Source organism: Aegilops tauschii, chromosome 2 (assembly GCF_002575655.3).
Source record: "Aegilops tauschii subsp. strangulata cultivar AL8/78 chromosome 2, Aet v6.0, whole genome shotgun sequence".
In the NCBI taxonomy this organism is placed as follows: domain Eukaryota; kingdom Viridiplantae; phylum Streptophyta; class Magnoliopsida; order Poales; family Poaceae; genus Aegilops; species Aegilops tauschii.
In genome coordinates this window covers 615,655,391-615,727,479 of record NC_053036.3, presented here as the reverse complement: position 1 = coordinate 615,727,479, position 72,089 = coordinate 615,655,391, and positions in this window count along the sequence as shown.

Here is a 72,089-nt window from a genome sequence, read left to right as displayed (position 1 = left end):
TCCAACAACTGATCACAGGGACCAATCGATGAAGATATCATCTATCTTCAACACACGCAGATATATCCCTTGAAATGAACTAAGCTGGCAAGCTTTTATCTTCCAACTCTCCAAGTTGTTGTTTAGCTTGACCAACTAGCTCAGGGTATCCAACACGGATTCTTGGAGAAGGGGTGGTTTACAGGAAACCAACTTGTTCACGAATTCAACATAGCGGTTAGGTGACAACCTGGTGATACTTTCGAGAAGATATTCGGAAAATCACGTACCACCGATATGTTGCTAAGCTCGAGAACAATCTTGCTTTTCAGGGCAAGATGATATGACCGAATAAGCAAGGACTAACACTATCCTAACTCACTGATCGAAAAGTGCACCGGAAATAAGGACTGGGTAGCATGATCAACCTTAGGATGTGATTCAGTAAGCAACACGCTAAGGATGAAATTATTGTCCTTTAACTACCAAGCAACGGAGTTGCTAGGAGTATTGATTTCACGCATCACGATTCACTTGTCGGTGTTCCGGTTATAATAACACAGTGACCGAGGAATGAACGATGATGGCGAGGAGTATCACTAAATCAAGAATTCATAAGAGGTGGTGCAATTCTCATGACACTCTTGACATAAAGATGGTAACACTCCAAGGTAGAACAGAACAAAACTGGATTGGCATTTGATCTGTGGAATACAACTACTTTGACCAGTCCAAGGAATGGATGAGGTACTGGAGTTTGTTTCTCCTAGTCATTCCGGATTAGAATGGCTTGACGGACCACAAGAGTAAAAGGCATCGATGAACAAGGATGCACAAATACTCGTAACTATCAACTGATACAAGAGGGCCGGAATACAACTAGAGAGGGACAACTCAAAGGAACATATATCTTTCTGAGTTGTGGATGCATAGATTAGTATGTCGAACGAGTTCAACATATTTCTTTCGGATAACCCATGCAGGAGAAGAAGGACTGGCAGATTCACAATTTGAATGGAGAACTCGTCAAGAGCACTCTAGTTGTGATCTTTTGGTTAAAAGAACGCCATGATGGTTCATGGTATTGGAAGAAGGAGATACCACGGACCTCGAGGACTAATGCAAAGGTTACTAATATCCTAAAGGAACTAGCAAACACTAACAACATGAAGTAGGGTGAATCTCGGGTTCAAAACCCAGGAGTAGAATACCTACTAACTAAATGGCATCACGGGATGCTTCGAGAATAATGGCCAGGATCATCACACGGAGGATACATAGCATTGCTAGATTACTAAGTGGTCCTCTAAGACACCTAGGGTCATAATAATAACTCCAACATATATGTCAAGGCAACAGGGTACCTCAACTCAACGATTAGTGTGGTTAATCTGGCCCAAAGGAACATCCAGAACGGAAAGAAGGGATTTGCAAATGCATCAGATTATTTAGAAGCCTGGGATGACTCGGTTAGCATAACGGTTGTAAATGCTCAAAGGATTTGAGACATCCTGCAAAAATGGTGGCATAACCACTTAGAAGCACAATATCAAGGTTCCGAGACCAACTATGAACACACGGAAGTAGTAGAAACTGAACTGGGGCTTGTAACCAACAGTCCTATAAGTTATTACGGATTAGTAACACGTGATCCTGATAGAAGATGAGAAACCTAGTTCTTAATCCCCGCAGAAAAGAAGAGGGTGACTCAGATCAGAAGGGCATAAGGTAAAGGAGTAAAAAGAGCCTTACGTTCCCTTCCACAATCAATTCCCTTATATAACTAAAGCATTTCTAGACTCAACTTCGACTAGTTTGGCTTGGTAATCCTACAGGCAGTCAGGCTCTGATACCAACGCTGTCAGGACCCCGATTCTAAGTCACACCGATCTAGCCTGTAACACCTCATATCACTTTGCGGCCTCACGCACGGTATTCCCACGGGTGTCGCCTTACCATGGCCCGGGACCGTTTGCGCCTTTTGGCTCACGTATATGATAGTGTCGCTAGCATCCATATGACAGAGAACCCGGGCCGACATGACTAGTCGTGAACCAAAGTGGCACTAACTTACGGGGACAGGCATACAAGAATCAACATCGAGCATGTCGGTCAGCAGCGTGCGAATCCGGGCTATAGCACTGGGCTAACAGGACTCCGGGAACCCGGGCTGTAGCAGGCTAGGCAGGACTCCGGATGTCACCGCGTGACATTTCCTCGAAGGGACAGACACAGGAACGAAGTGAATATCATGCCGGCCAGTCAAGTGTTCCGGAGTAGTAGTGCTGGGCTAGCAGGACTCCGGTGAACCGGGCTGTAGCGGACTACTATGGCTCATGGAAGCACAAGACTACATTTCCCCATAAGAGAGGCTACCAAGGATAAACAACTAGGTTGTCGGATCCCACACATACCAAGCATTTCAATCATACACACAATATGCTCGATATGTGTAAATACAACATGGCATCACAACATAACTCTACGACTCAAGTATTTATTCATTAGGCTCCGAGGAGCGAGATATTACAAACATAGGTCTCATGACCCAACATTCAGAGCATACAAGTCAAAGCACATGCGGAAGCTTACCATGTGTGAGTACAGACATCTACAAATGAAAAAGGCTGAGAAGCCTGACTATCTACCAGATCCTGCTGAGGGCACAAGATCGTAGCTGTGGTATCAAGCTAAACGTCGAAGTCCACACGGAACTACTAGCGAGACTGACGTCTCTCTGCAAAACATAAAATAAGCAAACGTGAGTACAAATGTACCCAGCAAGACTTACATCAGAACTTATCTACATATGCATCGGTATCAACAAAGGGGGTGGTGGAGTTTAACTGCAGCAAGCCAGCTTTGACTCGGTGGCTATCCTAACTACGACTGCAAGTAACTCTTTTGAGGTGGCGCACACGAGTCCACATATTCACCATATCAATACACCACTATGGATTCGCTCCCGTCTCCCTACGAGGACGCCATCCATAGCACTCACGCTTATCTTGCGCATTTTAGAGTATCCACTTTCACTTGCCTATGAACTGTTATAGGCAACCCAGAAGTCCTTTACCGCGGACACGGCTATTCGAATAGATCATATTAACCCTGCAGGGGTGTACTTCATCACACACGCTCTCACCACTTACCGCCGTTTACACAACATGTACTCGGCAACCTTCAAGCGGAAGCCCAGCGAGGGTGTCGGCCACAACCTACCTAAACACTCAAGTCTCTAGTCCAGGTTTATCGCCTATTCAGGTTCCATCCGCAAGGAGTCCGGCCGAGGTTTCCACATACGGCCCCAAACGATGTGTGCAGGGTTCCCGAGACACCAAACGGGCGACTCGGTACACCGTGCCACGAGCCTACCGCATCACAGCCCACCCCTCGGGTCAGCGCTGTCCACGGCCTCCAGCTTACTAGAAACACCAGAAACTACGTGCAACTCCTGGACAGAGGACAAGGGTGATTAAGAAGCCGAGAGGGTCCATTGGTTTCGGGCCCAATGCGTGGTAGTAACTGTATCATGGATCACAAACATAGAACTCAGTTCCTGAGGACGGCTTCAATGAGACAAACCACCATGTACTCCTACATGGCCTCTCACCGCTACCTTTACCAAATCGTGTTCACACACTTAGCTCACACACAGTAGGACATGTTCACACAACTCCAATTCATCCCCGATGAATCAGACCTGACACAACTCTAAGCAATAGCAGGCATGACAAACAAGCATGAATGAGTAGGCACATCAGGGCTCAAACAACTCCTACTCATGCTAGTGGGTTTCATCTATTTACTGTGGCAATGACAGGTCATGCAGAGGATAAAGGGGTTCAGCTACCGCAGCAAGTAACAGATGAATCGTTGTTGTCCTAATGCAGTAAAAGAGAGCAGGAGCGAGAGAGTGGGATTGTATCGGAATGAGCAAGGGGGTTTTGCTTGCCTGGCACTTCTGAATATATTAGAGTTCTTCATCGGTGTCATCGAACTCATCGTCGGAATTACGGCTATCGAGAGGTGACAATTACCGGCAACAGAGAAGGAGACACAATCAATGCAATGCACAATATGATGCATGATCATGACATAGCAAAATGAGTGTGTTGGGCTAATGCAACTACAACCAGATGGGTTTGAGCCATTTTGAACCAAAGATTCAACCCCAAACTCATCTTATGAATTGATATAGTGCTTTATCATGTTTTGATATAAATAGCAGGGTTAAGTTGCTTTAACATGCATGAAACCAGTACATATGGATAGATTGGATTTTTCTGATCATTTTTCATATATAAATTATTTCATTTGGAGTTACAGATTAATATCTATGAATTTTAGAAGTTTAGGGTATTTTCTGGAATTTCCTAAATAATAATAATTCCAGTAATTAAATCGTTTATTACGTCAGCAGTGTGTCATGATGACGTCAGCGTGTCAGCGGGGTCGTCCAGGTCAAACCTGACGTGTGGGTCCCCTGTGTCAGTGTCACTGTTAGTTAAATAAACTAATTAGAATTAATTTAAATCTAACCCAGGTTAATTAGCAGGCGGCCCCACTTGTCATTGACCCAGGGGAGGTCAAACCCCTGGTCAACTGGGCTGACGCGCCGGCGTTTAGCCGCCGGCGAGGCCAGACGCGGCGGTGGGGTGCGGGATCCGTGCTCCGGTGACCAAATGGGCGGCGGAGAGCATCTACACACAGCTAGGAACGAGCCGCATCGATTGGTGGTGGTGGAGCTCGGGGTCGCCGGAATCGATGCCGGCGATGAGCTGTGCGGCTGCCGGGGTACGGGTGTAGTCGAACCCGTCGCTAGAGAGCACGGCGAGGGGCGTGCGATGGTGCTACGGGCTCCTGGAGATGCGGTGAAGCTAACGTCCATGGTGGTGCGACCGTTGGATGGCCGGAGCCTCGTCGGCAACGACCTCGGCGGCGGCGCGTGCGGGTGAGCTACATGTAGTTGCTACGGAGCTCGATAGCGAGAACAAGAAGGGGGAGAAGGTAGCGGAGCTCACTGCGGTCACGTAGAAGCAAACGGCGCGGTTGGGGACGGGCTGACGACGTCGGGAGGTCGCCGGCGATCTCGGAGCAGAGGCGGCGAAGTCGAGGGTGCAGGGGGTGATGCAGGCCGTTCGGCGTTGCCTGACTCGGCTGAGAGGACGAGGGCATCGAGACGGAGCTGCTGGACAGCACGGGAAGGCGAGGGGAGCACGGTGGCTGCGGTGGTGGCGAGCGGCGGCGACGAACCCGTTCGGGTGGGTGAGAGAGAGAGGTCCAGGGGAGGGAATGAGCACGGGGGAGAGCGGGAGGGGTTGAGGGGAGCGCGTGGCGTCTCCGGGGACGTCCAGGGGGAAGCGGCAAGCAGGAGGTGGCCGGGGCGTGTGCCGGCGTGCGGCGAGCACACGCCTCGCGTCCTTCTGGCGCGGGGTGGGAGACGACTGGCAGATGGGCCTGGTGGGCTGCTACAGTGCCAGGCCGGCCAGGTAAGCGCCAGGTATTCTCTCTCTTTTTTTAATTTGTTTCTGTTTTCTAATATTCTGTAGTCTTTAGGGCTTTATTAAAAATACTTAGACACTTCCAAAAATCATGAAACTACTCATGATCACTGTTGGGAATATATCCTACAGTAAACATTTTAGTTTATGATTATTTGAGCATTGAAAATATTTAATAGCATTTTAATGCCCAAATGCAAATAGAGTATGATTTAATCCAGAGCCCAAATATGTCATGGAAAAATGTGCATCACCTCTGGTTACTGTTTCCAACATTTTCCAAGAATGATGAACATTTTTGAAAGCCATTTGGATTTACTGGAAATATTTTGGTTGAACCTAGTGAATTCCTTTAATGCTAGGGTTTAGGCAATCCCCATTTCAAGTTTCTTTCAAAGTTTAAACATGATGCACACATGAAGTTAGCCTAGTGCAATGTCAGAAGCTAGGGATGTGACACAATCATGGAAGACTATATGATAGTTGAGTATGTGGGATTTGCTAAATCAAAGCTCTGACATAGACCCTTCCTGAAAATAAGATGAATTGCAATTGTTTGATGACTGAGAACATAGTTTGCTAGTTTTCAATAAAGTTTGTGGTCTATGCTTTAACATGTGAATGGCTTGTTACTTGAACATGAGAAGTTTTATGAGATGAGCTACTGTTATGACATATAATGATGCTAGAAAAGGTGATTGAAATTATCATTGATCAAACGTGTGCACCTGCTAGCATTCACACTTCATAAATTATTTCTTTTATCATTTACCTACTCGAGGACGAGCATGAATTAAGCTTGGGGATGCTGCTACGTCTCCAACGTATCTATAATTTATGAAGCATTCATGCTATTATATTATCTGTTTTGGATATTTATGGGCTTTATTATACACTTTTATATTACTTTTGGGACTAACCTATTAACCGGAGGCCCAGCCCAAATTGTTGTTTTCTTGCCTATTTCAGTGCTTCGAAGAAAAGGAATATCAAACGGAGTCCAAATGGAATGATACCTTCGGGAAAGTTACTTTTGGAACGGAAGCAATCCAGGGGACTTGGAGTGCATGTAAGGGAAGCTTCGAGGTGGCCACGAGGCAGGGAGGCGCGCCCTCCCCCCTGGGCGCGCCCCACCCTCGTGGGCCCCTCATGGCTCCCCCGACCGACTTCTTTCACCTATATAAGTCCATATACCCTAAAAACTTCGAGAAACAGAATAGATCTGGAGTTCCGCCACCGCAAGCCTCTGTAGCCACCAAAAAACTCTCGGGGCCCTATTCTGGCACCCTGCCGGAGGGGGGGGATCCCTCACCGGTGGCCATCTTCATCACCCCGGCGCTCTCCATGACGAGGAGGGAGTAGTTCACCCTCGGGGCTGAGGGTATGTACCAGTAGCTATGTGTTTGATCTCTCTCTCTCATGTTCTTGAGGTGGTACGATCTTGATGTATCGCGAGCTTTGCTATTATAGTTGGATCTTATGATGTTTCTCCCCCTCTACTCTCTTGTAATGGATTGAGTTTTCCCTTTGAAGTTATCTTGTCGGATTGAGTCTTTAAGGATTTGAGAACACTTGATGTATGTCTTGCCGTGCTTATCTATGGTGACAATGGGATATTCATGTGATCTACTTGATGTATGTTTTGGTGAACAACTTGCGGGTTCAATGAATCTATGCATAGGGGTTGGCACACGTTTTCGTCTTGACTCTCCGGTAGAAACTTTGGGGCACTCTTTGAAGTACTTTGTGTTGGTTGAATAGATGAATCTGAGATTGTGTGATGCATGTCGTATAATCATACCCACGGATACTTGAGGTGACATTGGAGTATCTAGGTGACATTAGGGTTTTGGTTGATATGTGTCTTAAGGTGTTATTCTAATACGAACTCTTTAATAGATCGCTCCGAAAGAATAACTTTGAGGTGGTTTCGTACCCTAGCATAATCTCTTCGTTTGTTCTCCGCTATTAGTGACTTTGGAGTGACTCTTTGTTGCATGTTGAGGGATAGTTATGTGATCCAATTATGTTATTATTGTTGAGAGAACTTGCACTAGTGAAAGTATGAACCCTAGGCCTTGTTTCAACGCATTGCAATACCGTTTGTGCTCACTTTTATCATTAGTTACCTTGCTGTTTTTATATTTTTAGATTACAAAAACCTATATCTACCATCCATATTGCACTTGTATCACCATCTCTTCGCCGAACTAGTGCACCTATACAATTTACCATTGTATTGGGTGTGTTGGGGACACAAGAGACTCTTTGTTATTTGGTTGCAGGGTTACTTGAGAGAGACCATCTTCATCCTACGCCTCCCACGGATTGATAAACCTTAGGTCATCCACTTGAGGGAAATTTGCTATGTCCTACAAACCTCTGCACTTGGAGGCACAACAATGTCTACAAGAAGAAGGTTGTGTAGTAGACATCAGGGACCTTCACGGAATTGGCAATGGAGAAGGGTTGGTGATGACGAAGAACGAAGATCCCCCTCTCTGGAGCCCCAAACGGACTCCAGATCTGGCCTCCCGATGAAGAACAGGAGGTGACGGCGGCTCCGTCTCGTGGACCGCGATAATTCTTTCTCCCTGATTTTTTTCTGGAAATATGGGATTTTATAGCATCGGTTTCAGGGTCTGTTGGGCCACCAGGTCGGGACAACCCACCTGGGCATGCCTGGGGGGGGGGGGGGCAAGCGCACCATGGTGGGTTGTGCCCACCCAGGTGCCTCCCTCAGGTAACTCTTGGCTCCAGAAATTCTCTTTTATTGTATAAAAAATCCTCGCAATGTTTCATTCCATTCTAAGAACTTTTATTTGTGCACAAAAACAACACCATGGTAGTTCTGCTGAAAACAACGTCAGTCAGGGGTTAGTTTCATTCAAATCATGCAAATTAGAGTCCAAAACAAGAGGAAAAGCGTTAGGAAAAGTAGATACGTTGGAGACATATCAACTCCCCCAAGCTTAAACCTTTGCTTGTCCTCAAGCAATTCAGCAAGCCACATGAGTCCACTATATCGACCTATATGTGGTATTCTTTTGCCGTTCTAAGAAAATTTGCGTGTTTGTTTTCAAAACAAACTTCTCTTTTGTGTGTTTGTTTCCCTCGCGGAACGGTAATGGGTGGCTAATATTTTCCATGCTAGATATGTTATTCTCAAGATGAGTGTTTATTCACTTGTCATTGCACGGGAGTAAGGCAAAGGTATTAGGGATGCCTAGTCCCGAAATGCAAAAAAATTGAATTTACTTTATGTTGTCAAATAATAAATTCCTTGGAAAGTGTTGGTATGGAGGGCACCCGTGGATACGGTTAGCCATGGAAAGTGAAAGTATGGTGGTAAAAGGAATAAACTTTGTTTTCTGTTTGGGAACCGCCTGTGGCATATCTAGCATGGAAAGTGTTCGAAACTCTAAGTCGTTTTCGTTGGTGGGATGGATAAACCTCCCAAAATGTTTTTATCTCTAAGTTTTTCACTTTGAGCTCTGGCACCTCTACAAATCCCTACTTCCCTCTGCGAATGGCCTTTCTTTTACTTTATGCAATTTTTATTTGAAATTTGAGTCTCCATCTTCTCTTATAAAAGCACCAACTAGGAGGCAATATGATCGTACTTAAGTATTGGGTGTAGTTAATATTCGAGTGTATTTCATGAATGGATCAATGTTTGAGCATGATGGGTGATAGCCCACAAGTATAGGGGATCACAACAGTTTTCGAGGGTAGAGTATTCAACCCAAATTTATTGATTCGACACAAGGAGAGCCAAAGAATATTCTCAAGTATTAGCAGATGAGATGTCAATTCAACCACACCTGGATAACTTAATATCTGCAGAAAAGTATTTAGTAGCAAAGTAGTATGGAAGTAACGGTAACAGTGGCAAAAGTAACAGTAGTAGTTTTGTAGTAATTGTAACAGTGGCAACGGTAAAGTAACTAAGCAAAGAGCAATATGTGAAAATCTCATAGGCATTGGATCAGTGATGGAGAATTATGTCGGATGCGATTCCTCATGCAACAGTTATATCATAGGGTGACAACTAGCTCCAATTCATCAATGTAATGTAGGCATGTATTCCGAATATAGTCATACGTGCTGATGGAAAAGAACTTGCATGACATCTTTTGTCCTAACCTCCCGTGGCAGCGGGGTCCTATTGGAAACTAAGGGATATTAAGGCCTCCTTTTAATAGTGTACCGGAACAAAGCATTAACACTTAGTGAATACATGAACTCCTCAAACTACGGTCATCACCGATAAGTATCCCGATTATTGTCACTTCGGGGTTAACGGATCATAACACATAATAGGTGACTATAGACTTGCAAGATAGGATCAAGAACTCACATATATTCATGAAAACATAATAGGTTCAGATCTGAAATCATGGCACTCGGGCCCTAGTGACAAGCATTAAGCATATCAAAGTCATAGCAACATCAATCTCAGAAAATAATGGATACTAGGGATCAAACCCTAACAAAACTAACTCGATTACATGGTAAGTCTCATCCAACCCATCACCGTCCAGCAAGCCTACGATGGAATTACTCACGCACGGCGGTGAGTGCTACCTCTTGAGCATGCGTTGGTTTTCCCTTGAAGAGGAAAGGGTGATGCAGCAAAGTAGCGTAAGTATTTCCCTCAGTTTTTGAGAACCAAGGTATCAATCCAGTAGGAGACTACACGCAAGTCACCTCCTACCTACACAAACAAATAAGAACCTTGCAACCAACGCGATAAAGTGGTTGTCAATCCCTTCACGGCCACTTGCAAAAGTGAGATCTGATAGAGATAATAAGATAAATATTTTTGGTATTTTTATGATATAAACTGAAAGTAAAGATTGCAAAGTAAAATAGATTGGAAACTTATATGATGGAAAATAGACCCGGGGCCATAGGTTTCACTAGTGGCTTCTCTCAAGATAGCATAAGTATTACGGTGGGCGAAAAAATTACTGTCGAGCAATTGATAGAGAAGTGCATAATTATGAGAATATCTAGGCATGATAATGTATATAGGCATCATGTCCGCGACAAGTAGACCAAAACGATCTTGCATCTACTACTATTACTCCACACATCGACCGCTATCCAGCATGCATCTAGAGTATTAAGTTCATAAGAATAGAGTAACGCATTAGGCAAGGATGTAGAGGGATAAACTCAAGCAATATGATATAAACCCCATCTTTTTATCCTCGATGGCAACAATACAATACGTGCCTTGCTGCCCCTGCGGTCACTGGGAAAGGACACCGCAAGATTGAACCCAAAGCTAAGCTCTTCTCCCATTGCAAGAAAGATAAATCTAGTAGGCCAAACCAAACTGATAATTCAAAGAGACTTGCAAAGATAACAAATCATACATAAAAGAATTCAGAGGAGATTCAAATATTATTCATAGATAATCTTGATCATAAACCCACAATTCATCGGATCTCAACAAACACACCGCAAAAAGAGTTACATCGAATGGATCTCCAAGAAGATCGAGGAGAACTTTGTATTGAGATCCAAAGAGAGAGAAGAATCCATCTAGCTAATAACTATGGACCCGAAGGTCTGTGGTAAACTACTCACACATCATCGGAGAGGCTATGGTGTTGATGTAGAAGCCCTCCGTGATCGATTCCCCCTCCGGCGGAGCGCCCGAAAAGGCCCCAAGATGGGATCTCACAGGTACAGAAGGTTGCGGCGGTCGAGATAGGGTTTCGTGGTGCTCCTGGATGTTTTTGGGGTGTATGGGTATATATAGGAGGAAGAAGTAGGTCGGTGGAGCTGCGAGGGCCCCACGAGGGTGGGGGCGCGCCCAGGGGGGCAGGCGCGCCTCCCTGCCTCGTGGCCACCTCGATTCTTTCTTGACGTCCAATCCAAGTCCCCTGGGTCATGTTTGTTCCAAAAATAACTCTCCCGAAGGTTTCATTCCGTTTGGATTCCGTTTGATATTCCTTTTCTGCGAAACACTGAAATAGGCAAAAAACAGCAACTTGCACTGGGCCTTCGGTTAGTAGGTTAGTCCCAAAAATAATATAAAAGTGTATAATAAAGCCCATTAAACATCCAAAACAGATAATATAATAGCATGGAACAATCAAAAATTATAGATACGTTGGAGACGTATCAAGCATCCCCAAGCTTAATTCCTGCTCGTCCTTGAGTAGGTAAATGATAAAAACAGAATTTTTGATGTGGAATGCTACCTAGCATAATTCTTAATGTAATTCTCTTTATTGTGGCATGAATGTGCAGATCCAAAAGATTCAAGACAAAAGTTTAATATTGACATAAAAATAATAATACTTCAAGCATACTAACTAAGCAATCATGTATTCTCAAAATAACATGGCCAAAGAAAGTTCATCCCTACAAAATCATATAGTTTGGTCATGCTCCATTTTCGTCACACAAGAATGCTCTCATCATGCACAACCCCGATGACAAGCCAAGCAATTGTTTCATACTTTAGTAATCTCAAACTTTTTCAACTTTCACGCAATACATGAGCGTGAGCCATGGATATAGCACTATGGGTGGAATAGAATATAATGATGGGGGTTATATGGAGAAGACAAAAAAGGAGAAAGTCTCACATTGACGCGGCTAATCAACGGGCTAGGGAGATGCCCATCAATTGATGTCAATGCAAGCAGTAGGGATTGCCATGCAACGGATGCACTAGAGCTATAAAATGTATGAAAGCTCAACAAAAGAAACTAAGTGGGTGTGCATCCAACTTGCTTGCTCACGAAGACCTAGGGCATTTGAGGAAGCCCATTCTTGGAATATACAAGCCAAGTTCTATAATGAAAAATTCCCACTAGTATATGAAAGTGAAAAAACAAGAGACTCTCTATCATAAAGATCATGGTGCTACTTTGAAGCACAAGCGTGGAAAAAGGATAGTAGCATTGTCCCTTTTTATTCCTCTTCCTTTTTTGGGCCTTTTTTATTTGGCCTTTCTCCTTTTTTCTTTTTTTCTTATTTTTTTATTTTTTTATTTGGGACAATGCTCTATTAATGATGATCATCACACTTCTATTTATTTACAACTCAATGATTACAACTCGATACTAGAACAAAATATGACTCTATATGAATGGCTCCGGCGGTGTACTGGGATGGGCAATGAATCAAGCGTGACATGTATGATAAATTATGCATGACAATGTCAACTACATGATCATGAAAGGCAATATGACAATGATGAAGCGTGTCATAATAAATGAAACGATGGAAAGTTGCATGGAAATATATCTCGGAATGGCTATGGAAATGCCATAATAGGTAGGTATATGGTGGCTGTTTTGAGGAAGATATAAGGAGGTTTATGTGTGATAGAGCGTATCGTATCACGGGGTTTGGATGCACCGGCGAAGTTTGCACCAACTCTCAAGGTGAGAAAGGGCAATGCACGGTACCGAAGAGGCTAGCAATGACGGAAGGGTGAGACTGCGTATAATCCATGGACTCAACATTAGTCATAAAGAACTCACATACTTATTGCAAAAATCTACAAGTCATCAAAAACCAAGCACTACGCGCATGCTCCTAGGGGGATAGATTGGTAGGAAAAGACCATCGCTCGTCCCCGACTGCCACTCATAAGGAGGACAATCAAATAAACACCTCATGCTTCAAATTTGTTACATAACGTTTACCATACGTGCATGCTACGGGACTTGCAAACTTCAACACAAGTATTTCTCAAATTCACAACTACTCAACTAGCACGACTCTAATATTACCATCTTCATATCTCAAAACAATCATCAAGTATCAAACTTCTCATAGTATTCAATGCACTCTTTATGAAAGTTTTTATTATACCGATCTTGGATGCCTATCATATTAGGACTAGTTTTATAGCCAAAGCAAACTACCATGCTGTTCTAAGGGACTCTCAAAATAATATAAGTGAATCATGAGAGACCAATAATTTCTATAAAGTAAAACCACCACCGTGCTCTAAAAGATATAAGTGAAGTACTAGAGCAAAATTATATAGCTCAAAAGATATAAGTGAAGCACATAGAGTATTCTAATAAATTCCGATTCATGTGTGTATCTCCCAAAAGGTTTGTACATCAAGGATGATTTTGGTAAACTAAAAGCAAAGACTCAAATCATGCAAGACGCTCCAAGCAAAACACATATTATGTGGTGAATAAAAATATAGCATCAAGTAAAGTTACCGATGGAAGAAGACGAAAGAGGGGATGCCTTCCGGGGCATCCCCAAGCTTAGGATTTTGGTTGGCCTTGAATTTTACCTTGGGGTGCCTTGGGCATCCCCAAGCTTAGTCTCTTGCCACTCCTTATTCCACAATCCATCAAATCTTATCCAAAACTTGAAAACTTCACAACACAAACCTTAACAGAAAATCTCATGAACTCCGTTAGTATAAGAAAGCAAATCACCATCATAAGGTACTGTAATGAAATCATTCTTTATTTATATTGGTGTTAAACATACTGTATTACAACTTCTCTATGGTTCATACCCTCCGATACTAGACATAGATTCATCAAAATAAGCAAACAACACACGAAAAACAGAATCTGTCAAAAACAGAACAGTCTGTAGTAATCTGTATCAAACTTATACTTCTGTAACTCCAAAAATTCTAAAATAAACTTCTGGATGTGAGTAATTTTTCTATTAATCATATGAAAAAAGAATCAACTAAATATAACTCTCCAGTAAAAAGTTGTAGCTAATCTCGTGAGCGCTAAAGTTTCTATTTTTTACAGCAAGATCATAAAGACTTCACCCAAGTCTTCCCAAAGGTTCTACTTGGCACAAAAACTAATTAAAAACATAAAAACACATCTTAAAAGAATCTAGATGAATTATTTATTACTAAACAGAACCAAAAAGCAAGAAACAAAAATAAAATTGGGTTGCCTCCCAACTAGCTCTATCGTTTAACGCCCCTAGCTAGGCATGATGATTTCAATGATGCTCACACAAAAGATAAGAATTTAAACACAAAGAGAGCATCATAAAACACGTGACCAACACATATAAGTCTAACATACTTCCTATGCATAGTCATCTTATAGGCAAACAAATTATCAAGGCAAGCAAAAACTAGCATATGCAAGGAAGCGGAAAGAAACAATAGTAATCTCAACATAATGAGAGGTAGTTTAGTGACATGAAAATTTCTACAACCATATTTTCCCATCTCATAATAATTACATGTAGGATCATAAGCAAATTCAACAATATAGCTATCACAAAACATATTCTCAACACGATCCACATGCATGCGAAGTTGACACTCTTCCAAAATAGTGGGATTATTATTAACTAAAGTCATGACTTCTCCAAACCCACTTTTATCAAAAATTTCATAAGATTGAACATTGTCCAAATATGTGGGATATAAAGTTGACACTCTTCCAAACCCACTTTCAGTATTATTGCAAACATTATTATCGCTCTCATATGCATCATGGGGCTTAAATAAATTTTCAAGATCATAAGAAGAATCACCCCAATCATGATCATTCCAACAAGTAGTAGACATAGAAAAACTAGCATCCCCAAGCTTAGGGTTTTGCATATTATTAGCACAATTGACATCAAGAGAATTTATAGTAAGATCATTGCAATCATCCTTTTCATCGAAAGAACTATCAAGTATGGGTGCAATAGCAACGATCTCATGTTTAACATAAGGAACTATAGCAAATTCATATTCATAAATATTGGCATCATGGCCACAAGAATAGCAAGCATCATGTTCATCAAGGGATATTTCAATCAAATCATCAGAATCATAATTATCTATAGATTCATGCATATAATTATTTTCTTCGGAAGCAACGGTCACTTTTCAATAAATTCTTTGACATAGACATTATGAGCATAGTTTTATTAGAAATATTTAAGTATGTCAAAATTTTCAGATTCGTAGAGAGTAATATCATACTTTTCAATCAAAGAAGCAACTTCATAAGCACCCTTAAAAGCAACATATTCTTCAATTTGTTCGATATCGTAGTAACTATAAAGACCCTTTGCATAAGAAGATAAGATTTCATTATGATTAAGCTCACATAGGTAGGGGAGGTGTTTTTTCGGGTTCTTAGAGCAACAAGTAAAATCATAAATTTCACAAAGATTCCAAGCATATAACATCAATCTGTTTATTTGATCCCATAAGAGTCTCCCCTTTTCAGACAAACGGTGACGCACAAAATGAGCATGCTCATCTAAAGATTTCCCATCAACTAGGCTAGTTGGGGTTTCAGCACGAACGCATAAGGATCGAACATGATCCAAGCAGAACACTTTAAGTGGATCCATATCAATAGATTTTTAGCAAGCAAAGATGCAAGCAAATAGAAGGCACATGGAAACACAAACAAAAAGACATACGGGAAGAAGGCAAAGAAAAGGCAAAGGTGAAGTGGGGGAGAGGAAAATGAGAGGCAAATGGCAAATAATGTAATGCGAGGGAGAAGAGTTTGCGATGGGTACTTGGTATGTCTTGACTTGGTGTAGATCTCCCCGGCAACGGCGCCAGAAATCGCACGTTGGCGGGAGATCAAATCTTGACTTGACTTGGTGTAAGCCTCCCCGGCAACGACGCCAGAAATCCTTCTTGCTACCTCTTGAGCATGCGTTGGTTTTCCCTTGAAGAGGAAAGGGTGATGCAGCAAAGTATTTCCCTCAGTTTTTGAGAACCGAGTTATCAATCCAGTAGGAGGCTACACGCAAGTCACCTCGTACCTACACAAACAAATAAGAATCTTGCAACAAACGCGATAAAGGGGTTGTCAATCCCTTCACGGCCACTTGCAAAAGTGAGATCTGATGGAGATAAAAAGATAAATATTTTTGATATTTTTATGATATAAACTGATAGTAAAGATTGCAAAGTAAAATAGATTGGAAACTTATATGACGGAAAATAGACCCGGGGGCCATAGGTTTCACTAGTGGCTTCTCTCAAGATAGCATAAGTATTACGATGGGTGAACAAATTACTGTCGAGAAATTGATAGAAAAGTGCATAATTATGAGAATATCTAGGCATGATCATGTATATAGGCATCACGTCCACGGCAAGTAGACCGAAACGATTCGGCATCTACTACTATTACTCCACACATCGACCGCTATCCAGCATGCATCTAGAGTATTAAGTTTATAAGAACAGAGTAACGCATTAGGCAAGATGACATGATGTAGAGGGATAAACTCAAGCAATATGATATAAACCCCATCTTTTTATCCTCGATGGCAACAATACAATACGTGCCTTGCTGCCCCTGCTATCACTGGGAAAGGACACCGCAAGAAAGATCAATCTAGTAGGCCAAACCTAACTGATAATTCGAAGAGACTTGCAAAGATAACAAATCATACATAAAAGAATTCAGAGGAGATTCAAATATGGTTCATAGATAATCTTGATCATAAACCCACTATTCATCGGATCTCGACAAACACACCGCAAAAAGAGTTACATCGAATAGACCTCCAATAAGATCGAGGAGAACTTTGTATTGAGATCCAAAGAGAGAGAAGAAGCCATCTAGCTAATAACTATGGACCCGAAGGTCTATGGTAAACTACTCACACATCATCGGAGAGGCTATGGTGTTGATGTAGAAGCCCCCCGTGATCGATTCACCCTCCGGCGGAGCGCCGGAAAAGGCCCCAAGATGGGATCTCACGGGTACAGAAGGTTGCGGCAGTGGAAATAGGGTTTCCTGGTGCTCCTAGATATTTTTGGGGTATATGGGTATATATAGGAGGAAGAAGTAGGTCGGTGGAGCTGCGAGGGCCCCACGAGGGTGGGGGCGCGCCCAGGGGGCAGGCGCGCCTCCCTGCCTCGTGGCCTCCTCGCTTCTTTCTTGACGTCCACTCCAAGTCCCCTAGATCACGTTTGTTCCAAAAATAGCTCTCCCGAAGGTTTCATTCCGTTTGGATTCCATTTGATATTCCTTTTCTACGAAACACCGAAATAGGAAAAAAAAACAACAATTTGCACTGGGCCTTCGGTTAGTAGGTTAGTCCCAAAAATAATATAAAAGTGTATAATAAAGCCCATTAAACATCCAAAACAGGTAATATAATAGCATGGAACAATAAAAAATTATAGATACGTTGGAGACGTATCAGTGAGCATCATGAAATTGGTGATGGAGGAAGGTTGATGATGACGATGGCGACGGATTCCCCTCTCCGTAGCCCCAAACGGACTCTAGATCAGCCCTCCCGAGAGAGATTAGGGCTTGGCGGCGGCTCCGTATCGTAAAACATGATGAAGTCTTCTCTCTGATTTTTTTCTCCCCGAACGTGAATATATGGAGTTGGAGTTGAGGTCGATGGAGCACCAGGGGGCCCACGAGGCAGGGGGCACGCCCAGGGGGGTAGGCGCGCCCCACCCTCGTGGACAGGGTGTGGGCCCCCTGGCCTTGATTCTTTCGCTAGTATTTTTTATATATTCCAAAAATATTCTCCGTGAAGTTTCAGGTCATTCCGAGAACTTTTATTTCTGCACAAAAATAACACCATGGCATTTCTGCTAAAAACAGCGTCAGTCCGGGTTAGTTCCATTCAAATCATGCAAGTTAGAGTCCAAAAGAAGGGCAAAAGTGTTTGGAAAAGTAGATACGATGGAGACGTATCAACTCCCCAAGCTTAAACCTTTGCTTGTCCTCAAGCAATTCAGTTGATAAACTGAAAGTGATAAAGAAAAACTTTTACAAACTTTGTTTGCTCTTGTTGTTGTAAATATGTAAAGCCAGGATTCAAGTTTTCAGCAAAGATTATGAACTAACCATATTCACAATAACATTTAGGTCTCATATTTACTCATATCAATGGCATAATCAACTAGTGAGCAATAATAATAAATCTCGGATGACAAGACTTTCTCAAAACAATCATAATATGATATAACAAGATGGTATCTCGCTAGCCCTTTCTGAGACCGCAAAACATAAATGCAGAGCACCCCTGAAGATCAAGGACTGACTAAACATTGTAATTCATGGTAAAAGAGATCCAGTCATAGTCATACTCAATGTAAACTAATAGTAATGGATGCAAATGACAGCGGTGCTCTCCAACTGGTGCTTTTTAATAAGAGGACGATGAATCAACATAAAAGTAAATAGATAGGCCCTTCGTAGAGGGAAGCAGGGATTTGTAGAGGTGCCAAAGCTCGATTTTAAATTGAGATGAATAATATTTTGAGCGGCATACTTTCATTGTCAACATAACAACCGAGAGATCTCGATATCTTCCATGCTACACACATTATAGGCGGTTCCCAAACAGAATGGTAAAGTTTATACTCTCCCACCACCAATAAGCATCAATCCATGGCTGGCCCGAAACAATGGGTGCCTCCAACTAGCAACAGTCCTGGGGGAGTTTTGTTTGCAATTATTTTGATTTGATTTGAGCATGGGACTGGGCATCCCGGTGACCAGCCATTTTCTCGTGAGTGAGGAGCGGAGTCCACTCCTCTTGAGAATAACCCGCCTAGCATGAAAGATACAGACAACCCTAGTTGATACATGAGCTATTCGAGCATACAGAACATAATTTTATTTGAAGTTTTAGAGTTTGGCACATACAAATTTACTTGGAATGGCAGGTAGATACCGCATATAGGAAGGTATAGTGGACTCATATGGAATAACCTTGGGGTTTATGGAAGTGGATGCACAAGCAGTATGCTCGAAAGAGACTGGGAAGCGACCAACTAGATAGCGACAGCAGTCATGAGCATGCATTAAAATTAATAAACATTGAGTGCAAGCATGAGTAGGATATAATCCACCATGAACATAAATATCATGGAGGCTATGTTGATTTTGTTTCAACTACATGTGTGAACATGTGCCAAGTCAAGTCACTCGAATCGTTCAAAGGAGGATACCACCCTATCATACCAAATCACAACCATTTTAATAGCATGTTGGCACGCAAGGTAAACCATTATAAACTGCTAGCTAATTAAGCATGGCATAAGCAACTACAATCTCTAATTGTCATTGCAAACATGTTTCATTCATAATAGGCTGAATCAGGAACGATGAACTAATCATATTTACAAAAAACAAGAGAGGTCAAGTTCATACCAGCTTCTCTCATCTCAATCAGTCCATCATATATCGTCATTATTGCCTTTCACTTGCACGGCCGAATGGTGTGGATAATAATAATAGTGCACGTGCATTGGACTAAGCTGGAATCTGCAAGCATTTAATACAAGGGAGAAGACAAGGTAATATGGGCAATTTGTTAAATCAACAATAATGCATATAAGAGCCACTTAACATTTTCATCATGGTCTTCTCCTCTCGACCCCCAAAGAAAAGAAATAAAACTATTTACACGGGAAAGCTCCCAACAAACAAAAGAAGAACAATGGGTTTTCTTTTAATTATTACTACTACAGGCATGGAAAGTAAACTAGCTAAAGGCTTCAACTATTTTTTGGGTTTTTCTTAAGGTTTTTCAAACACACAAGAAGAAGACTAGAAAAGAAAATAAACTAGCATGGTTAGTACAATGAAAAAGTATGAGCACCGACAACTAGAATGAGTGTGTGAACATGAATGTAATGTCGGTGAGAAATACGTACTCCCCCAACCTTAGGCTTTTGACCTAAGTTGGTCTATGCCCACGGATCAAAGTGGTCCTCTCCAGTGTACTGAGGAGGATCCTTGGGGTGCCACCGGTTGGCGATCTCCTCCAGATCCCACTGATAAACGGACTGCCGATATGGGTCAGGAGATGGCTCTGGCTCAGGCTCTGGGGATCGTGTCCGCTCCCAATATGCATAAATGGCATCGGGCAGGATGATGTACGTGCCTGAATAAATATTAAACAAAGAAGGTGCAGGCAGGGTAATAATCTGACAAGTCTTTTCATGGAATACCAGGTTATAAATAAGTCTCTTCTCCTTATCATCGCAAATAAAATCATGTGCTACCATACTTTTATAGTCTAGAAAAATAGGAGGCAGCAACTTTTCTTCTTTCTCATAATGCCTAATGGGTATCTCAAAATATTTAGCAAGACGCAAAGCAAAGATACCTCCAAATATGGGGCCCTCTGTACGGTTCAGACTCAACCGTTTAGCAACCATAGCTTCTAAACTGAAAGTTCTGTCACAGAATAAAGCATGGCGCAAAATGGCGAGGTCAGGAGCACTGAGGCCCCCACTATTCCCGCGGACAATTAAACCGTTTTGCATAGTAACATAGAACAGGAAAATGTATGCTAGTAGTTCTCGCTTCTGACACTTTTCTCGTTTCCCCTACAACAATCATATCAATAAATCCTGCCACATCCCTAGGATGTGGTTCCTCGACGCTGCCCTCAAAAGGCAACTTGCAAACCTCACAAAAATCATAAAGGGACATCTCCCTATACTCATCATATAAATAAAAATCCACCGAAGGTGGTGATCTCCTAGCATGGAAATGAAATTTTGCATAAAAATATTAGTGAGTAGGAGATACTGATCGAGCTGGTCGCGGAGGAAGTTGGTGAGGCCTGCATTCTCAGCCAAATAATAAAAATCATCATGAATCCCGGCTGCTCTCAAGAACTCATCACAAGGCCATTCACACAGATGAACTTCAGCGGTGCGAGGAAGATTATACTTGGGCTTGTTATTCTCTTCACTTTGCTTATCCTTCGAGCTTCGGCTCGAAGAGCCCCTCAATAATCTCTTCATCATTTTCTAAAAATTTCTGAAATTTTTAGTGACTCAAAATAATAGTGAACCAAACTCAACAAGATTGATAGCAACTACTCCTACAAGTGCCTAGAGGCTCTATCATGCATTAAAACTACTTGGGACCAAAAACAATTGACATGCAAGCTCAAGAACAGGGTCACCTCAGCAGCAAAAATTTGCAATAAATAAAGCACTAGAACAAAAACTAATTGGACCATTGGAGGGGTCACATACCGAAGAACAATCCCCAAAGCAGTTTTGTGAATGGAGCTTTGAGCAAGGACATCGAAAATGGCAGCAAGATGAGCTAGAACTCGTGCTTGAGCTGGTTGGTGATTTTTTCTGGAGGAAGAAGGAGTGTGTGGGTGCAGGAATAAGTGGAGGGAGGCCACGTGGGGCCCACGAGGTAGGAGGCGCGCCCAGGGGGTGGGCGCGCCCTGCACCCTCGTGGCCAGGTGGTGGCTCCCACTGGTGTGTTCTCAGTCCCAATAATTCTTAAATATTCTAGAAAAAATCATATTCCAATTTCAGGACATTTGGAGAACTTTTATTTTCGGGGTATTTTTTATTGCAGGGATAATTCAGAAAACAGACAAAAAAAAATACTATTTTTGCTTTATTTAATCTAAATAACAGAAAGTAAAAGGAGGATACAGAAGGTTGTGCTTTCTAACTTCATCCATCTCATGCTCATCAAAAGGAATCCACTAACAAGGTTGATCAAGTCTTGTTAACAAACTCTTTTCGAATAACATGGAACCGGAGAAATTTTGAATAACACTAGGTTACCTCAACGGGGATATGCACGTCCCCAACAATAAGAATATCATATTTCTTCTTGACAGTAGGAAGAGGAAATTCAAAACCTCCAATAGTAATAGTTGAAAATTTTCCAATAGAATTGATACTATGGACATGAGGTTGTTTCCTCGGAAAGTGTACCACATGCTCATTACCATTAACATGAAAAGTGACATTGCCTTTGTTGCAATCAATAACAGCCCATGCAGTATTCAAAAAGGGTCTACCAAGTATAATCGACATACTATCGTCCTCGGGAATATCAAGAATAACAAAGTCCGTTAAAATACTAAAGTTTGCAACCACAACAGGCACATCCTCACAAATACCAACAGGTATAGCAGTTGATTTATCAGCCATTTGCAAAGATATTTCAGTAGGTGTCAACTTATTCAAATCAAGTCTACGATATAAAGAGAGAGGCATAACACTAACAGCGGCTCCAAGATCACATAAAGCAGTTTTAACATAGTTTCTTTTAATGGAGCATGGTATAGTTGGTACTCCTAGTTCTTCTAGTTTCTTAGGTATTCCACCCTTAAAAGTATAATTAGCAAGCATGGTGGAAATTTCAGCTTCCGGTATCTTTATTTTATTTGTGACAATATCTTTCATATACTTAGCATAAGGATTCATTTTAAGCATATCAGTCAAACGCATATGCAAAAAGATAGGTCTTATCATTTCAGCAGAGCGCTCAAAATACACATCATCCATTTTCTTGGATGGCTTAGGAGGAAAAGGCATGGGTTTCTGAACCCATGGTTCTCTTTCTTTACCATGCTTCCTAGCAACAAAGTCTCTCTTATCATAACGTTGATTCTTTGATTGTGGCTTATCAAGATCAACAGCAGGTTCAATCTCTACATCATTGTTATTGCTAGGTTGAGCATCAACATGAACATCATCATTAACATTATGGCTAGATTCATGTTCATCACCAGATTGTGTTTCAGCATCAGAATTAAAGATATAATTGGGATTCTCAGGTGTGTCAACAACAGGTTCACTAGAAGCATGCAAAGTCCTATCATTTTTCTTTTTCTTCTTCTTAGAAGGACTAGGTGCATCAACATTAGTTCTCTGAGAATCTTGCTCAATTCTCTTAGGGTGGCCTTCAGGATACAAAGGTTCCTGAGTCATTTTACCCCCTCTAGTCATAACTCTAACATCATTATCATTCTCCTTATTATTTAATTCATTGAGCAAATCATTCTGAGCTTTAAGCACTTGTTCTACTTGAGTGGTAACCATAGAAGCATGTTTACTAATAATTTTAAGTTCACCTTTAACATTAGACATATAATCACTCAAGTGTTCAATCATATAAGCATTTCTTTTCAATTGTCTACCAACATAAGCATTGAAGTTTTCTTGTTTAACAATTAAATTATCAAACTCATCTAAGCATTGGCTAGCAGACTTATAACGAGGAATATGACCTTCATCAAATCCATAGAGAGAGTTTACCTTTACTACCTATGTCGGGTTATCAAGACCATGTATTTCTTCAATAGGTGGTAAATTCTTAACATCTTCTACTTTATTACCTTTTTCTTTCATAGATTTCTTTGCCTCTTGCATATCTTCAGGACTGAGAAATAGAATACCCCTTTTCTTCGGAGTTGGCTTAGGAGTTGGTTCAGGAAGTGCCCAATTATTTTCATTACTCAGCATATTATTCAATAGCAAATTCAGCTTGATCAACAGTTCTTTCCCTAAAAACATAACCAGCACAACTATCCAGGTGGTCTCTGGAAGCATCGGTTAGTCCATTATAAAAGATATCAAGTATTTCATTTTTCTTGAGAGGATGATCAGGCAAAGCATTAAGTAATTGGAGAAGCCTCCCCCAAGCTTGTGGGAGACTCTCTTCTTCAATTTGCACGAAATTATATATTTCCCTTAAGGCAGTTTGTTTCTTATGAGCAGGGAAATATTTAGCAGAGAAGTAATAAATCATATCCTTGGGACTACGCACACAACCAGGATCAAGAGAATTAAACCATGTTTTAGCATCACCCTTTAATGAGAATGGAAATATTTTAAGGATATAGTAGTAGCGAGTTTTCTCATCATTAGTGAATAGGGTGGCTATATCATTTAATTTAGTAAGATGTGCCACAACAGTTTCAGATTCATAGCCATAAAAAGGATCAGATTCAACCAAAGTAATTATCTCTGGGTCGATAGAGAAATCATAATCCTTATCGGAAATACAGATAGGTGAAGTAGCAAAAGCAGGGTCATATTTCATTCTAGCATTCAAAGATTTTTCTTTCAACTTAACTAACAGTTTCTTAAGATCATATCTATCATTGCAAGAAAGAAAGTCTCTAGCAGTTTCTTCATCCATAACATAACCCTCAGGCACAACAGGAAATTCATATCTAGGGGGAGAATCTTCATCATCACTTTCATCAATATTATCAGTTTCAATAATTTCATCAAGAAATTTAACTAATGGCACGGTAGTATCAAGCATAGAAGTAGTTTCATCATAAATATCATGCATAGTAGAAGTGGCATCATCAATAACATGCGACATATCAGAATCAAAAGCAGAAGTAGGTTTAGGTGTCGCAAGTTTACTCAAAACAGAAGGTGAATCAAGTGCAGAGCTAGATGGCAGTTCCTTACCTCCCCTCGTAGTTGAGGGAAAAATCTTAGTTCTTTCATCTTTCAAGTTCCTCATAGTGATTAGAAGATATAAATTCTAAGTGACTCAAAGAATAGAGCTATGCTCCCCGGCAACGGCGCCAGAAAATAGTCTTGATAACCCACAAGTATAGGGGATCGCAACAGTTTTCGAGGGTAGAGTATTCAACCCAAATTTATTGATTCGACACAAGGGGAGCCAAAGAATATTCTCAAGTATTTGCAGCTGAGTTGTCAATTCAACCACACCTGGATAACTTAATATCTGCAGCAAAGTATTTAGTAGCAAAGTAGTATGGAAGTAACGGTGGCAAAAGTAACAGTAGTAGTTTTGTAGCAATTGTAACAGTGGCACCGGTAAAGTAACTAAACAAAGAGCAATATGTGAAAAGCTCGTAGGCATTGGATCGGTGATGGAGAATTATGTCGGATGCGATTCGTCATGCAACAGTTATAACATAGGGCGACATAGAACTAGCTCCAATTCATCAATGTAATGTAGGCATGTATTCCGAATATAGTCATACATGCTTATGGAAAAGAACTTGCATGACATCTTTTGTCCTACCCTCCCGTGGCAGCGGGGTCCTATTGGAAACTAAGGGATATTAAGGCCTCCTTTTAATAGAGTACCGGACCAAAGCATTAACACTTAGTGAATACATGAACTCCTCAAACTACGGTCATCACCGGTAAGTATCCTGATTATTGTCCCTTCAGGGTTAACGGATCATAACACATAATAGGTGACTATAGACTTGCAAGATAGGATCAAGAACTCACATATATTCATGAAAAAATAATAGGTTCAGATATGAAATCATGGCACTCGGGCCCTAGTGACAAGCATTAAACATAGCAAAGTCATAGCAACATCAATCTCAGAAAATAATGGATACTAGGGATCAAACCCTAATAAAACTAACTCGATTACATGGTAAATCTCATCCAACCCATCACCATCCAGCAAGCCTAAGATGGAATTACTCACACACGGCGGTGAGCATCATGAAATTGGTGATGGAGGAAGGTTGATGATGATGATGGCGATGGATTGCCCTCTCCGGAGCCCCGAACGGACTCCAGATCAGGCGTCCCAAGAGAGATTAGGGCTTGGCAGCAGCTCCGTATCGTAAAATGCGATGAATCCTTCTCTCTAATTTTTTTCTCCCCGAACATGAATATAAGGAGTTGGAGTGGAGGTCGATGGAGCACCAGGGGGCCCAAGAGGCAGGGGGCGCGCCCAGGGGGTAGGCGTGCCCCCACCCTCGTGGACAGGGTGTGGGCCCCCTAGCCTTGATTCTTTCTCCAGTATTTTTTATATATTCCAAAAATATTCTCCGTGAAGGTTCAGGTCATTCCGAGAACTTTTATTTCTGCACAAAAATAACACCATGGCAATTCTGCTGAAAACAGCGTCAATCCGGGTTAGTTCCATTCAAATCATGCAAGTTAGAGTCCAAAACAAGGGCAAAAGTGTTTGGAAAAGTAGATAAGATGGAGACGTATCAATGGGCTAGGGATAACTTATTTTAGCATTGATATTTTGAAAGACATGGTTGCTTGTTGATATGCTTGAGTATCTAAATTATTATGTCAAAACTAGACTATTGCTTTGAATCACATAAAAGTCCAAATGTCCATGGTATAAAGAAAAGAATATGATATGACATGATAGACAGCACTCCACATGAAAAATTATGTTTTTTCACTTACCTACTCGAGGATGATAGACAGCACTCCAACGTATCTATAATTTTTTATTGTTCCATGCTGTTTTATTATCAATCTTGGATGTTTTATAATCATTTTATAGTCATTTTATATCATTTTTTGGTACTAACCTATTGACATAGTGCAAAGTGCCAGTTGATATTTTTCCTTGTTTTTTACATCGCAGAAAATCCTTATCAAACGGAGTCCAAATGCCACGAAACTTTACGGAGATTTTTATGGACCAGAAGGAAGATATTGGGCCCTAGTTGCACCTGGGCGGCCCAGGTGCACCCTGGTGGGTTGTGCCCACCTCGGGTGCCCCCTGGACCGTCTCTTTGCTCTATAAATACCCCAATATTCCAGAAACCCGAGGGGAGTCGACGAAATATTCATCCAGCCGCCGCAGAGTCCAGAACCACCAGATCCAATCTAGAAACCATCTCGGATGTGGTCCACCACCTCCGTTGGTGCCTCTCCGATGATGCGTGAGTAGTTCCTTGTAGACCTTCGGGTCCGTAGATAGTAGCTAGATGGCTTTCTCTCTCTCGTTGAATTCTCAATACAATGGTCTCTTGGAGATCCATATGATGTAACTCTTTTTGTGATGTGTTTGTTGGGATCTGATGAACTTTGAGTTTATGATCAGTCATATCTTTTTATATCCATGAAAGTTATTTGAGTTTCTTTTATCTCTTATATGCATGATCTCTTATAGCCTCGTATTTCTTCTCTGATATTTGGGTTTTGTTTGGACAACTTGATATATTTATCTTGCAATGGGAAGAGGTGCCCGGTAGTGGGTTCGGTCTTACGGTGCTCGATCCCAGTGACAAAAAGGGAACCGACACATATGTATCGTTGCTACTAAGGATAAAAAGACGAGATCTATATCTACCGCCATATAGATAAACAGATCTTGTCTACATCATGTCATCGTTCTTATTGCATTACTCCATTTTTTCATGAACTTAATACACTAGATGCATGCTGGATAGCGGTCGATGTGTGGAGTAATAGTAGTAGATGCAGGCAGGAGTCGGTCTACTAATCTTGGACGGGATGCCTATGTATTGATCATTGCCTAGATATTGTCATAATTATTTGAGGTTCTATCAATTGCCCAACAGTAATTTGTTTACCCACTGTCGGTGTCAAAACCGACGGATCTCGGGTAGGGGGTCCCGAAGTGTGCGTCTAAGGCTAATGGTAACAGGAGGCGGGGGACACAATGTTTACCCAGGTTCGGGCCCTCTCGATGGAGGTAATACCCCACTTCCTGCTTGATTGATCTTGATGATATGAGTATTACAAGAGTTGATCTACCACGAGATTGTAGAGGCTAAACCCTAGAAGCTAGCCTATGATTATGATTGTTGATCTTGTCCTACGGACTAAACCCTCCGGTTTATATAGACACGGGAGGGGGCTAGGGTTACACAGAGTCGGTTACAAAGAAGGAGATCTACACATCCGAATCGCCAAGCTTGCCTTCCACGCAAAGGAGAGTCCCATCCGGACATGGGACGAAGTCTTCAATCTTGTATCTTCATAGTCCAACAGTCCGGCCAAAGTATATAGTCCGGCTGTCCGAGGACCCCCTAATCCAGGACTCCCTCAGTAGCCCCTGAACCAGGCTTCAATGACGATGAGTCCGGCGCGCAGATTTTTAACACGAGGATCATGTCCGGCTCTGCAAAACACGAGGATCATGTCCGGCTCTGCAAAACAAGTTGCACATACCACCGTAGAGAGTATATATTTGACAAATCTAATCTGCTGACAACTTTTCATAGCGTGACATCACGCCGCGGCCCGGTCACTATTCAAGCATTTTTCTCAACCAGCTGCTGCACACATTGCGAGGCGGTTTCATTGGCACGTCTTGTCAAAGCAGAGATCGTGTCCCCTTATCACGGATTCTCATCAATACGGGCGTGGGTAACCCAACTGGTCGAACTTCACAGGGCGGCCGAACTGGCCATGAAGGACCTCATAGTCCGGATGTGGCCGGCCGAGCCCCTGCCCAGCAGCTACTTCGGCCTGGTGAAGCGGCTTGTGTCTGCCTGCCTGCGGCTCAAAGTCATAAAGCGGTGAGTCTGCATGGAAGGCGCGCAGGGCCTTCGCCCGCGCGAAAGTGCACTGGGCGAAGATGGATGCTGAGAAGCTGGTGACGGACGGGCCACCGAAGGGCAAGGAGCACCGTCACCCCGAGAAGTATTATGATAGTGCCCTGAAGGGCGCCCGTCTTGTGGTGGAGGAATGTGCTAAGGACGTAATATTTGAGTGAATGCACTCGTTTGATCCTGTAATATGAAAACAAGTTCATTTGCGCCATATAATGCTTTGTTGATTTAAAATATTACCTTCTGTGCGACCGTTTATAAAATCTGAGAGTTGGCCAGTCGTCGGCTTCTGCCCCCATGTAACTAGTACCGGGGTGTTCGGGATAAGTATAAACACTCTTTATCCAAATTTTTGGTCCTTCAAGGAGGTGTTTAGCGCAACGAACCAGGCAATCAGACTATACGGCTTTATCACTCTCACTTAGCCATAGAATTCTACAATTTTAAATTTTGGCGTAGCCCCTGGTATTCGGAAGGCCGAACTCGGGGCGCTATACACGCCTAAATCGGACAAAGCCGATTCCTCGCCCGAAAGAGAGTTGGCCAGTCGTCGGCTTCTGCCCCCATGTAACTAGTACCGGGGTGTTCGGGATAAGTATAAACACTCTTTATCCAAATTTTTGGTCTTTTAAGGAGGTGTTTAGCGCAACGAACCAGGCAATCAGACTATACGGCTTTATCACTCTCACTTAGCCATAGAAGTCTACAATTTTAAATTTTGGCGTAGCCCCTGGTATTCGGAAGACCGAACTTGGGGCGCTATACACGCCTAAATCGGACAAAGCCGATTCCTCGCCCGAAGCGGATTTTTTTTAAGGATTTGAGACCTCTCGAACAGTGACCAGCTCTCGCCGCATCATGACAGTCAGTTTTCGGCTTTCTCTACTGCGGTGCTCGCCCAGATGAACCGGGGCACAATCGCAGTAGTTCTCCCGGTGGCACCTTAGCCGATAGAGCGGAACGTAAGGTATCAAAACACGGGAGCCGGGCAAACCCAACATTTGACCCAAGACATGATTCAGAGCTGATGCATATGATGCTATAAGTTCGGGGTGCCGCACTGTCGAAAGTGTTTGGACTTTTCTTGCCGTGTTATGGGGTACACTGAAGCCCCAGGCGAACTGATCATACCAAAGTGTACGAGTGCAAAAAATAAATAAACAAACAAGGAAATAAATAAAGAAATGTAATAATAAGCTGACGATGTACATTATTTTCCATTGTTATTTGAATAGTATGTCAAGGCGTATGCATACGAGTAGTGCGATAAGCAAAATAGGACTATTTGACATGTCCTAGCCAAGAACGAGCTGCGTGCGGGTATGTAAAACATGCATAGCGATCGTTAGCACAGACCATTTGGTAGTTCCCTTGTACGTCAAAGCTTCTTGCCTCCTTGGCGTTTCCGTCCCGTGATGGGTCCAACGATCAGGTTATCGGAAGAGCCTTCAGAGAATAGGGACCTGAAAGAAAGAAAAGGGTGAAAGTATACGGGTCCTGGGGCGGTTGAGCCGCATTGTGGGCCGTATTGTAGCTGCGCCTCCGCCTGTGCCCATGGTATTTTAAGTGTGTAATTATGTACGCGCGGCATGAATCCGCTGCTTGACTAGGATTAGGACGGAGGCCGAATTGCTAGGCGAGCCCAGGACATGCCGGACGATCCTGTTGCAGAGTACTCCAGACCCTCTTAGCGGTGTCCGGGGGCTTTATGGCCGAACTGGAGGTCTTCCTAAGAAGGCTGCTCTGTGCTTCTGCTGCGAGGGCCGCAGTGTGCTCCTCTGTACGGAGGGAGCGCTCTGTGTTTCCATTGACTATTATAACCCCGCGAGGACCTAGCATCTTGAGTTAGAGGTATTCATAATGCAGTACCGCATTGAATCTAGCAAATGCGGTTCGTCCGTGCAGTGCGTGATAGCCACTGCGGAAGGGGACGATATCGAAGATTAACTCCTCGCTTCGGAAGTTGTCCGGAGATCCGAAGACTACTTCTAGTGTGATCGAGCCCGTGCAGCGAGCCTCTACAACTGGTATGACACCTTTAAAGGTGGTTTTGGTGGGTTTGATCCTGGAGGGATAGATGCCCATTTTGCGCACTGTATCCTGATAGAGCAGGTTCAGGCTGCTGCCACCGTCCATGAGGACCCGTGTTAGGTGGAATCCGTCAACGATAGGGTCAAGGACCAATGCGGCCGGACCGCCATGACGGATACTGGTAGGATGGTCCCTGCGATCAAAAGTGATTGGACAAGAAGACCATGGATTAAACTTTGGGGCGCTGGCTCCATCGCGTAGAAGTCCCTTAGTGCACGCTTCCACTCCCGCTTGGGAATATGTGTGGCGTATATCATGTTCACCGTTTTCACATGGCGAGGAAATTTCTTCTGTCCTCCTGTGTTCGGCAGCCGGGGCCCCTCATCGTCATCACTATGCGGCCCCTTTTCCTTGTTTTCGGCACTCAACTTGCCGGCCTGTTTGAACACCCAGCATTCTCTGTTGGTGTGGTTGGCTGGTTTATCGGGGGTGCCGTGAATTTGACACGAGCGATTGAGTATGCGGTCCAGACTAGACGGGCCCGGATTGTTTCTTTTAAATGGCTTCTTTCGCTGACCGGACTTAGAGCCAGTGAATCCGGCATTGACGGCCGTGTCTTCGGCATTATCGCCATTGCTGTGACGCTTGTGTTTGTTGCGTCGTGGCTTGCCGCTGCTATGCCTGGCCTCCGATGTGCCAGGATTACCGACTGTATTGCTGCAGCGAGCCAACCAGCTATCCTCGCCCGCACAAAAGCGGGTCATGAGTGTCGTGAGGGCTGCCATGGACTTCGGCTTCTCTTGGCCGAGGTGTCGGGCGAGCCACTCGTCACGGATGTTATGCTTAAAGGCCGCTAGGGCTTTGGCATCCGGACAATCCACAATTTGGTTCTTTTTAGTTAGGAACCGAGTCCAAAATTTCCTGGCTGACTCTCCGGGTTGTTGGGTAATGTGACTTAAATCGTCAGCATCCGGAGGTCGCACATAAGTGCCCTGGAAGTTATCCAGGAATGCATCTTCCAGGTTCTCCTAACTTCCAATGGAGTTTGCCGCCAAACTGTTTAGCCAATGCTGAGCCGGTCCCTTGAGTTTTAGTGGGAGGTACTTGATGGCATGTAGATGTCGATGTCAAAACCGGCGGATCAGGGTAGGGGGTCCCGAACTGTGTGTCTAAGGCTAATGGTAACAGGAGGCGGGGGACAAAATGTTTACCCAGGTTCGGACCCTCTCGATGGAGGTAATACCCTACTTCCTGCTTGATTGATCAAGAGTTGATCTACCACGAGATATTAGACGCTAAACCCTAGAAGCTAGCCTATGACTATGATTGTTGATCTTGTCCTACAGACTAAACCCTCCGGTTTATATAGACACCGGAGGGGGTAGGGTTACACAGAGTCGGTTACAGAGAAGGAGATCTACACATCCGAATCGCCAAGCTTGCCTTCCACGCAAAGGAGAGTCCCATCAGGACACGGGACGAAGTCTTCAATCTTGTATGTTCATAGTCCAACAGTCTAGCCAAAGTATATAGTCCGGCTGTCCGAGGACCCCCTAATCGATGACTCCCTCAGTAGCCCCTGAACCAGGCTTCAATGACGATGAGTCCGGCGCGCAGATTGTCTTCGGCATTGCAAGGCGGGTTCCTTCTCCGAATACTCCATAGAAGATTTTTAACACGAGGATCGTGTCCGGCTCTGCAAAACCGTAGAGAGTATATATTTCACAAATCTTATATGCTGACAACTTTTCATAGCGTGACATCACGCTGCGGCCCTGTGACTATTCGAACCATTTTTCTCAACCAGCTGCTGCACACATTGCGAGGCGGTTTCATTGGCACGTCTTGTCGAAGCAGAGATCGTGTCCCCTTATCACGGGATTCTCATCAATACGGGCGTGGGTAACCCAACTGTGCCATTAACACGACGCTTGGGGAATGAGCGAGTTTTACGGGGCAAGTGAGGAGGCGCATGATTTCTACCGCCTTTATAAAGAGATAAGGATTCACCTTTTCTCCACCCACGCCTTCTTCTTCCTCTGCTCATCCATCTCCTCTCGCTCGAGATCCAGCGCCCAAGCCTTCTTCTTCTCCGCAGAATCATTCAAGCATGTCCAGAGCGGGAGGCAAGTGGATGGCCTCCTCCGTTAGGGAGGCGGACATCATGAAGCTTCGGGAGGCAGGATACCTGGCCGCAGACATCGCGCACTGGCTTCCTACCGAAGGGCAGGTCTTCCCTATCCCCGAGCCTCAGGAGAGGGTAGTGTTTCTCCCTCACTTTATCCGTGGACCGGGATTCCCCCTCCACCCATTTGTCCACGGGCTCATGTTTTACTACGGGCTGGACTTCCATGATCTGGCCCCCAATTTCATCCTCAACATCTCGGCATTCATCGTCGTGTGCGAGGCCTTCCTCCGCATTGCGCCCCACTTTGGCCTATGGCTGAAGACCTTCAACGTGAAGCCGAAGGTGGTGGTGGGCCAACAAGCAGAGTGCGGAGGCGCCATGGTGGGCAAGATGCCCAATGTCACTTGGCCCGAAGGGTCCTTTGTGGAGACCGTGAAGGGGTGGCAATCGGGTTGGTTCTACATCACCTAGCCGCGCGACACCAACTGGGCAGCGGCCCCCGAATTCCGATCCAACGTCCCTATGCGACTCACTTCCTGGAAAGAGAAGGGCCTAGCCTGGGGCTCATCGGTGGTGCTGACCGAACTCCAGACCTGTATCAAAAATATGATAAGCAAGAAAATTAAGCTTGTCAACATGGTCCAGGTCATGCTCTCCCCCCGGATCCTTCCGTGTCAAAGACGGGCTTTCAATATGTGGGAGTTCGACCCAGCCGAACACCAGATGCTGCAAGAGCTCTTCGACACGACGCACGAAGATGTCTGGAAAGTGCTGTTCAAGGCTAACGAGGGACCACCACCCATAACCGGAGATCGCGGGCTCAGCGCAAGGCGCTCCGCCAATCCGGTAAGTTTTTACATTCTGCAAGACGTGCCTTTTACCAGCACATCCGCGGGAGGAATCTAAACTTCCATGCCAATTTATCAGGACTGGGTAGCGTTAGTGGAGCGGATCAACTATCCGGCTCCTCTGCCTGAAGACCCAGAATCGGCTCTCTTAACAGAGATGCTGGTTCCGGCGCCCTATGAGGTCTCGGAGAAGAAGAAGAAGACCGCGGGGACCAGGAAAGGTCTCCGGCGCACGGTTGTCTCGGACTCGTCATCCGAAGACGCCGAGGAAGAGGTAACGGAAATCCCTCCCCCTTCTACCGAGGGGGAGAAGAAAAGGAAGGCCGCCCCGTCTGGGGAGGCCGAAGGGTCCAAGAAGGGAAAGACCCTCCCTCCGGACCACTCCACCATAGCCGCCTATAGCGACGAGGAGTGGTTGTCCAGGGACAAGCCCCTGGCGAAGTCGTAAGTATCCGGACACTATAATACTTCCGGTACATGTTGCTTTATTGCTTCTTATCATGTTAAATATGATCGTGCAGTCCGGCCAGAGCCCACATCAACGGATCCTCCTCGGATGGGTCTTTGAGTCAGTCGGCGATAAACAACAATTCGCTCCCGACGGCCACCTCCCCCCGGTACGCGGACGACACCGAGGTGGTGTCCCAGAGGATACCGGATCAGGGGGAGACGATTCTGGAGACGCCCCAAGGCGAAATCCCAGACGCCGGGCTCATGGGGGGGAAGACCCCCATGGATTCTGATGATGGGGGCCGTGATAAGTTCGGCCCCCAGCCGGATACTGCGCCCGAACCTCCAACGGTTCCGGATTCAGGTAGGCAGCCCCTCGTTAATGAGGGCGGGCCACCTGTGCCGATGACCTCTGTCCATCCAGAGGCATCGGACAACTTGATGGAAGCGCTTCGCGGCGCTTCCATTGACGAAGAGCACCGCACCATCATGAGTGCGGTGATTGAAAAGGTCCGGTCCGCCAAAAGCGGATTGACCGAAGCCTGCGTCAGCCTCCTAACAGGCTTCGAGGTAAGTAAATAAAATCATAAGAAAATATCACGGTATAGACAATAGCCCCTGATGCTCTGTTCGGTGTTCGGAAAGAAAAGCCGAACAGAGGATCAAATAATATCCGCAGGAGTCTAACAGAGTATGTCTATGTGAATAAGGAGGCGTCGCTGCTGGCCACTGCCGTGCGTACTGCGGAGGTTTCCGGACTAAAGCGGGACCTGGAGCGGACCGAAGAAGAGCTCGACCTCGTGAAGAGGCAGCTCGAGGAGGACAAAGGTACATAATACCCCGTCTATATATTAATAAAAAAGGAATGGTTTTAGCTCATGAAAACGTTATGAACTTTAATAGGGGCCACGGCAGAAGTGGCGGCCCTGAAAAAGGCGCCGACCTAGGATGAAGACAAAGCGGCCAAGGAGCGCGCCGAGCGCGAGAAGCAAGAGGCTCGAGTTGACGAGGTCCAGCAAGAGCTCCAGGACTTTATCAAAAAGTACGAGTCCTTGGAGCGTGACTCTAAGACACAAGAGTCCGAGCTTGCGAAGGCCCTCCAAAGCGCATGAGACGCCAAGGCCGAAGCCCAAAAGTCCCTCCAAGATATTGAGGCGGCCAAGAAGATTGCTGCGAGTAAGGCATTCAATATGCAAAGCAAGCATGTGAAGAAGACTTTCTTTTTACTTACCCGAATTTGGAGCTCTCTAGGAGCATTCGTAGATCTACCGCGCAGCATATCTGATGCCGCGGAGTTCTAAGGAAGGGAGCTCGACGGAGAAGTTGTTCTGGCCCCAGTATATTGGGGCCGAACATCCGATGACCTTGAGCGACCGGCTGAAGCAACTGGTCGAACTTCACAGGGCGGTGCTACGTCTTGAGCTTGCGTTGGTTTTCCTTGAAGAGGAAAGGGTGATGCAGCACAATAGCGTAAGTATTTCCCTCAGTTTTTTAGAACCAAGGTATCAATCCAGTAGGAAGCTCCTAGAAAGTCCCACGCACCTACACGAACAAGCAAAGAACTCGCAACCAACGCAATAAAGGGGTTGTCAATCCCTTTACGGCCACTTGCGAAAGTGAGATCTGATAGAGATAATATGATAAGACAAATATATTTTTGGTATTTTATAATATAGATGCAAAAAGTAAAGATGCAAATAAAAGTAGATTGAAAGCAAATATAATAAAAGATAGACCCGGGGGCCATAGGTTTCACTAGAGGCTTCTCTCAAGATAGCATAAGTATTACGGTGGGTGAACAAATTACTGTCGAGTAGTTGATAGAAAAGCAAATAATTATGAGATTATCTAGGCATGATCATGTATATAGGCATCACGTCCGCAACAAGTAGACCGACTCCTGCCTGCATCTACTACTATTACTCCACACATCGACCGACTCCTGCCTGCATCTAGAGTATTAAGTTCATAAAGAACAGAGTAACACATTAAGCAAGATGACATGATGTAGAGGGATAAACTCATGCAATATGATATAGACCCCATCTTTTTATCCTCGATGGCAACAATACAATACGTGCCTTGCAACCCTTTCTGTCACTGGGTAAGGACACCGCAAGATTGAACCCAAAGCTAAGCACTTCTGCCATGGCAAGAAAGATCAATCTAGTAGGCCAAACCAAACTGATAATTCGAAGAGACTTGCAAAGGTAACCAATGATACATAAAAGAATTCAGAAGAGATTCAAATATTTCTCATAGATAAACTTGATCATAAACCCACAATTCATCGGATCTCGACAAACACAATGCAAAAAGAGTTTACATCGAATAGATCTCCACGAGAGAGGGGGAGAACATTGTATTGAGATCCAAAAAGAGAGAAGAAGCCATCTAGCTAATAACTATGGACCCGAAGGTCTGTGGTAAACTACTCACAACTCATCGGAGGGGCTATGGTGTTGATGTAGAAGCCCTCCATGATCGATTCCCCCTCCGGCGGAGCGCCGGCGAAGGCTCCAAGATGGGATCTCGCGGATACAGAAGGTTACGGCGGTGGAAATTGTGTTTCGGTGGCTCCCTGGATGTTTTCGGGGTACGTAGGTATATATAGGAGGAAGAAGTACGTCGGTGGCCACCCGAGGGGCCCACAAGATAGGGGGGCGCCCTACCCTCTCGTGGCCGCCTCGGCTGCTTCTTGACTTGCACTCCAAGTCCTCTGGATCACGTTCGTTCCAAAAATCACGCTCCCGAAGGTTTCATTCCGTTTGGACTCCGTTTGATATTCCTTTTCTTCGAAATACTGAAATAGGCAAAAAAAAAAACAGCAATAGGGGCTGGGCCTCCGGTTAGTAGGTTAGTCCCAAAAATGATATAAATGTGTAAAATAAAGACCATAAACATCCAAAGGGGTAATATAATAGCATGAAACAATCAAAAATTATAGATATGTTAGAGACGTATCAAGCATCCCCAAGCTTAATTCCTGCTCGTCGTCGAGTAGGTAAATGATAAAAACAGAATTTTTGATGTGGAATGCTACCTAGCATAATTCTCAATGTAATTTTCTTAATTGGGGCATGAATGTTCAGATCCAAATGATACAAAATAAAAGTTCATATTGACATAAAAATAGTGATACTTCAAGCATACTAATCAAAGTAATCATGTCTTCTCAAAATAACATGGCCAAAGAAAGTTATCCCTACAAAATCATATAGTCTGGCTAGGCTCTATCTTCATCACACAAAGTATTTAATCATGCACAACCCCAATGGAAAGCCAAGCAATTGTTTCATACTTTAATAATGTCAAACTCTTTCAACTTTCACGCAATACATGAGCGTGAGCCATGGACATAGCACTATATGTGGAGTAGAATGGTGGTTGTGGAGAAGACAAAAAGGAAGAAGATAGTCTCACATTAACTAGGCGTATCAACGGGCTATGGAGATGCCCATTAATAGCTATCAATGTGAGTGAGTAGGGATTGCCATGCAACAGATGCACTTAGAGATATAAATATATGAAAGCTCAACAAAAGAAACTAAGTGGGTGTGCATCCAACTCGCTTGCTCACGAAGACCTAGGGCAATTTGAGGAAGCCCATCATTGGAATATACAAGCCAAGTTCTATAATGAAAAAAATTCCCACTAGTATATGAAAGTGACAACATATGAAACTCTCTATCATGAAGATCACGGTGCTACTTTGAAGCATAAGTGTGGAAAAAGAGATAGTAGTGTCGGGTGGTTGGTGCGACATATGCCAAGGGATGGCTTATCATTGTGGGAGCCAATAAAACGTCGCCGGTGCTCGGAAACGGGATGAGGCGAAGACATGCACGCCGGCGAATCTTACCCAGTTTCGGGGCTCTCCGAGGAGATAACACCCCTAGTCCTGCTCTGCGGGGTCTCCACATGATCACTAGATCGATAAAAGGTAGCTACAATCGCTCCTAGAGCTGTTGGGGTCAAGGGAGAAGAAGAACAAGGCTAGCTCTTGCTTCTCTCTATCTATGGTGTGTGTGCTATGCTTAGAAGGCAGCTCTATGCTCAGAGGCCAACTATGCTTAGGTGCGAACCCTTTGCATGGGTGTTCCGGGGGGTTTATATAGGCCTACCCCCCGGGGGTACAATGGTAATCCGGCTGGGCTCTGGTCCCAGCCGTCAGTGTCTACGCTCGCCGGCTTCTCCGCCGGCTGGTGGGTCCCGCCGGCTACCGGCTCTTCGGTCGACAGGCCGGCCCCACTGCCTAGGGTCTTGTCGGCGGCTGCTTACTGTAGCCTCACCCGTGATGACGAGGGCTTTGTCGGGGTAAGCGTGGCTACAGTGGGCCGCCTCGGGGGCTATCACTGTAGCCTTACCTTGTCTTGTCTCCTTAATGGGGCTCCTGCTTCGAGGAAGGGAGTAGCCGGCTTCTGGAGGCCGGCTACGCTCTTGGCCGACTGGGAAAGGCCGGGCCGCCTTCGTGCCGCTCTCTGGCTGAAGGGGCCCGCCGCCCGTGGGCCGTACGGGAGTCTGTCGTGGGTGACGTCGTGGCTAGCATGGCTACAGTGCCGAGCCGCACGGGAGACGGCCGTCCCGTACGGCCTCCTGTAGCCATGCCCGCCTCGGGCTTCGTGGGTAGTGGGCCACACTGTGGCCACACCCCATCGTGTCGCCGTTATGTGGGAGTGGCTTGGAGTGGTTGTGGTCTCGGCCGGCTGCTAGGAGCCGGCGTCCTTCTTGGCCGGCTTCCTGGAGTCGGCCACCCCGTAGTCGTCCTGGGGAGAGGTTGCTCGAGGCTGGGTCGCCTTCCGGGAGTCGGCTTCAGAGGTAGCCGGCCAGGGAAGGCGGCCCAAATGCTGGGAGTGCTTGAAGGCCCAAAGGCCCGATAATTTTTCTGAAGAACCAGGGGTAGTCGGTTGGGCTACGCATGGCCATTTATTCCGATAGTAGTCCCCGAAGCTGATTGGGCTTCGAGGTGGAGTAGTGGTTGAGAAGCTCGATCAGCTTCCTGTCTTGACAAGCCGGCAGCTGGTAGCCGGCCTTGGTCAGGCGCGCCGCCTGAGTCGAAATCTTCTGAAGTCGGAGGGCGGGAACCCGCTGGCACGTGCACCGGGCCGCGGGCCGGCCACGGGTCGTCGGCGAGCCACGTGGCCGGAAAGCCTGCCAGCCCACGCGTGTGACGGGACGTCGCCGCAGGGAGGGGGCCCGCCACGTCCGCGCCCTGGCCCAGGCGCGGATCCTTTGTATCCCGAAACCGCCCGCACGTTCCGTGCGGCATTTTCGGCTCGCATTTTTGCGCAATAATCGCGAGACGTGGGGGGAGTGGGCGCAGTTAATCCCACGTCTCCCCCCCACGTCCGGCCTCTTTGGCCTCGTGAGGCTATAAGTAGGGGGAGGTGGAGGGCGGCAGGCCCTCGCACGCTCCTCCTACTTCCACCGTCTTCTTCCCTCGCTCGTTCTCGCGACAGCGCGTCGCCGCCGCGCTCTTCCACCGCACGCTCCTCCGCCGCCGTGCTAGCTCTCGCCATGCCTCCCGCCATAGAGCAGCTTGGCGGGGATTGGGACGGCTCCATCGTCCATGACGACCACGTCGACTTCCTCCGCGACACGCGGCGGCTGCCCAGCGCGGACAAAGTGGAGGTCCGCCTCGCGCCGGCGAAGGAAATCTCGCCGAGGCTGCAGGAGGGCGAGCGGGTGGTCTTCCGCTCGCACTTCTTGCGCGGCTTCGGCCTGCCAGTGAGCACCTTCTTCCGCTCCTAGCTCGAATTCTATTAGCTCCAGCCGCACCACCTCACCCCCAACGCGGTGGTGCTGCTGTCTGCCTTCGTCACCCTGTGCGAGGGCTATCTCGGCGTCCTCCCCACCCTCGAGCTCTGGGGGGAGCTTTTCAAGTCGAAGCTGGGCACGCGCAGCAAGGGCGTGCTGGCTCATACTGGCGCCTTCATCGCGTCGCGGAGATCGGGCGCCGACAACCCCTTCCCCGTCATCACGCTGATCCAATCGGTGAAGAAGTGGCAGAAGTCATACTTCTACGTGTGGAACATCGCTCCACGGGGCGACTACATCAACCTGCCGGCTTACGTAGCCGGCCCACCGGCGGGCACGCTGCCCCAGTGGTCCTTCCGGGCTATGACGCTGTCGCAGGCAGGAAATGCCGCCATCGCCCGACTGCGGGTGATGGTCCAGTCGGAGGGCCTGACGGGGCCCGACCTCCTGGCCGCGTTCGTCACGCACCGGGTTCTTCCGCTCCAGAGCCGGCCTCATCTGATCTGTCAGATGAGCGGCCAGCTCGATCCGAGCCGAATGTGCACCAAGGAGATGCCGCGCCACGAGGTCGCCTACATGGTGAACTACCTTGCAAACTGCCAACTCGCTGAAGAGTGGCAGTTTGGCAAGGAGCCATATAGCCGAGCCAATCCTCCGCCTACGGTATGCTCCCCTTGTCTTTTTCTCTCTTTGTTGCCGAGTCCCTCTGGGCCGACTCTAACTTAGTCGGCTTGTTCTTTTGACAGAGTCCTCTGCTTTGGCCGGCCGGCGGGACAGACATGGAGCGCCGCTTCGTCCCCGACCGGACCGAACACGATCTGGAGGACCCCGACCTGGGGGCGGTCCATATGGACGACGCCGTCGAGCCGGGCGGTGGCCAAGCCGGCGGCGAAGCAGGCGGCTCCGGGTTCACTGCTACCTTCGACGACTGGCCGGACGAGGACGAAGCCGAAGCCGTCCCGCGCCGCCAGCCGGCATCTGGACGCGGCGAGGGCTCCTCCGCCGCGCAGCCTACTCGGGGTGGAGGGCAGAAGCGTCGCGCCGCCCAGGGTCTATTCGGCGGCCGAACGAAGAAGCCCCGGGGCGGGGCGGCAGCCACCAGGCGGGAAGAGGCGGCCGCGAAGGCGGCTCATTTTCCGCAAAGTGGTGAAGCAACGGCAGACCGTGTCGGCGTAAGTTCTCTTTCTCTGTGTACTCTCTTTCTTTTCTTTTCTTTCTTTCTTTGGTGGTTCTTGAACTCTCGTCCTTTTCTTCGACGATCAGAGCTCCGTTGTCACTTGAGCGGGCGGCTGCCGGCTCCGTCGTCGAGTCGCCAGGGGGCTCTGGGAGCACCACCCGCCGTGTGGACCCCCGCGCCGCCCTCCAGGAGGCGACGGAAAGGAACGCGCGGGAGGTGCGGGAGGAGCAGGAGGCACGGAAGGTAGCCGCCGCCCAGGCGGCTCGGGAGGAAGAGGCGGCGAAGGCACTCGCTGAGGCCGCAGCCAGGGCCCAGGCAGAGGCTGAGGCCGCGGCGGCGGCAGGGGAGGGTTTGATGGTCACCCCCCTGCGCGCCATGTCACCTGGGGACGTGGAGCCCTCGCCAGGGGGAGCCAGCAGCTCCCAGCCGGGGCTAGGAGGAAGCGGCGACGACGTCGTCATTTTGGAGAAGGGGCCGGAGCCGACCCAGCCAACTGGGGCGGCCCAAGGCGGCCGGCCTGATTCGCCGCCTGCACAGTCGGCGGAGGGCGAGCCGGCCGTGGGGGCTGAGGTGGCGGTCCGGGTTCCGCCAAGCCGGCGTGCGGGGAAGGCCGCGTCGGAGCCGCAGAAGGCTGCTTCGGAGCCACAGCCGGCCGTGGGCTCCAGCTCGTCGGCCCGAGACGCGGAGGCGGCCAGCGCTACCTCGGGGTGGACGCCAGGCGGAGGGACAGCCGTAGTGAACGTGGCTGCACAAGACGTCCGGACCCGGCTCCAAAGCCAAGCCGCGGCGCTGAGGCAGTTCACCGACGAATTCCTCGCAACGCAGGCAGCCATCCGGGTTAGTATTCCCGTCTTGTTTCTTCTTGAACTTGATTTCTTTCGTGGGGGCGCGTCAGCGCACCCACTTGTGGTAGTCCCCGAGTTCCGAGTCGGCTGCTGAGCAGGCGGCTTGGAACTTCTTGGAGGATTTGCCTTTGCTGTTTTGTTCTTACTTTGGTCTTCTGTCCATCTTGCAGGACTACCACAACCTTCGAGCAGCCGCCTTCAACTCCCAGGCTCGGGAGCTGACTCAGAAGACCGCCGACCTTACTGAGAGCTGAGGTATGTGACTTGATCTTTATCTCATGTGGGGGCACGTCAGCGCACCCACTGGGTGTAGTCCCCGAGATTCGGGCCGACTGCTGAGCAGTCGGGTCGGATCTTCCTTGACGATTTCTTATTGTTCTTCTTCTTCTTCCGTTCCTGCAGCGGCCAACGCCGGTCTGAGGGCACAGCTGGGGGAGTCCCAGACTGCTCTTTGTGCCAAGGATGCCGAGCTCGCCGCCTTGGTGCAGGAGCGCGACCGCCTGGTCAAGAAGCTGGCCGACCAGGAGGAAGGCCACAAGGCGACGCTGAAGGCTGCGCAGGATCGCGAAGCCGCTCTCCAGGCCGAGTTCGAGACGGAGGCGGCCGGCTGGGCAGAGGCCAGGCAGACTCTGGTCTCCGGCTATGGCCAGATCGAGGATCTGGTTGACGGTAAGCCGTCTACCCCTTCGTCCTTTCTTGCCATCTGCCACTTTGGCTTGTTTTTCTGATTTTGGTGTTCTTCTCTTCCTTTCTTCTTCTTCGCGCAGAGTATTTCCCTGGCTACTCAACTGCCGCCAACCAGGCCATCGAGGCGCGTCGCCAAGGGAAGAGGCAAGCCGTCTTCGAGATCTCGCCAACCGCCGGCCGCTCGCTGGAGGAACAGCTCCTGGCGATCCAGGCTCGCATCCAGCCGGCTCACCGGCTGCTCCGCCGGCTTCAGCGTGCTGGGTCATAGGTCTTGGTCGCCCTCTGGCCCGGCCAAGTGGTCCCTCGCACCCCCAGTCGGACCGCCGACTGGCTGGAGGTAGCAGTCGGCCGCTTCGAGGCTTGGAAGGCGTCGGCGGCTCGCTCCGGTGCCAGGCGGGCGCCGGAGTTCGTCAAGGCCTGGTATCCCGGCCTGAACTTGGACCAGCTAGCTACCTGGCGGCAGCAAGCCGACACGGAGCTGGAGCCGGCGCGGCCGGCCATCATTCGGCGGGCTTCGGCGATCGCCGACTACACCGACACCAACGTCTTCGCCCCCGAGGTGGACGACAATGGAGTCGCCCAGCCGGAAGAGTGGTTCGGGCTGGACCCGGCATACGGTGAGGACTCGGCGGAGGAGATCGACTCCAGCGACGAGGGCGAAGAGGAGGAGGAGGAGGTTGAAGACGCCGAGCCGGCTGGTGGAGTAGCCGGCCAGCCTCAGCCTGACCGTGCCTCTAGCACTACGTCGCGCGCGAGTGCGTCTCCTGCCGCAGGAGGTGGTCAAGCCGGGACCCGCTAGGCGGCCACTCTTTAGCCGGCGAGGCCGCCTTCACTGACCAGCTCGGCCTTCATGTCGCACCCTAGTCTTCTTTCTTTTGTTTTCCTGTCTTGTTACTTTTGAACAATGTTTGGTTAAGTCTGCGCAATTCCACCCACTGGGTGTATTCAAACTTCAGTCTGTTGCCGGCCTGTTGGCGGCTTTATGTATATATAACTTATGCATTTGGTCTTTCCTTGTACTTTGCTCTTTGTCCTTCTGCTTTTTCCTTTGCCACCCTCCCTTGGTTGCGGCCTCCCTAGTCAAACAGTTGCTCTGCAATCTGTAGCCGGGGAGTGCCTGGCCGGTTGGGGAGGGGGAAGTACTTTAGCTCTGCTGGACTAAAGCTAAGTTTTTTAGGAAGCCGGCCAGCCGGCTGCTTTGAGAGCCGGCAGGCATATTTGGAGGCCGTCTCTTTGCTATATAGGTTAGTTGTTCCTTAGCCATTTTTCGTGCAGGCGTCCTTTCTGTCTTCTCTCTTGCTAGTCGGACAGTCAGTTCTTTGAGCTGTGACTTTCAACAAGAGAGGACTTGGGAGCCGGCGCACTACTTTTCTGACTTTAGGAAAAACTTGCGATATAGCTCGAGGCGGCCAGTCCCCGGGCCGACTAGTCGAACCCGGTGCCGGACAAAAATTCGAAATGTAATAATACATTCATGGATATGACACTAGTCATTCATAGATAAACAAAGGCAGTCCCCGAGTACTGTTCGGGGGGCCTGTTGGTTTGTACTTAATGCAAAAGGGAAGCGTGATACATACTGCTTTTCAGCTGTAAAATCGTCTTAGGAGGTTTGCGTTCCATGGTCGCTTCGATTCCTTGCCGGAGTCGTCTCTCTTGCGTGCTCTTGGTTTTTGCGCGTCGATCAAGTAGTAGGAGTCGTTGCCGAGTGCCTTACTGACGACGAAGGGGCCTTCCCAAGGGGCCGAGAGCTTGTGCTGGCCAGTTGTTCGCTGGATCAGCCGGAGCACAAGGTCGCCGTGTTGGAAGGATCTTGGCTTGACCTTGTGGTTGTAGTAGCGGCGCAGCCCTTGCTGGTAGATGGCGAACCGGCTGAGGGCTAACAGCCGGCCTTCTTCCAGTAGGTCGACGCCGTCTTCTCTTGCTTCTTTGGCTTCCTCCTCCGTGTACATGGTGATCCGAGGCGAGTCGAACTCGATGTCTGTTGGGATGACAGCCTCGGCACCGTACACAAGGAAGAATGGAGTGAAGCCGGTTGACTTGTTGGGTGTAGTGCGCAGACTCCAGAGGACAGCCGGCAGCTCTTCGAGCCAGCAGCCGGCCGATCGCTCAAGTGGTACAACCAGTCGGGGCTTGATGCCGGCGAGGATGAGTCTATTTGCTCGCTCGACCTGGCTGTTCGACTGCGGGTGGGCAACGGACGCTAAGTCCAGTCGGATGCCCTGCGTCGCGCAGAAACGTGCCAGTGCTCCTTTGGCGAAGTTTGTGCCATTGTCGGTGATGATGCTGTGCGGCACGCCGTACCGAGTAGTGATGTCGGTGATGAATGTCATGGCAGTCGACCCGTTCAGCTTCTTAATCGGCTTGGCTTCGATCCACTTTGTGAACTTGTCCACAGCAACGAGTAGATGTGTCAGGCCGCCGCGGGCTGTCTTGAAGGGGCCCACCATGTCCAGTCCCCAGACGGCAAAAGGCCAAGTAAGGGGAATGGTCTTGAGGGCAGAAGCCGGCAGGTGTTGCTTGGAACTAAAAACTTGACATCCTCTGCAGCTCTTGACTATTTCTTTAGCATCCTCCAAGGCAGTCGGCCAGAAGAAACCATGGCGGAAAGCTTTGGCCACGAGGGATCTTGAGGCTGCGTGATGGCCGCATTCGCCTTGGTGGATGTCTTTGAGGATTGCTACTCCTTTTTCTGGCTCGACACAACGCTGGAAGACTCCAGTGACGCTGCGCTTCACAAGCTCTCTGTTGATTATTGTATATGCTGCGGCTCGTCGTTGCACTAGTCTTGCTGAGATCTCATCAGCCGGCAGCTCTCTGCTGACTAGGAACATGATGATGGGCTGGGCCCATGAGGGAGCTGTGACTTCTTCTTCTGTTAATGTGGCCACCAAGACTCGGGCGGGTGGGTTGGGTGTTGCATTGGAGTCGGCCACCGCTTCTTGTGTCGTTGCAGTCCCCGGGCCGACTGCTGCAGTCCCCGGGCCGACTGCTGCAGTCCCCGGGCTGGGTTCTGAAGTCCCCGTGCCAGGTGCGACTACGGCAGTCCCCGGGCCAGTCGTCGAGGTCCCCGTGCCGCCTGCGGGATTTCTCGAGTCGGATCCGGCTATTTCTGGCGCAGGCGGTACGAAGATGGAATCCGACTCTGGAGACGGCTTGATGGACGGCTTGAGGAGGTGCTGGAGGGAGACGCCAGTCGGTATGGCTTGTCGGGTGGAGCCGATCCGTGCTAGGGCATCTGCTTGGTCGTTGTCGGCCCTTGGCACGTGAAGGAACTCGCACCCTTCAAAGTATCCGCTTATCTGCTGGACGAGGAAACGGTAGCTCGCCATGTTCGCGTCCTTGGCGTCCCAGTCGCCAGACGACTGCTGGACCACCAAGTCGGAGTCGCTGTAGCACAGGATCCAGCGTATGCCAAGTTCTTTGGCTAGCCGGAGCCCATGTACGAGCGCCTCGTACTCGGCCACGTTGTTGGAGGCGGCGAAGTGGATCTGCAGCGTGTACTTGAGCTTGTCGCCCTTGGGAGAGGTGAGGACGATGCCGGCTCCCAAGCCGGTGCACATCTTGGACCCGTCAAAGTGCATCCGCCAATGGGTAGAGTCGGGAGCCGGCGGTAAGTACTGGGTCTCGGCCCAGTCGACGAGGAAGTCAGCCAATGCTTGCGACTTGATGGCGGTGCGGGGTTGATAGAAGATCATGTAGGGCGCCAAGGCAATGGCCCATTTGTCCACCCGGCCGGATGCATCCCGGCTGCCTATGATCTCGGCGAGCGGGGCAGTGCACACGACCGTGATGGGGTGCTCTTGGAAGTAGGGCTTCAATTTCTTGGCAGCGAAGTACACCCCATAGCACATCTTCTGGTAGTGCGGGTAGTTTTGCTTTGAGCTGGATAGTACTTCGCTGAGATAGTAGACCGGCCTCTGGACCAGCTGGGCTCGGCCTTCCTCCGGGCGCTGGACCACAACAACAGTGCTGACGACTCGGCTAGTCGCGGCGATGTAGAGGAGCATGGGCTCCTTCTCAGTCGGCGCTGCCAGGACAGGCGGAGTGGTCAACATTTTCTTCAACTCATGGAAGGCTTGGTCGGCTTGATCATTCCACTCAAAGTGAGTGGACTTCTTCATGAGTCGGTACAGGGGGAGAGCCTTCTCTCCTAGTCGGTTGATAAAATGATTCAGGGAGGCTAAGTAGCCAGTGAACTTCTGCACATCTCGCAGCTTGGTGGGAATCTCCATCCTCTCGATGGCCTTGATCTTGACGGGGTTGCACTCAATGCCGTGTTCGGAGACCAGGAAGCCTAGCAGCTGGCCGGCTGGCACTCCGAACACGCACTTCTCGGGGTTGAGCTTGATCTGGAATCGGCGCAAGTTGGCGAATGTTTCTTTCAGGTCTTCCAGCAAGGTACCGCGCTTCTCTGTCTTCACCACAATGTCGTCTACGTAGACGTGGGCATTTCTGCCGAGTTGTTTCAAGAGGCATTTCTGCATGCAACGCTGAAAAGTGGCACCGGCATTTCTCAAGCCGAATGTCATTGTCAGGTAGCAGAAAGCTCCAAAGGGTGTGATGAAGGCAGTCTTCAGGCGGTCAGCCGGGTCCAACTTGATCTGGTGATACCCTGAGTATGCATCCAAAAAACTTAACAGCTCGCATCCGGCTGTGGAGTCTATCACTTGGTCAATCCGTGGCAGAGCAAACGGATCTTTTGGGCAGGCCTTGTCCAAACTCGTGTAGTCTATACACATACGCCACTTGTTATTCTTCTTCAGAACCAGAACTAGGTTGGCAAGCCATTCTGGAAAGAACACTTCCATGATAAAGCCGGCGGCTAGGAGCCGGGCTATCTCTTCTCCCACGATTCTTTGCTTCTCTTCTGATAGTCGGCGGAGGGGTTGCTTGACCGGCTTCGCATCGGCTCGGACATGTAATTTGTGCTCGGCGAAATCCTTCGGGACACCCGGCATGTCCTTTGGGGACCATGGAAAGATGTCTCGATTCTCACGGAGGAAGTGACGAGCTCGCCTTCCTATTTACTGTCCAAGTTCGCCCCGATCACAGCGAACCTCTCCGGGTTCTCGGGGTCCAGAGGTATCTTCTTCGTCTCTTTGGCAGGCTGGAAGGAGCCCTGCGCATCACAATCCTTGGGGTTGGGGGACAAGGCCGGCTGCTTGCCGGCCATGGCCACAACCCGTTCCGACATCTTCTTCTCTTCTGCCACCACGAGGGACTCGGGCAGCCGGCTGCTGGCCATGGCACACTCGATGGACTTCTTGTAGTCGCCGGCTACCGTGATGATCCCCTTCGAGCTCGGCATCTTCATCTTCAGGTAGGCGTAGTGGGGCACAGCCATGAACTTGGCCAAAGCAGGTCGGCCAAGCAGTGCATGATAGGGGCTCTCCAAATCCACTACCTCGAACCATATTGCTTCCCGGCGAAAATGATCTTTGTCTCCGAAGAGAACATCCATTTTGATCTTGCCGATTGGAGAGCAAGACAGGCCGGGTACGATACCATGGAAGACGGTGCGGCTCGGCATGAGCTGCTTCGCTTTGATGTTCAGCTTCTCCATGGTATCGCGGTACAGTATGTTGATACTGCTTCCGCCGTATATCAGGACACGGGAAAATCTGGCAGCTCGCCTCTCCGTCGCAAGGGTGACGTCCAAGACCATAGCATAGGAGCCAGGCGAAGGCATCACCTCTGGGTGGTCGGCCTGGCTCCAGCTGATTGGCTTTTCCGACCAGTGCATGAACTCGGCGGTGCTAGAGGTGACTGCGTTCACTTCTTGGTGCTGCCGGCGTCGGCTGCGCTTGTCGTCGGCTTGACTTGTGAAGACGACGTAGGCGGCGTGCTCTTCGGGGAATTCGTCTTGGATGGCGCCGACCGCCGGCCGAGGCGCCGGCTGCTGGGGAGCTGGAGGCGGCGGGCCAGGAGGCGGAGGCGGCACCATCCCTTTGCCCTTGGTGATGTGGGTGAGCCAGTGGCATTTCCAGGTTGTGTGGTTGGACGGCTTCGCGCCGCTGTGGAACTTGCAAGGGGCGTCGAGTGCTTGCTCGTAGGAGAAAGACGGCTGCCAGGGCGGCCGGCCACCCTTTTTCTTGGGAGCGGGCCGCTCTTCGGGCTGCTCGTCTTCAGCTGTGGCCACCTGCCGACTGGAGGAAGTCGGCATGGGGCCCTTGCGCTTCTGGTCGTTCTGGTAGGGGCGCCGATTAGGGTCGCCAGCCGCCGTCTTGGGAGCCGGAGCAACTACTTTCCCCGAGGCATCCACTCGGAGCTCGGTCTTCATTCAGGAGTCGGCAGTGGCGTATTTGTCGGCGATGACCAGCAACTCATCGAGGGTAGCAGGCTCGTCGCAGAGGAGTCGGTGCTTGAGGAGGGTGCCCTCCCGGCACCCGGCGGTGAAGTACTCGATGGCCTGGACCTCGTGCACTCCCTCGCAGGAGTTGCGGAGCTCGGCCCATCGCGTGAGGTAGTCGCGGGTCGACTCGTTGGGCCCCTGGACGCAGAGGGAGAGCTGGCGAGGCTTGGGAGGCCGCTTGTAGGTGCTGGTGAAGTTGCGGACGAAAACTTCGGTGAAGTCCAGCCAACTATTGATGCTGTAGGGCTTGAGGCTGTTGAGCCATGTGCGCGCCGTGCCTTGCAGCATCAGGGGGACGTACTTCACGGCGACGCGCCGGTTGCCGTTGGCAATGCTGACGGCCGTGGAGTAGTCAATGAGCCAATCTTCCGGCTTCACTGAGCCGTTGTACTTGGGCGTGTCTCTGGGGAGCGAGAACCCTTTGGGGAAGGGCTCGTCGCGGATGCGGGGGCCAAAGCATGGGGGGCCGACATCGTCTTCTTCTTCTAACGCCAAGGATCGAGCAAGGCGGTCGATCCTGCGGCGGGCGTCGTTCTCGCCGAATCCTTCTCGGCGGCCGAGTCGGTCGCCAAGAGTCGGATGTGTGACAGGCGGCGGAGTGAGGCGTCTTTCTCTTTGAGGCGGGGGAGGAGGTAGGTTTCCTTGGTGCTCCACAGCTCGAGGGCGGCCCTCCGCGTCGCGCTAGATGGTGATGCGAGTCCGGCTGCGGCTGGCAGCCGGCTCCTTGTCTTTCTTCTGGCGTGCGCCACTCGCAGTCGGCGAGCGGGACGTCGCGGCGTGCTCCCTGCGTGGGGGATGACTATCAGCACGGGCACCGGCTTTGTGCCGTTCTGCAGCCGCGTCGATCAGCTGTTGGATCCGTCTTGTCATGTAGGGGAGCTCATCGGCTCCCAGCCCATTAAGCTCCTCTGCAGCCGCCTGAGCGGCTTGCAGATTCTCGAGCGGGGTGGCGTAGACGGGGCGATCTGCGCCCAGCATGCTGGCAACGGCCGCGCCGCGCTTCTGGACGAAGCCGGCTAGGCTCGGGCCGCTAGGCGGCGGCGTACCGAAGGCGGCGCGGTCGACTTCGCGCTGGTGGGCCTCGATGAGGCGTCTCATCGAGGTTATCTTCTTGCCCTCCGCGATGAGGGCAAGGCGGTGTGCCTCCAGGGTCTCGGCGTCGGCGTCGGCCGGGATGGGGATGGAGAGGTCGTGCATCGCCGCTTGCTGAGCGTCGCGGGCATTCTCGCCCGAGTTGGAGACGTGGCTGATGACCAGCACTTCGGTGACAGCGCTGCTGCCGCTGTCAGCTCGAGGGAGGGGGTCGTCAAAGACCACCACGTCGGAGGGGTAGGCGTCGAGCGACGCGGTGTCGGAGTCGATGAGCATCGGGTCGGTGGAGCCGACCGACTCCACATCTGCAGTAGGCTTGCTGGAGACGTGAAGCTGGTCGAGGAGGCTGACGAGGTGGCTCTCGGGATAGTCGGTGCCTGCGTCGGACGCAGGCTCGTCGGAGATGCGAGTCTCGCCGAGCAGGTCGGCGAGGCAGCTCGCTGCGCAGGCGTCGTCGACGCCTTGCAGCGCGTCAAGGCAAACGCCATCGGGCGCAGCAGGCTGGCTGCGCTCGCGGGGGAGGAAGAGGGTTCCCGTCCAGAACAGGTCTCCGGACGACGGTGCACCTGGCCCACGGTGGGCGCCAAATGTCGGGTGGTTGGTGCGACATATGCCAAGGGATGGCTTATCATTGTGGGAGCCAATAAAACGTCGCCGGTGCCCGGAAATGGGATGAGGCGAAGACATGCACGCCGGCGAATCTTACCCAGGTTCGGGGCTCTCCGAGGAGATAACACCCCTAGTCCTGCTCTGCGGGGTCTCCACATGATCACTAGATCGATAAAAGGTAGCTACAATCGCTCCTAGAGCTGTTGGGGTCAAGGGAGAAGAAGAACAAGGCTAGCTCTTGCTTCTCTCTATCTATGGTGTGTGTGTTATGCTTAGAAGGCAGCTCTATGCTTAGAGGCCAACTATGCTTAGGTGCGAACCCTTTGCATGGGTGTTCCGGGGGGTTTATATAGGCCTACCCCCCGGGGGTACAATGGTAATCCGGCTGGGCTCTGGTCCCAGCCGTCAGTGTCTACGCTCGCCGGCTTCTCCGCCGGCTGCTGCTTACTGTAGCCTCGCCCGTGATGACGAGGGCTTTGTCGGGGTAAGCGTGGCTACAGTGGGCCGCCTCGGGGGCTATCACTGTAGCCTTACCTTGTCTTGTCTCCTTAATGGGGCTCCTGCTTCGAGGAAGGGAGTAGCCGGCTTCTGGAGGCCGGCTACGCCCTTGGCCGACTGGGAAAGGCCGGGCCGCCTTCGTGCCACTCTCTGGCTGAAGGGGCCCGCCGCCCGTGGGCCGTACGGGAGTCTGCCGTGGGTGACGTCGTGGCTAGCATGGCTACAGTGCCGAGCCGCACGGGAGACGGCCGTCCCGTACGGCCTCCTGTAGCCATGCCCGCCTCGGGCTTCGGGGGTAGTGGGCCGCACTGTGGCCACACCCCGTCATGTCGCCGTTATGTGGGAGTGGCTTGGAGTGGTTGTGGTCTCGGCCGGCTGCTAGGAGCCGGCGTCCTTCTTGGCCGGCTTCTTGGAGTCGGCCACCCCGTAGTCGTCCTGGGGAGAGGTTGCTCGAGGCTGGGTCGCCTTCCGGGAGTCGGCTTCAGAGGTAGCCGGCCAGGGAAGGCAGCCCAAATGCTGGGAGTGCTTGAAGGCCCAAAGGCCCGATAATTTTTCTGAAGAACCAGGGGTAGTCGGTTGGGCTACCCATGGCCATTTACTCCGACAAGTAGCATTGTCCCTTCTCTCTTTTTCTCTCATTTTTATTATTTTTTTCTTTTCTTTTTTCTTCCTTTTTTTTCTATAGCCTATTTTATTTTATTTTTGGCCTTTCTATTTTTTTCTTTTTCTTTTTGTAAAGAGTCCGAAGTCTCATCCCGACTTGTGGGGGAATCATAGTCTTCATCATCCTTTCCTCACTAGGACAATGCTCTAATAATGAAGATCATCACACTTTTATGGATTTACAACTCAAGAATTACAACTCAAAGCTAACAAGATATGACTCTATATGAATGCCTCCGACGGTGTACCAGGATATGCAATGAATCAAGAGCAACATGTATGAAAATTATGATGGTGGCCTTGCCACAAATACAATGTCAACTACATGATCATGCAAAGAGCAATATGACAAAAGTAATGCGTGTCATATGAACGGCACGGTGGAAAGTTGCATGGCAATATATCTCGGAATGGCTATGGAAATGCCATGATAGGTAGGTATGGTGGCTGTTTTGAGGAAGGTATATGGTAGGTGTATGGTACCGGCGAAAGTTGCGCGGCACAAGAGAGGCTAGCAATGGTGGAAGGGTGAGAGTGCGTATAATCCATGGACTCAACATTAGTCAAAAGAACTCATATACTTATTGCAAAAATCTAGAAGTCATCAAAAACAAAGTACTACTCGCATGCTCCTAGGGGGATAGATTGGTAGGAAAAGACCATCGCTCATCCCCGACCGCCACTCATAAACAAGACAATCAATAAATAAATCATGCTCCGACTTCATCACAAAGCGGTTCACCATACGTGCATGCTACGGGAATCACAAACCTCAACACAAGTATTTTTCATAATCACCTCAACTAGCATGACTTTAATATCACTACCTCCATATCTCAAAACAATTATCAAGCATCAAATTGATCATAGCATCCAATTCACTTTCTACGATAGTTTTTATTATACCCAACTTGGATGCTCATCATTCTAGGACCAAATTTGTACCCAAAGAAAATACCATGCTGTTCTAAAAGACTCTCAAAATAATATAAGTGAAGCATGAGAGATCAACAATTTTTTAAAATTAATCCACCGTCGTGCTCTAAAAAATATAAGTGAAGCACTAGAGCAAAAACTATCAAGCTGAAAAGATATAAGTGAAGCACATAGAGTATTCTAGCAAATTCTAATCAAGTAGGATTCTCCCAAAAGGTGTATACAGAAAGGATGATTGTGGTAAAATAAAAAGCAAAGACTAATATAATACACGACGCTCCAAGCAAAACACATATCATGTGGTGAATAAAAATATAGCTCCAAGTAAAGTTACCAATAAACGAAGACGAAAGAGGGGATGCCTTCCCGGGGCATCCCCAAGCTTAGGCTTTTGGCTATTCTTGAATATCTTGGGGTGCCTTGGGCATCCCCAAGCTTAGGCTCTTGCCACTCCTTATTCCATAGTCCATCAAAGCTTTACCCAAGACTTGAAAACTTCACCACACAAAACTCAACAGAAATCTCGTAAGCTCCGTTAGTGAAAGAAAGCAAAACCACCACATAAGGTACTGTAATGAACTCATTCTTTATTTATTTTGGTGTTAAACCTACTGTATTCCAACTTCTCTATGGTTTATGAACTATTTTACTAGCCATAGATGCATCAAAATAAGCAAACAACACACGAAAAACAGAATCTGTCAAAAACAGAACAGTCTGTAGTAATCTGTAACTAACGCAAACTTCTGGAACTCCAAAAATTCTACCAAAATAGGAAGTCCTAGACAATCTGTCTATTGATCAGAAGCAAAAAGAATCAACGCAAGAGCATGTTTCTGTGATTTACTAAAAATTTTCTCGTGCGCGCAAAGTTTCTGTTTTTCAGCAGAATCAAATCAACTATCATCATAGGTTGTCCTATAGGTTCTACTTGGCACAAACACTAATTAAAAGATAAAAACACATCTAAACAGAAGGTAGATGCAAGATTTATTACTAAACAGAAACAAAAACAAAAAACACAAATAAAATTGGGTTGCCTCCCAACTAGCGCTATCGTTTAACTCCCCTAGCTAGGCATAAAAGCGAAGATAGATCTAAGTAGTGCCATCTTTGGCACTAAATTCATAAGTAGCTCGCATGATAAATTCATAAGGTAATTTGATTTTATTCCTTGGAAAGTGCTCCATGCCTTTCCTTAATGGAAATTGGAATCTAATATTCCCTTCCTTCATATCAATAATCGCACCAATCGTTCTAAGGAAAGGTCTACCAAGAATAATAGGACAAGAAAGATTGCAATCTATATCAAGAACGATAAAATCTACGGGCACCAAATTTCTATTTGCAACAATGAGAACATCTTTGATCCTTCCCATTGGCTTTTTAATGGTGGAATCTGCAAGGTGCAAATTTAAAGAGCAATCATCAAGATCATGGAAACCTAGAATATCACATAAAGTTTTCGGAATCGTGGAAACACTAGCACCCAAATCACACATAGCAAAACACTCGTGATCTTTAATTCTAATCTTTATAGTACGTTCCCACTCATCATTAAGTTTTCTAGGTATAGAAACTTCCAAATTAAGTTTTTCATCATAAGATTGCATCAAGGCATCAACAATATGTTGGGTAAAACCTTTATTTTGACTATAAGCATGAGGAGAATTAACAACTGATTGCAACAAGGAAATACAACCTTCTAAAGAACAATTATCATAATCAAATTCCTTGAAATCCGAGATAGTGGGTTCAATACTATTTAAAGTCATGACCTCTCCAATCCCACTTTTACCAAATTTAGCATCAAGATCTAAAAACTCCGAATTCTTGGGACGCCTTCTAGGTAAAGTTAACTCATCTCCAGTCCCATTATTATCAAGATTCATATTGCAAAACAAAGATCTAATAGGAGATGCATCAATAACTTTAAGATCTTCATCATTATTTTCATCTAACTTTTCTGGTTTGGCGGCCATCTTATTGACTAAGGTGGCTTGCTTATCAGAAATTTTGGCTATAGCATTTTCAAGCCGGGTAATTTGTGAGTTCACACCATAAAATTCTTTATTCATATCATCAAGCTCTTTGTTCATAAAACCCAAAAAACCTTTTTGTTCCTTAAGCTCTTCTCTGAAGAAATTATTATGCTCAAATTGCAAGTTCATAAAGCTTCTAATATTTGATTCAATCTCTTCCAACCTTCTAAGAAGGTGGTCGGTACTCTTAGGAAAAGCCATAAGGACAAACAAGCACACGACCAAACAGAAAAAGGCAAGCGAAAAGAGAGGAGGAGATTGGGAAAGAGAGGGCAAATAAAACGGCAAGGGTGAAGTGGGGGAGAGGAAAACGAGAGGCAAATGGCAAATAATGTAAATGCGAGGGAGATAGGTTTGTGATGGGTACTTGGTATGTCTTGACTTGAGCGAGGACCTCCAACGGCGCTAGAAATCGCACGTTGGCGGGAGACCGAATCTTGACTTGACTTGACTTGGTGGAAGCTTCCCCGGCAACGGCGCCAGAAATCCTTCTTGCTATGTCTTGAGCTTGCGTTGGTTTTCCTTGAAGAGGAAAGGGTGATGCAGCACAGTAGCGTAAGTATTTCCCTCAGTTTTAGAGAACCAAGGTATCAATCCAGTAGGAAGCTCCTAGAAAGTCCCACACACCTACACAAACAAACAAAGAACTCGCAACCAACGCAATAAAGGGGTTGTCAATCCCTTCACGGCCACTTGCGAAAGTGATCTGATAGAGATAATATGATAAGATAAATATATTTTTGGTATTTTAAAATATAGATGCAAAAAGTAAAGATGCAAATAAAAGTAGATTGAAAGCAAATATAATAAAAGATAGACCCAGGGGCCATAGGTTTCACTAGAGGTTTCTCTCAAGATAGCATAAGTATTACGGTGGGTGAGCAAATTACTGTCGAGCAATTGATAGAAAAGCGAATAATTATGAGATTATCTAGGCATGATCATGTATATAGGCATCACGTCCGCAACAAGTAGACCGACTCCTGCCTGCATCTACTACTATTACTCCACACATCGACCGTCTCCTGCCTGCATCTAGAGTATTAAGTTCATAAAGAACAGAGTAACGCATTAAGCAAGATGACATGATGTAGAGGGATAAACTCATGCAATATGGTATAAACCCCATCTTTTTATCCTCGATGGCAACAATACAATACATGCCTTGCAACCCTTTCTGTCACTTGGTAAGGACACCGCAAGATTGAACCCAAAGCTAAGCACTTCTCCCATGGCAAGAAAGATCAATCTAGTAGGCCAAACCAAACTGATAATTCGAAGAGACTTCCAAAGATAACCAATCATACATAAAAGAATTCAGAAGAGATTCATATATTTCTCATAGATAAACTTGATCATAAACCCACAATTCATCGGATCTCGACAAACACACCACAAAAAGAGTTTACATCGAATAGATCTCCACGAGAGAGGGGGAGAACATTGTATTGAGATCCAAAAAGAGAGAAGTAGACATCTATCTAATAACTATGGACCCGAAGGTCTGTGGTAGACTACTCACAACTCATCGGAGGGGCTATGGTGTTGATGTAGAAGCCCTCCATGATTGATTCCCCCTCCAGCGGAGCGCCGACGAAGGCTCCAAGATGGGATCTCGCGGATACAGAAGGTTACGGCGGTGGAAATTGTGTTTCGGTGGCTCCCTGGATGTTTTCGGGGTACGTAGGTATATATAGGTGGAAGAAGTACGTCGGTGGCCACCCGAGGGGCCCACGAGACAGGTGGCACGCCCTGTGGGGGGGGGGTTACCCTCTCGTGGCCGCCTCGGCTGCTTCTTGACTTGCACTTAACAAGTCCTCTGGATCACGATCGTTCCAAAAATCACGCTCCCGAAGGTTTCATTCCGTTTGGACTCCGTTTGATATCCCTTTTCTTCGAAATACTGAAATAGGCAAGAAAACAACAATACGGGCTGGGCTTCCGGTTAGTAGGTTAGTCCCAAAAATGATATAAATGTGTAAAATAAAGCCCGTAAACATCCAAAAGGGGTAATATAATAGCATGAAACAATCAAAAATTATAGATACGTTGGAGACGTATCAGGCGGCCGAACTGGCCATGAAAGAACTCATAGTCCGGATGTGGCCGGCCGAGCCCCTGCCCAGCAGCTACTTCGGCCTGGTGAAGCGGCTTGTGTCTGCCTGCCCGCGGCTCGAAGTCATAAAGCGGTCAGTCTGCATGGAAGGCGCGCGAAAGTGCACTGGGCGAAGATGGATGCTGAGAAGCTGGTGACGGAGGGGCCACCGAAGGGCAAGGAGCATTGTCACCCCGAGAAGTATTATGATAGTGTCCTGAAGGGCGCCCGCCTTATGGCGGAGGAATGTGCTAAGCATGTAATATTTGAGTGAATGCACTCGTTTGATCCTGTAATATGAAAACAAGTTCATTTGCGTCATATAACGCTTTGTTGATTTAAAATATTACCTTCTATGCGACTGTTTATAAAGTCTGAGAGTTGGCCAGTCGTCGGCGTCTGCCCCCATGTAACTAGTACCGGGGTGTTCGGGATAAGTATAAACACTCTTTATCCAAATTTTTGGTCCTTTATGGAGGTGTTTAGCGCAACGAACCAGGCAATCGGACTATACGGATTTATCACTCGCACTTAGCAATAGAAGTCTACAATTTTAAATTTTGGCATAGCCCCTGGTATTCGGAAGGCCGAACTTGGGGCGCTATACACGCCTAAATCGGACAAAGCCGATTCCTCACCCGAAGCGGAAAAAATCTTTAAGGATTTGAGACCTCTCGAACAGTGACTAGCTCTCGCCGCATCATGACAGTCAGTTTTTGGCTTTCTCTACTGATGTGCTCGCCCAGATGAACCGGGGCACAATCGCAGTAGTTCTCCCGGTGGCACCTTAGCCGATAGAGCGAAACGCAAGGTATCAAAACACGGGAGCCGGGCAAACCCAACATTTGACCCAAGACATGATTCCGAGCTGATGCATATAATGCTATAAGTTTGGGGTGCCGCACTGTCGAAAGTGTTCGAACTTTTCTTGCCGTGTTATGGGGTACACTGAAGCCCCTAGCGAACTGATCATACCAAAGTGTACGAGTGCAAAAAAAAAATAAACAAACAAGGAAATAAATAAAGAAATGTAATAATAATCTGACGCTGTACATTATTTTCCATTGTTATTTGAATAGTACGTCAAGGCGTATGCATACGAGTAGTGCGATAAGCAAAATAGGACTATTTGACATGTCCTAGCCAAGAACGAGCTGCGTGCGGGTATGTAAAACAGGCATAGCGATCGTTAGCACATACCACTTGGTAGTTCCCTTGTACGTCAAAGCTTCTTGCCTCCTTGGCGTTTCCGTCCCGTGATGGGTCCAACGATCAGGTTATCAGAAGAGCCTTCAGAGAATAGGGATCTGAAACAAAGAAAAGGGTGAAAGTATACGGGTCCTGGGGCGGTTGAGCTGCATTGGGGGCCGTATTGTAGCCGCGCCTCTGCCTGTGCCCATGGTATTTTAAGTGCGTAATTATATACGCGCGGCTCGAATTCCGCTGCTTGACTAGGATTAGGACGGAGGCCGAATTGCTAGGCGAGCCCAGGACATGCCGGACGGTCCTGTTGCAGAGTACTCCAGACCCGCTTAGCGGTGTCCATGGGCTTTATGGCCGAACTGGAGGTCTGCCTAAGAAGGCTGCTCTGTGCTTCTGCTGCGAGGGCCGCAGTGTGCTCCTCTCTACGGAGGGAGCACTCTATGTTTCCATTGACTGTTATAACCCCGCGAGGACCTGGCATCTTGAGTTTGAGGTATGCATAATGCGGTACCGCATTGAATCTAGCAAATGCGGTTTGTCTGTGCAGTGCGTGATAGCCACTACGGAAGGGGACGATATCGAAGATTAACTCCTCGCTTCGGAAGTTGTTCGGAGATCCGAAGACTACTTCTAGTGTGATCGAGCCCATGCAGCGAGCCTCTAAACCTGGTATGACACCTTTAAAGGTGGTTTCTGTGGGTTTGATCCTGGAGGGATCAATGTCCATTTTGCACACTGTATCATGATAGAGCAGGTTCAGGCTGCTGCCACCGTCCATGAGGACTCGTGTTAGGTGGAATCCGTCAATGATAGGGTCAAGGACCAATGCGGCCGAACCGCCAAGACGGATACTGGTAGGATGGTCCCTGCGATCAAAAGTGATTGGAAAAGAAGACCATGGATTAAACTTTGGGGCGACTGGCTCCATCGCGTAGACGTCCCTTAGTGCACGCTTCCACTCCCGCTTGGGAATATGGGTGGCGTATATCATGTTCACCGTTTTCACATGGGGAGGAAATTTCTTCTGTCCACCTGTGTTCGGCAGCCGGGGCCCCTCGTCGTCATCACTATGTGGCCCCTTTTCCTTGTTTTCGGCATTCAACTTGCCAGCCTGTTTGAACACCCAGCATTCACTGTTGGTGTGGTTGGCTGGTTTATCGGGGGTGCCGTGAATTTGACACGAGTGATCGAGTATGCGGTCCATACTGGACGGGCCTGGATTGTTTCTTTTAAATGGCTTCTTCCGCTGACCGGACTTAGAGCCACTGAATCCATCATTGACGGCCGTGTCTTCGGCATTATCACCATTGCTGCGACGCTTGTGTTTGTTGTGTCATGGCTTGCCGCTGCTATCCCTGGCCTCCGATGTGCCAGGATTACCTGCTGTATTGCTGCTGCGAGCCAACCAGCTATCCTCGCCCGCACAAAAGCGGGGCGTGAGTGTTGTGAGGGCTGCCATGGACTTCGGCTTCTCCTGGCCAAGGTGTCGGGCGAGCCACTTGTCGCGGATGTTATGCTTAAAGGCCCCTAGGGCTTCGGCATCCGGACAATCCACAATTTGGTTCTTTTTATTTAGGAACCGAGTCCAAAATTTCCTGGCTGACTCTCCGAGTTGTTGGGTAATGTGACTTAAATCGTCAGCATCCGGAGGTCGCACATAAGTGCCCTGGAAGTTATCCAGGAATGCATCTTCCAGGTTCTCCCAACTTCCAATGGAGTTTGCCGCCAAACTGTTTAGCCAATGCCGAGCCAGTCCCTTGAGTTTTAGTGGGAGGTACTTGATGGCATGTAGATCATCACCGCGGGCCATGTGAATGTGGAGAAGTAAATCTTCAGTCCATACCGCGGGATCTGTCGTCCCATCATATGATTCGATGTTCACTGGTTTAAACCCTTCTGGGAACTCATGGTCCATTACTTCGTCAGTGAAGCATAAGGGGTGTGCGGTGCCTCTATGCCGGGCTATATCATGACGCAGTTCAAGCGAGTCTGGTTGGTTGTATTCGGCCCGGTCGGATTTGTATTTGTTGTATCCGGCATGGTGATCGTCGACACGTGTTGGGGCGCGCCCCCATGATCCGAAGATCGATCTTGACTGCCCTGCTTTGTTTTCCAACACTTCTCGCAGGTCCAGCGTACAGCCCCGGGCCCTCGTGTTTTTATTTGACTGGCGACGGGGTGCGGGCTGGTGTTTGGGCTGATATGCCTTGTCCCGGCCACGTGGTGGCCGGTCAGCCGCGTCCTGCTCTAGTGTCTCCTCTTCAAATTGAGGTAACAACTTGCATTTTGGGTAACTTTTTGTTGGGCGCTCGAGTCCGTATTCCTCGGCTGCCAGGACCTCAGTCCATCTATCAGTTGGCAGGTCTTGATCAGCTTGGAGCTGCTGCTGCTTTTTCTTCAGTCTTTTTGAAGTGGCTATAAGCCGGCGCTTGAAGCACTCCTGCTCGACGGGGTCCTCAGGCACGATGAATTCGTCGTTGCCGAGGCTCACCTCGTCTTCGGAGAGGGGCATGTAATTGACGTCCTCCAAGTCTCCATCCGTTACGTGTTCATTTGGGCTATCTTGCCCATCTTCCCGTTCGGCCTGCTTGAAGTCTGGCTCGACGGGGTTGTTTTCGTCTTCGGCACCATCGGGAGCGTTATTGTCTCCTGTGCCGGTATCACTGTTTTTGCCATGGCGAGGCTTAGAGCGGCGCCTATGACGCCGGTGCTTAGATTTCTTCTCAAGGGGATTATACTCTGTTGCCTCATCGCCATTGCCTTCTTTGGGTGTGTCCACCATATATATGTCGTATGATGAGGTGGCTGTCCAGCGCCCTGTGGGCGGTGGTTCCTGTTCCTCTCCGGCATCGTCGTCCATACCGTCGATGTCTTCGGAGTCGAAGTCCAGCATGTCGGTTACGTCGTCGACAGTGGCTATTAAGTGGGTGGTGGGTGGGGAACGAATTTCTTTGCCGTCCGCTTCCCACTCGAGCCGGACATAGTTCGGCCGCGAGTCTCCTGACAGGGAGAGAGATCTCAATGAATTTAGCACGTCGCCCAAGGGCGAGTGCTGACAGATATCCACGGAGGTAAACTCCATGATCGGTGCCCAATCAGATTCTATAGGCACAGGTGCACGCTGTTCGGAGCCTGTGGCCGGAAATGAGTCCGAGGGTCCGATGACACGGACCTCATTGAAGGCGAAGTCTGTGATCGGCTCCATCGCCGATGAGTGATGAGTGTGCGGACTCCATGGCGGGGTCCATCCACCCGTCCTCGGATGGCACGATCTGCTCCGGATTAAGAGCAGGGGCAGCCGCAGGCGTGATCTCACGAACACCGTCCGATGGCAGATCTAAGTCATGCTCGTCGTGACTATTCGGCGCACCTTCCATGGGCTCAAATCCATCGAAGATCAAGTCTCCGCGGATGTCGGCCGTATAGTTCAAGCTTCCAAACCAGACCTGATGGCCAGGGGCGTAGCTATCAATCTGCTCCAGATGGCCAAGCGAGTTGGCCCGCAGTGCGAAGCCGCCGAATACGAAGATCTGTCCAGGGAGGAAAACCTCACCCTAGATCGCATCATTGTAGATGATTGAAGGAGCCATCAAGCCTTACAGCGATGACACAGTGGAACTCTCAATGAAAGCACCAATGTCGGTGTGAAAACCGGCGGATCTCGGGTAGGGGGTCCCGATCTGGGCGTCTAAGGCTAATGGTAACAGGAGGCGGGGGACACAATGTTTACCCAGGTTCGGGCCCTCTCGATGGAGGTAATACCCTACTTCCTGCTTGATTGATCTTGACGATATGAGTATTACAAGAGTTGATTTACCACGAGATCGTAGAGGCTAAACCCTAAAAGCTAGCCTATGATTATGATTGTTGATCTTGTCCTACGGACTAAACCCTTCGGTTTATATAGACACCGGAGGGGGCTAGGGTTACACAGAGTCGGTTACAGAGAAGGAGATCTACACATCCGAATCGCCAAGCTTGCGTTGCACGCAAAGGAGAGTCCCATCCGGACATGGGACGAAGTCTTCAATCTTGTATCTTCATAGTCCAACAGTCCGACCAAAGTATATAGTCCGGTTGTCCGAGGACCCCGTAATCCAGGACTCCGTCAGTGGAGGACGGGGCGGCTGAACCGGTGGGACGACAAGATGGACGACGGATCCTCATCCGGGGAGGTGGACTAGGGACGTCGAGCTGTTGCGGTGGACAATGTCGTCGGGGAAGAAACTCCGGCTGGGCAGCGGTGAGGTGGCGGACGGAGGAGGGTGGGTTTTGCGGCTGGAGCGGAGAGGTTATGGCGGCCTGGGATTTCAAATGGCGAAAAGGGGGCAATGGGAGGGGGTGAACCATGACTTAGGGACGCGCTTGTCCAAAATGTAGGGTGTGTTACAAAAGTACCCCCCACCGATTTGAACTAGCGGCCCTTTCGGCTCAGGGTTAGAAGGGGGATTTCGCGTGTCGGGATTTGGCAGCTGGAGGGAGTTTTCGCATGCGTTGTAATTTCGGGATAGGAAGGCGCGAGTTGTGAAGGCGCCAGTTTTGGGAGCACGATATCTGAATTTTCGGGATATAACAAGGCGCAGGTTGAATTTTAGGGACAAGCCTAATGTGTAGTAATATTGTACTTGTACGTACCAAATCAATTCGCACTTCCCTCAACCAAAAAGAAAACGAAAAAATAAAACTATTCACACCACACAAAGAGAGAGTCTTGCCCCGTTTTACTATACAAATGCTATTCAAAGCTACTACCTCCTTCCATCTATATAGGGCCTAATGCGTTTTTCGATGCTAACTCTGACCAAATATTAGAGCAATAATATATGACATGCAACTTACACAAAGCACACCGTTAAATTCGTCTGTGAAAGGTTCTTTCAATGATATAATTTTCACATTGTGCATGTCATGTACTATTAATCTTGTCAATAGTCAAAGGCGGTCTTTAAAAACTCATTACGCCCTATATATAGATGGAAGGAGGGAGTATGAATCCATGTTATGTCCAATTAAATTTTTTCGCTTGCTGTATAATGCATGTAACCTACTCATACCAACATTTTACTGCATTCCAAATGTCTATACTACCTCTGCAATTCGAACTAAATTTGAATTCGTTTCTCTATTTCAATAAGAATCTACAATCATGATTGTTGCCAACTTCAACCATCATTCGTGTATTACCTTAATAACACACCACATGATACTATAGAGATAGATATGAACTTTGTGTACTACATGAAATCGAATTCTATTTTTTGAATACACTTGATGTTGATTCCAAATAATAGTACATTTGATGTACTAACTGTATATTCATAATCTAAACCATGTTCCATACGTACAACGTGTTTATCACACAAAGTATAGTGCCCCGCCCCTACATTATGACAAGTATTTAGACCTGAGCTGCAAAAGCCACACATTAGCCCAAATTATAATCAATGTTCTATGTACTATACGTAGTACTAGCAAGATGCCCATGCGTTCCACAGAACATCAACATGATCAAGGGGCCTAATTTGCAAATATGGAGAGGGGTGTGGGTATCTTTTTTCAAAATTGCCATAGTTTCCCTCCTATCCGAAAGATACAAATAGGACGGCCTATATTGCAGGATGGCAGGCACACCATCATCAACAACTCCGTTTTTTATAAGAGTGGAGATAAAATATATTATATGTAGTATAACATGTTCATAACCACACCATGTGTATCACCGTTATATATATTCACACATGCGTCGGTTTAAAACACTATGATAAATTCTGCAAATATCCGAATTCACTTTTTATAGTGAAGTATGATCTCTATTTGTCTTTTACACCCACACAATCCTTTTATCTTTGTAGCTAGCGCTAACTTTCTCTCGTGCATGCACACGCCCGCATCACTCTCACCCTCCCTCAGCATTCTCTAGCTCCATCGCACAAATTCGTCTTTTGACTTTAGGTCGTTCACCCACGGTGTGTGTAGGACCCCCCAGCTCCTTCTTTACGGCACACATCGATCGATATGCCTCTCTAGCCAGGTGTGCCTAGCTCAAACGCAAGCTTCCCCTCTTCTCTTATCATCGTCCATGCCTCACTCCCACCACTCTTTTCATCGATCTCGTACTCGCACACTCCTTCCCCCTCGATATAGTATGCCTCTTGTACCACCTCCTAGATGCATCCCTCTCTCTCTATCCTTCTCCCCGTGCCTCATTTGCTTCTAACACACACATGCATGTATACCGATCGATCTCCCAACATATACCTAGAACGACTTTAGCTATTCCCCCCATCGATCGGCGCACCTCACAAGTTATGTCTCTCCATTCTCTAACAAAGGGCGATTGATCTTCCTATGTAGTTACATCTGCTTACCACAGCCATGTCGTCCTCCCTCATCATTCATGCATGCCTCCTGACCCGTCTCTCACACGCATGTGCACAGACAAGCAGCCATCTCCTCTCTAATTGATATTGCGGGCGTGCCCTCCGTTTGTCTAGCAAGCCTATCCCACCATTTGTTAGAAGCAACTCCACTACCACCCCCTCCAACACTCTAGCTCTCTCTCTCTCTCCCAACCTTATTCCTCTCCTACACATATGCATGGATGCCGATCGATCTCCCTTAATACATGAGGTAGATCGATCTCCTTAATACATGAGGTAGGCCTCTCTCCTCCTCCACACATATACCAACCATTGTACCTCTATAGTTAATTAGGCCTCCCTCTCCCCCATCACACACCGATAGTCAAGCGCTGTAGGTAGGTATCCACGCCACAGAGACAAACTGCACATGTCCCCTCTCACCTTCCAGTAGGCCAGCCACTCTATATCTTTGACGTGGGCACACACAAATTCGATGGCACTCTTTATCGATCGCGCGCGCACACACACACACATCATCCCTCTCTTCGATTCTATGGACACCTCAAGCCGATGATACCTCCACTCTCTTCTTGTGGATCGCCCCCTCTATATATATGATATATCCAGGACTCTATTTCACACACATTGCATATGTTACATTTTTTGATTGACCCCCCCCCCCCACTACTAGAAAAAGGCTTACTAGTGGCGCACCAGTTTTGCCTACTAATGGCGCACTACTGGTGCGCCACTAGCATCACGCCACTAGTAATTTTTACTAATGGCGCACCGCTGGTGCGCCATTAGTATCTGGTACTCTAATGGCGCACCGGGCAGTGCGCCATTAGTATAGGCCATGGTGCGCCATTAGTATGCCTCCCAGGGGGCCATATATACCCATGTGCTTTGCCATACTAATGGCGCACTTCAGTGTGATGCGCCATTAGTATCCTTCGGCATACTAATGGCGCACTGCTGGGTGATGCGCCATTAGTACCCTCTGGTATACTGATGGCGCACTTCTCTGAGATGCGCCATTAGTATCCTTTGGCATACTAATGGCGCACGTTGGCGTGATGCGCCATTAGTATGTATATTAGGGATTATTATTTTTCTTTTCTGATTTTTGCATAGATTACAAAATATATTATTGGACAGAAAATAAGCAGCAGGACACAGCAACAGCAGATTCATCGAATACAATAGAAGATTAGTCTCCGAATACAATTCATCATATTAGTCTCCGAATTCAAAAGACCGAACGAAGATAGAACATTACAAGTCTCGAGACCGCGAGTAGCGAGTTTGTCTTCACATTACAAGTCGATATCGATCATCTAAACTACCATCACATAGAAGAGAGCTGCGGTCATCACGATGAGCATCATCGCCATGAAACTGGTCTTCATCCGGTTCCTCCAACGCTCCCTCCTCTCTCCCGCTAGATAGCGCGCGTATCTAGATTCCGCCTCCGCCCTAGTGGTGTACCCTTTGTAACTGTTACCGCTGAAATGGTGAACCTGTCTCCGACACTCCTCCCAATCGTCGTAGACTCCGGGAACCTTACCCTTGTACACGACATACGACGGCATCTCTATGGACTAGCCAAACAACAGACAATACATAAGCAATATATAATTATGCAACAAAAGGATCGGAAGAGAAAAGCAAGACATTAATAGCACGATTCATGGTCCTACTAACAAATAGCATCGATTACATCTAAGTTGAATGACTGTCCAAACCAAAGAGACATACAAGTTCACTAAAGTTTAATTACAACATGAGCTAATGAATGTTTCAGAACTACACATAGCATCACAACTTTCGACTCGACTCATGGGACCGGAGCGTGGATGAAGCCGCCGTCTGTAGTGATGGTCATGAAGTCGCGGGCGTTGTCAGCCTGCATTTGTAGCGTTGTGTCTATCTCGCTGTTGGACGGTTGAAATTTGAGGTAGAACTGCCCCGAGGTACGAAGGACATCTTGATGGATGATTTCTGCAAACTCCGACTGGATGCGAAAGAATTCTTGTCGGATGTCCGCGTCCTGGATTGCCGCCAAGCTTGCGGCCCAATCTTTGAGATTATTTGGTAGCAGAAGGTGATTATGGTCCCGCACGATCGCCCGCATGTGATGGAGGGCGTAGTAGGCATCCTTCTGACCGCCAGGCGGCTGCTTGACGCAGGGGAACGTCGTATTGTGGGTGAACACGTGCCTGCCGTACCTACGAACTGGCCTCTTAAAGGTGCCTCCAGATGCGGCGTAGCCGGGGAGAGCATCATCAAGAACTTTCTTGATATTTGTGTAGTCTATCTTGGAGTCACGGTCTGGGTCGAGATACGTGGCCATGGAATATTTCGGGCATAATAGGATGAGTGTGCAATGTGTGTCACTGCACAGAACACGGAATGTTAGAAAAAAAAGAACGATCGAAATCTAAGAAATCATATGTTACGGGGCGGTTAGGAGATGACTTACTCGGGAAAGTAAGGCACGAGGAAGTTATCCTTATCTGGGTTTGCCAGAATGACGCCTTCGAGGTGTGAACTCGCGACTTGCCGGTCCCCAGCGCTGCCCAAGATCCTGGCACGCATGTAGAAGGCGTCGACTATCACAATGTCCGGGGTCTTGTCTCTAATGATCCGCATCTCCATACTCAGCGAAAACAGCCGAACGAAGGTGTAGTGCAGCGGATGAAGGTTAAGCATAGCAAAGATGTCATCAAATCATAGGACGATCGTACCCCCGACGGCGCTATCCACAAAGCCCTTGCCCTCTGGCACCTTGGCCACGAAAACCGGGTATGCCACATCATTCTCTCTGAGACGCCGCTTCTCCAAAGAAAGAACACTGTCATATAGACTCCTCATAGCACCGGTTTAGCATTGAGCATATTTGTCGGTAGCATCGGCCTACCCGCCACATGCACCCTCCTCGAGATATCCTTAGGTGAAGGTGGCCCGTCCTGAGCACGGATCGTACTCGGTGCCGGCTGGCTCGCACTGGCGCCCTTGTTAGTCTTTCGTTCCGTCCCTTCTTCTTGATCTACTGTAATGGGATCGAGTTCTGCTCACAGACCGCCTTCTTGAGCGTGTTGGGGCTGATAATATTTGGCACCTCAGCTATCTGAGGCTCGGTGAAGGTGGCAGCTGGAGGCGTCTCCTGAGAACTGAACGCCAGACGACGCCTGTTGCAATTGGGTTTGTCTGCCGTACCAGCTAGATCGCGGTCGTCTTTTTGAGGGTTGGGTTCTTGAGAAGGAGGCCCGCAGAACTCGTCACCATACCCATGTTCGGCAAAGTACTTATCGACGTTGGTAAATGTACCGTCGTCGTCCAGATCCTGTGCCATATGCATGTTCGGATCCTGTGCCATAGGGATGTCCGGCATGTCCGGTAGCGTTGCGGCGTTCTTGCCATGGCTTGGCACTGGCACGACTGGCGGTCTTGTCTGTGGGGTGGTGTCCCCCGCCCCCAAACGAATCTGGCTCTTCGGCCAAAGCAGGGGCCAGCTTACACAGGCGCTGAGGGTCATCACATCATCTTCGTCGGCCCCAGCGGGTCGAATCGGAGGTAACAACTCGTCGCAGCCTGGCAGCACCCGAACTCGTACGCGGGCGTCTTCGGGGTTCGGTTTCACCATCGAACAGATCCTTGCATTTCCTCCACGGGTCATCGTCGCGAAGCCACCTTCGATGTCACATGAACACGGTTTTCGAAGACCCGGGATCTCTATCTAGCTGGCGATACGTTGTGTCATCCATGCACCTGACGCATCCAGAAAATCCGTGGACCACCTGCCCCGCGAGATATCCGAAACCGAGATAGTCGTGCACCGTCGTGAGCAGTGCGGCTCTCATAGGGAAATATTCTTTCTCTGCGGCGTCCCACATATTGGCTGGCGTTTTCCACAGCGTGTCTAGCTCCTCTTCCAGCAGCCCCAGATACAGATTGATGTCGTTCCCTGGTTGTTTCGGCCCTTCAATTAGCATACTCATGTGAATGTACTTCCTCTTCATGCACAACCAGGGGGGAAGGTTGTACATCCACACAAACACAGGCCAGGTGCTATGTGTGCTTCTCTGGCTGCCAAACGGATTGACTCCATCGGTGCTCGCGCCCAGCACGATGTTCCTTGGATCGTTCCCAAATTCTGGGTGTTCGAAGTTCAACGCTTGCCACTGGCTCCCATCCTTAGGGTAACTCAGCATCTTGTCTTTTTTATTTATCTCCGGATCATTTGCATCATCTTCTCGCTTCTTCTCCTCCCTATCCGCGTGCCAACGGAGGAGCTTTTCTACCTTAGGGTCCGCGAAATACCGCTGCAGACGAGGAGTGATCGGAAAGTACCACACCACTTTTCGAGGAGCTTTCTTCCTCTTCTTGTATCGAGTGACGCCGCACACCGGACATATGGTAGACTCCGTGTGCTCGTCCCGATAAATGATGCAATTGTTCATGCACACATGGTATTTCACGTGCGGTAAATCCAGAGGGCACACGATTTTCTTCGCCTCCTCGAAACTGGTCGGGCACTTGTTCCCCTTAGGAAGACGTTCGTGCCAGAATGACATGTTCTCGTCGAAGCATACGTCGGTCCTTTTGTGCTTTACCTTCATCTCCAGAGCCATGAGCGTTACTTTCAGGCGGGTATCCTCGGGCCTGCATCCTTCATACAATGGAGTAACCACGTCTATCTCCAGTTGATCCAGCTTGGCTTTCTCTCGGGCGGCAGCTCTTGCGTTATCCGTCTGCTTGAGAAGCAGCTCTTGAATATGAGGGTCCTCCACCCAACCCATCAATGGTCCATCGTCGTCTGCTCCGCCGGCATCTTCATCTTCATGATCATGCCCTTCGTCTGCTCCCGCATCTTCCTCATCATCATGTCCGGCATCTTCTACATGATGACTGTGTACAGCATCACCGTCGTGATCATGTCCTGGAGATTCTTCGTCTTCTCACCCGCCTGAGCCGCGGTGGTTGTCTTGCTGCCCATCCTCATTTCGTGCCCGACACCCACGGACGACTTCATAGTCATCTTCATCACCTGGCCACCGATAGCCATCCATGAAACCACACAAGAGCAGGTGGTCCGCACCTGCCCGGAATCCGGGTCCGCAATAAGGCTCTTCAGCTTGCATCTTCGACACGGACATCTTATCTCCGTCTCGTTCTTTTCAAGCATCTCGGCCTTCGCGGAGCTCAAAAACCTATTCACGATGCCTATGGTCATCGTGCGGACCATGGTCGCCTGCGGGGTAGAGCAAAATGATATTTTAGAACCAAGAAAAAATTTGGCATGACTTTCCCTAAAAATAGGACCAAAAAGAATGCATAGTGCCAAAATTCTCGCCGAAACGGAAATGAATCAACATTCCGGCAAAATATTGGAAACTATCGCATTTCAAATACCGGTACCTGCAAACACAAACATATATGCAACACCACAAACATATGCAACACCACAAACATACATAGATCTAGCTAGGACATAAAAAGTGCATGTGCACGTTGTTGGAGGGAGAACAACATAAAGATAGCTTCCCCCTTACTTACCTATCAAAAAAAGGGGGTTTAACCACATAATTTGGATGAATTTATGGTGCAAATGAGGTGAGGAGGAGGAGGCAGCCGAGACAAGCTTGGAGGAGGGAGGAGAGAATGAAGTGGGGAAAGTGAGTGGGTAGGTGTGGCTGTCCAAAATATCTAGCTCGTCCCAGGTTACTAATGGCGCACCACCACATAATACGCCATTAGTAACCCTGGTTACTAATGGCGCACCTGCTGGTGGTGCGCCATTAGTAGTTTTGCAAAATAAAAAAACACTAATGGCGCACCAGGGAGCAGTGCACCATTACTAGCTTAAACTAGTAATGGCGCACTGCACCAGGTGCGCCATTAGTAGTTTTGCAAAAAAGTAAAAAATAAAAAAATATTGTAGTGGCGCACTACGTTGCTGGTGCGCCATTACTAGTTACAACTAGTAATGGTGCACTGTGTCCTGGTGCGCCATTACTAGTTACAACTATTAATGGCGCACTATGTCCTGGTGCGCCATTAGTATGTCTGGCAAAAAAAAATTTGTTACTAATGGCGCACCGTGTGTCTGGTGCGCCATTAGTGTATTTCAGACTAATGGCGCACCAGCACATGGTGCGCCACTGCTACATAGCAATGGCGCGCCACATGTCTAATGCGCCATTAGTGGCCATTCCATCTATAGCCCTTTTCCTAGTAGTGCCCCCCCAAAACTCTCACGAACCCACACACTATATCTCTCTAGGTTTGTATCTCTCTCACACAACCCCACGTAGGTGGTGTACGTATACAAGAAGAGAATAGGTGCACTGTGCACGTACTCACGCTTCATGCCCAGCCACACCCGCGCGGGTACACGGTGGAGCTCATTTCTTTACGAAATGGCAGCCCACGTGCTAATTTGAACGGTTGTAGCGGTTGTTTACCTAGGGAGGTCGTGGTACCACGCGTGCACGAAACAAAGTTCGACTTGACGCGTTGGCACGTTATTTTTAAATAAAGTTATAGCGCTCAATGGCACGTACACAGAATATAAAACGATTTTTATGGAGAAAACGGTAGTCCGCTCCACTATATACAATGGAGCCTGCCTGCCTGGTTTGTCTCTCTTCAGAGTATCTCACACAAGGCTGTGGTGGCCTCTCTCTCTCTCTCCCACCGTTGGTCAGTGATCGGGCGGCATCCCGTCCGCTGGGGGAAAGGGAGGAAGTGCATCGTTTCTCCGTTCGACGAGGCCGAGGCAGCACGTCCCGATCTGCGGTACACGCCGTTCTCTCTAACCAAGCTCCGGCGCGGTAGGGCCTACGCCACCTGCTTGCTGCCGAAGTATGGGCAGATTCCGCCCGCCGCCGCTCACCTAGTTACATCCCGACGACCTCTAGGTATCCCCTCCGGCCTTGCTCCACTGCCCGTCTTTCCACGACGCTGCATGTGGATCTTCCATAGTTCTTTGCCCAAAACGTAGCTCGTTCGGCATACTTTCCATATTGCAATCTCGTCCTCACACCGTTTTAGACAAACACAGCCGTGTTGTTATCTTCCCTTAGGACAAGGAATATGCTTCTTTTTTTTCGTCGCATATGTCATCAACTGTTATTGGCCAGTAATTGTGTCCTTTCTACCTCTTTTTTGAAAACAGGGCTATCCATTTCACCTCGTTGTTATTGCGACCTTTTGGTGAACTGCACAAATCACTTTTTTCTTAAGAGTGTTTTGTGCAGTTGTACTAAAGTGTCACACGAGCAACGTCTCTACATTCCAGTGCGATTGCACAAAGGGAGATTTGTTTTGCTCTATCCTCCTCATCCAACTCCGAGTCTAATCTTCTCCAACTAGTTAGTCTTAAGAGAGACTGCAAAGGTGACCGATTTCTATTTTTGTGTTTATTGTTTCATCAGCAGTCCTCTACTATCGTAATCACACTTAATATCTTTGGAACAGGGACGCTCAGCTCTATTTTAGTGGAACTGCACAAAATGATCGGAATGTTGCATGCTCCAGACAGCTACTTTTTTTCACAACATGCCTTGTTGATTTAGACAGAGCTGGGTGGACGTTGCTGCCAATGAAAGCATGGATCAATTTTAATTTAACACCTTCTCACAACTTTGTCTTCAGTTGTGATGTAAATATTAGCTCTGATCTGCTAATAATTGAGATGCATTAGCAAGGAAGTTAGTTTTTTATTGTTTCCGAAAGAGCATCGATGGCAAGACACACGAAGCAAAAGCTGAAAGCTCACACCATTGT